Source organism: Henckelia pumila, chromosome 2, assembly GCF_033568475.1.
Source record: "Henckelia pumila isolate YLH828 chromosome 2, ASM3356847v2, whole genome shotgun sequence".
NCBI lineage: Eukaryota > Viridiplantae > Streptophyta > Magnoliopsida > Lamiales > Gesneriaceae > Henckelia > Henckelia pumila.
This window is the reverse complement of record NC_133121.1, coordinates 109,568,838-109,640,926: the sequence shown is the minus strand read 5'-3', so window position 1 is coordinate 109,640,926 and position 72,089 is coordinate 109,568,838. Positions and strand designations below refer to the sequence as shown.

At 35.4% G+C, this 72,089-nt stretch overlaps 5 protein-coding genes and 1 pseudogene across 6 annotated transcripts; 4 read left to right on the top strand and 2 right to left on the bottom strand.

Moving 5' to 3' along the window:
* The first annotated feature begins 20,717 nt into the window (after positions 1 to 20,717).
* Positions 20,718 to 25,200, top strand: LOC140882898 (uncharacterized). The gene is made up of 7 exons (XM_073289145.1): positions 20,718 to 20,853; positions 21,944 to 22,327; positions 22,488 to 22,673; positions 22,966 to 23,047; positions 23,913 to 24,017; positions 24,554 to 24,712; positions 24,801 to 25,200. The coding sequence occupies exons 2-7, from the start codon at positions 22,091 to 22,093 to the stop codon at positions 25,037 to 25,039; spliced, it is 1,008 nt and encodes a 335-aa protein (XP_073145246.1). The 5' UTR covers positions 20,718 to 20,853; positions 21,944 to 22,090; the 3' UTR covers positions 25,040 to 25,200.
* A 12,418-nt stretch (positions 25,201 to 37,618) lies between these two features.
* On the top strand, positions 37,619 to 38,062 carry LOC140878142 (protein SMALL AUXIN UP-REGULATED RNA 12-like). The gene has a single exon (XM_073281753.1). The coding sequence runs from the start codon at positions 37,619 to 37,621 to the stop codon at positions 38,060 to 38,062; it is 444 nt and encodes a 147-aa protein (XP_073137854.1).
* Positions 38,063 to 41,084: 3,022 nt separating this feature from the next.
* LOC140880282 (uncharacterized) lies at positions 41,085 to 48,398 on the top strand. Of its 2 annotated transcripts, none has more exons than XM_073284591.1 (4): positions 41,085 to 41,215; positions 47,103 to 47,220; positions 47,368 to 47,602; positions 47,827 to 48,398. In XM_073284591.1, exons 2-4 carry the CDS (start codon positions 47,113 to 47,115, stop codon positions 48,162 to 48,164), a joined length of 681 nt encoding a protein of 226 aa, XP_073140692.1. In that variant the 5' UTR covers positions 41,085 to 41,215; positions 47,103 to 47,112; the 3' UTR covers positions 48,165 to 48,398. The 2 variants fall into 2 exon arrangements, with proteins under 2 accessions (XP_073140692.1, XP_073140691.1); XM_073284590.1 differs by lacking the exon at positions 41,085 to 41,215 and adding an exon at positions 41,336 to 44,895.
* A 2,612-nt stretch (positions 48,399 to 51,010) lies between these two features.
* LOC140883922 (large ribosomal subunit protein P3z-like) lies at positions 51,011 to 51,912 on the top strand. The gene is made up of 2 exons (XM_073290545.1): positions 51,011 to 51,273; positions 51,579 to 51,912. The coding sequence occupies exons 1-2, from the start codon at positions 51,076 to 51,078 to the stop codon at positions 51,753 to 51,755; spliced, it is 375 nt and encodes a 124-aa protein (XP_073146646.1). The 5' UTR covers positions 51,011 to 51,075; the 3' UTR covers positions 51,756 to 51,912.
* A 579-nt stretch (positions 51,913 to 52,491) lies between these two features.
* On the bottom strand, positions 52,492 to 60,482 carry LOC140881718 (pumilio homolog 5-like; annotated as a pseudogene).
* Positions 60,483 to 61,025: 543 nt separating this feature from the next.
* On the bottom strand, positions 61,026 to 63,668 carry LOC140878141 (uncharacterized). The gene is made up of 4 exons (XM_073281752.1): positions 62,639 to 63,668; positions 62,181 to 62,440; positions 61,854 to 62,074; positions 61,026 to 61,746 (listed from the first exon to the last, which is right to left on the bottom strand). The coding sequence occupies exons 1-4, from the start codon at positions 63,666 to 63,668 to the stop codon at positions 61,026 to 61,028; spliced, it is 2,232 nt and encodes a 743-aa protein (XP_073137853.1).
* Positions 63,669 to 72,089: the final 8,421 nt, after the last annotated feature.

Here is a 72,089-nt window from a genome sequence, read left to right as displayed (position 1 = left end):
CATCAGCAGTAAGATTAACAGAACCTGGATGATATTTGATTTCACAATCATAATCCTTCAGAAGATCCATCCAGTGTCTCTGTCGCATATTCAACTCCGCCTGAGTGAATAAATACTTCAAACTCTTGTGATCCGTGAATATCTCAAATTTCTCGCCATAAATATAATGCCTCCAGATCTTGAGTGCAAATACAATGGCGGCTAACTCGAGATCATGTACTGGATAATTACTCTCATGCGTCTTCAACTGTCGAGAAGCATAGGCAATAACATGTCCATGCTGTGTCAGAACACATCCTAACCCCTGACCAGAGGCATCAGTATAGACAACAAAACCTCCTGATCCAGAAGGTAGAGCTAGCACAGGTGCAGTAGTAAGACGTCCACGCAGCTCGTGAAATGACTCCTCACAATCCGAGGACCATATGAAGGCAACATCTTTTCGTGTAAGCTGTGTCAAAGGTCTGGCCAACTGTGCAAAATTCTCGATGAACCAATGGTAATATCCAGCTAGACCCAAGAAACTACGAATCTCAGCAACCGTCGTCGGACGAGACCAGTTCAGCACTGCCTCTATCTTACTAGGATCAACAGATATCCCTTTATTAGAAATCACATGACCGAGAAACACTACCCGATCAAGTCAGAATTCACACTTGCTCAATTTCTCATACAGCTGTTTATCTCGTAATGTCTGTAAAAAAATCCTCAAATGATGTGCATGCTCATCCTTGTCATGAGAATAGACAAGAATATCATCAATGAAGACGATGACAAATCTATCCAGATATTCTCGAAATACCTGATTCATCAGATTCATAAAGACTGTTGGTGCATTCGTCAAACCGAATGGCATCACCAAAAATTCATAATGCCCGTATCTGGTCCTCAAAGCAGTCGTAGAAATATCTGAGTCTCGTACCCGCATCTGGTGGTATCCAGATCTCAGATCTATCTTGGAGTAAACAGAAGTACCCTGTAGTTGATCGAATAGATCATCAATCCGCGGCAAAGGATACTTATTCTTGATGGTGACACGATTCAACTGCCTGTAATCAATACACAATCGCATCGATCCATCTTTCTTCTTGACGAACAAAACAGGTGCTCCCCACGGAGAAACACTCGGACGAATATATCCCTTATCAAGCATATCCTGTAACTGCTATTTCAATTCCCTCATCTCTGATGGTGCTAGACGATAAGGCGCTCGGGATATAGGCGTCATTCCTGGTACTAAATCAATACCAAATTCAACCTCTCGCACCGGAGGAAAACCAGGAATCTCATCAGGGAATACATCAGGAAACTCACTGACTACCGATAATTGATCAATACCCGTACTACTCATGGACATATCAACTGCATAGATAAGGTAGCCCTCCCCACCTGACTCCAAGACATGACATGCCTTCAGAGCCGAAACAAGTGGCATCGGAGGTCGCGCACCCTCACCATAAAAATACCAGCTATCACCCTTAGCAGGATGAAACTGTACCAGAAGCTGATAACAATCCACAGTAGCGCGATACAAAGTCAGTATATCTATCCCCAAAATACAATCAAAATCTGTCATCGCTAATATCATCAGATTAGCTGACAATACATTACCTTCAAACTCTAGAAAGCAACCCATCACTAGACGCTTAGTTACTATCTCCTGCTCCAGCGGAGTAGATACAACTAAATCTATATCTAATGATACATAAGGTAATCTATGTCTCTTAACAAAGCGACTAGAATTAAAGGAATGCGATGCTCTAGTATCAATTAAAACAAGTGCAAGAATACCACATAACAGAAAGGTACCTGCCAACATGCGATCGCTTCCCTCAGTAGCCTGTTCTTGAGACAGATCAAATACCTGCCCTTGAGACTGGGGACGGTAACCAGAAGAACTCTGTGGTGCTGGCTGCTGTCGTGGAAAAGTAGAAGCCTGAGATCCAACCTGTGATCCCGATCCACTAGCAGAACCTATGCGCTGAGGACAATCTCTCCGCAGATGTCCCTGCTGACCGCAAATATAACAAGCACCAGTAGATCTTCGACATGAAGCTGTAGGATGCTTCCCTCCACAGTGACTACAAAACTCCTCCTTCTTCTTCTTCTTTCCAAAACGGAACATACCTCGTGAACCACGAGATCCAGATGAAGTAGTAGGAGTAGAAGAAGACGTAGCTCCAGATTGCACAACAGATTGAGCTCTAGGCTCAAATGATCCACTAAGCTGTGCTGGCATCAACAACTGTGCACGCCTGTTGCTGGTCTTCACAAGACGGCAACGGTTCACCAAAGTCTCATAAGATACTGGGTCATCACAGACAACAACCTGTGAGTACATATCTTGGTTCAAGCCCTGTAGAAAGAGATCATACTTCGATGCATCACTCATTAATATGAGGACTGAAAGGTAGAAGATCAAGAAATCGTTGCTGATATTGATCAATAGTCATTGATCCTTGCCTCAGAGTTCTCCATCGATCGTGCTTGGCGAACAGCTGGAGGAAAATACAGTTTCTGGAACTGCTGACAGAAATCTTCCCAAGTCACATGTCCTCTTTCAGTACGTGCCTGAGCAGCTTTGGCATCCCACCAAAAACGTGCTCGATCCTCTAGAACAAATTCTAGAACTTCCAATTTCTGATCCTCAGTGCAATCGAAAGCACGAAAAGTACTCTCGAGTTTAGACATCCAACTTCTTGCTTGTTCAGGATTCTCGCCTCCCACCAAAGGTTTCGATCCTACTTGCATGAATTTATTGATAAAGTAGCGACGTCTACCCTCATGATGACGATGTTGATCATCATGATGGCGGTGATGACGATGATAATGACCACCTCCCTGGCCAACACTACCGTGACTCTCGTCAGCCATATCCTGAAAAGAATTGCACATTAAAATCCCAAATGCGCAAGAATTACTCAAAACTAATTCTAAATCCCAAGTACTAATCCCAAAATCTAAGCATGCTCTGATACAAAAAATGTAGTGACCCTGCATGGAATCACCTACTAACTGGCAACTAATAGCATGCATTAAACTTAATACAGCAAAATACTTAACAGAGTAAAAACGTGCGGAAACATAACCATAATTTACATATCAGCTTAGTAATATAATCCAGGCTTAAATCTGTAGTGATACAACCATATCGAAAACTTAAAAGTAAACATTATACAACTATATCGAATTCTGCTGTATAAAAAACTCCTCAAGGCTCCTGCTCTCTAGTCCTGCCTTGAACTACCAGCACCGTCCATCCTGCGACCTGCCCTATGGAATAGGGTGTCCAAGATAACAACTAGGACGTGAGCGCTAACGCCGAGTACATAGACATGAGTAAACATATGTATATAATGCATGCAACATGATGACTGGTAAAGGGTCATCTGAAAAGTCATGCTCAGTACCGGCGCCACATGAGTGCTGCCACCGCACGGATCAACCTCTGGGTGCAACCACACTCGTCTAGTACACCAGAGTAGACAGACATAAATGCCCCCGCCGTCGCGGTACTTTCAGTGACAGACTATCGAGTATAGAGCTGAGCGGCTCTATAGTCAGGTATAACAAGGTATAGGCTCAACGTGTATATGCACATGACATATGAATATAGAAAGCGGTAAATCATATATTATGTCATATAATAATGCCAAATAAATGCAACATATAAACATGTATACTCGCTGGCAATCTCAGTCAATGTGTACGTACCTCTAGGCTAGTTCAAGTATAGTAGGATCCTAAGTTCCAAGCCTATATTCAAAAGTTCACCGTATCACTACATAAATTCTATAAGCCTTAACTAAGCTAATAAATACTCCCAAAACATAAATAGATTCCCGAACCATACCTTCGTCCGTAGATAGCCCTTTGGAGTCGCTAGTCCCGGATGACTATAACCACTCCTTGGTTATTCCAGAACCTCTATTATAACCGATATGGCCCTCAAGTGTATATCTCACACTATATAACTGAAGAAGGAACCTCGGGAATTCATATTTCAAAATGAAATCGAATGAGCCCTATTTATAGGAAAAGTTTCGGACAAGTTCGGGCCCTCCGAACCTGAGTTCGGATCGTCCGAACCAACTCACTGTCTGCATGCGAGACACGTCGAGTTCGGATCGTCCGATCTCTACTTCGGGTCGTCCGAAGTGCTCTAAGTCCAACACTTGTAAAAATTCATTGCTGAGTAATCCTGCCTTCTTGGCACAAACAAGTTCGGGCCGTCCGAACTTGAGTTCGGATCGTCCGAACCAGCCTTAACTCCGAAGTCACCAAGCTCACCTTCGGAGCCCCCGATGGTCAAGTTCGGGCCGTCCGAAGTCCTCTTCGGATCGTCCGAACTGGCTCAGACAATGAAATTTCATTTCTTGCTTCTGAAGTCCGATTAAATCCCGGAATTGATTAATTATCAACCCTTAATCATGTTTAACATATTATTATCTTAAAATGAGTTCTGGGTTACTACACCCAAGATCGGAAGTTCCAATCCTGGATCGGTGGCTCCTATCTTGCTCAAGTCTTGGGACCATCTGGGTCATTTTCCAGCTTTCTGAACCCATTTTCAGACTCCGTTCATTCATAAGGAATTCCCTTAATCCATCCGAGTCTTCGTTAATCATGTCCCGCATAAACTAACATGATTACATGATTAATTACTTGTAACGACCCACTGTATCAAGACGGGTTTTTTCAGCGTGCTTATGTCCTCACTCACACGCACCCTGGAAAACTTTCCAGGGGATCACCCATCCTATAATTGTCCCAAGTCAAGCACGCTTAACTTTGGAGTTCTTATGTGATGAGCTTCTGAAAAAAAAAATGCACCTTCTTGATATGAGTAGTACATATGAAATCTTTTAAGCTCTCCTCAACTATGTAGTCTCATACCTACACAGTCTCAGAATCCCTCTCATTCCGGCAGGATCGGTTCATTCATGTCTCCCTCCGCCTAGAAGCCTATCGGGAGCCGCTCATTGTCCATGCAACCTCTTGGCACCAGCGATCACTCCCTGCCTCTTCAGCCCCGGGCGTCACATGCCCACCAGCTTCCGCTTGGTTCATCCCCGAACCATACCGTACTAAGAGAGGTCGGCTCTGATACCATAATTAGAGATTTTCATGATTTATGGTAATTGAATTATTTTATCGCGTTGACGGGACCGTGGACGGACGAGATGACAAATTTCTATCCAATTTATTTCATGAGCATTTTAGAGCCCAAAAATATTATTTTGAGTTTTATTTCCTCAAAATTATTAGTATTTAATTTTATATAATTTTAGGAGTCCATTTTTATTCAAAATAAGCCAAAATAATGACTTTTTATTATCTTTAAAATTCCCTTAATTATTTATTTCGGGATTTTTAAATTAGTTATCAGATTTTAATTATTAGTTAGAGCTTTTAAGTTATATATTTCATAATTAAAAATCCTTATTAATATTTTATTATCCTAAAAATCTATTTTTAATTAAAACCTTACCCTAAACCTACCCAACCCTCACGCCTCCAAGCTCTCAGCCGACACCTCCACCTCTCCTTCATCTTCTTCATCGATCAGCAGGCTCTAGGACTCCATAGCCGATTTTCTTTGAAGCTTCAAGGTTGCTCGTCGTCCCGTCGTCCCGGATTCGCTCTACACGCTCCTATCTCTTCTTTTAACGGTGCAAGGCATGATTTCTTCCCTATTTTTCGTACCTATCAGATATTATAATGTGTGTATTATTGTGTATGCATTGAAAACTTTCAAGATTTTCAGAAAAATGTTTCGGCTTTCATGGAGATTGTGACTTGTCGTGTGTTTTCGATTGTCATGCTCATGTTTCTTAGCCATGGTTGCGTGTGACTGCTGGTAGATGTTCAGAGGGTGTGTGTGAGTGGCCTGGACTCGAATGACTAGAGTGGTTCGAGCCAAACGAGCCCAGGAAAGCCACAAAGTCGGACTGTCTTCCGTGGTGCGCAGAATAGGGTTCACGGGAAGGGCTTGGTTCGGCTAGGGGCTGGGCTGCATGGTTTGGGTTCAGGGGCTAGGTTCGAACCGCCCAGACGTGGGCTACGTCTGGGCGGCGGCGCTCCGGCCATGGGCGGCCGGAGCTGGCCAGCAGCAGCCAAGGAGCGGCTGCTGCTCTCGGCCGCAGCAGAAACGGGAGTAGGGTGGATCGGGCTAGGGTTCCAGGGTGGTTTTCGGGTCGGGTTGGTGGTCCGGGTCATGTTAGTGGGTCATGGGTTAAGTTAGTTGGGTCCGGGTCCGGGTTAAGTTAGTTGGGCTTGGGTATTTTATTTTTTAAGTTAATTAATAAATTTAAGTGTTTTAATTGGGCTAATTAGATTAATTAAATTAATGGGCTACATTTAATTTTCTTAATGGGCTTAGATAATTAATTTAAGTTAGTCCAATAATTTTCATGGGCTTTAGAGCCCATGGAAGTTATTGGGCCAGTCTTTGGGCTTTTGGGCCCATTGGGCCGGAATAGAATGTTATTGGGACAGGATTGTTTTAATGGGCTTTAATTAATTATTTGGGCTTAGAATAATTAATTATTGGGCTTAAGTATATTAATGGGCCAGTCTCAGGATTAATGGGCCAGATTTAAGAAAATGGGCTTGAGAGTTAGGGCCAGCAGTTCAGTACAACCCATGAGAAATTGCATGTGTCCTGAATATATATTTAATTATTTTTATGCATGGAAGTTATTTTTAATATTTATATGTTAGTATGAAATTAAATTAAATATATATGAAGGACACACATTTTATTTAAGTACATGCATTCATGAAATAATTTTTATGCATGATTTAATGTTTAAGGTTGAGCAAAAGAAAATAATTTTTATGTTGGAAGTTGAAGTAGTGTGACAATTTAAGGGGGATTCGTCCCCATATGTGAACTATTGAAGGGCAGTTTACTGCCAATTTAAGAGGTGATTCGTCACCGCCACATACGTTGGTTTACCACGTTGATCAGTATTTAATGTATGTATGGTTACACTATGGAGACGACCTTTCGATGTTAGAAAATATTTTGCTCAACAATGTTTATGTATTATTATGATATTTAAGTTTATGTTATGTTCATGATATTTTTAAGCATGCTCATTCATGTATATGTTATGTATTAGTATTAAAGTATTTTAAATTATTTTAAACACCCTTGTTATGTTAGCATGTTGGGCCTCTAGGCTCACTACACTGATATGGCGCAGGTGAGTACGTAGAGGAGGATGTAGTACCCACCGGCGGCGAGGTCCTATGAGCGGACATGCAGTAACCCTGTGACCGTTGTCTGAGTCTATATGCATGTTTTGAATATTTTTATCATGTCATACATTTTATTTATTTTCAGTGGTGGATATTATTACTCGTCTTATTTAAATATTTTCAGTGCATGCAAATTTTATTTATTTTTCTTATGTCAGTATTTTAGTAAATTTTAGACTCAGATATTTAATTTATTAAAGGTTGCATTTTTATTTAAGTTATTTATTTTTAAATCTATTTATTCTGTGCATATATGTATGGGCATGTATGTACATATTATTATTTAGTAAGTATATAAAAAAAAAATTCCACATATTTATTTATATTTAGAGAGTTAGGGTCGTTTCAGTTGGTATCAAAGCACGGTCCTTGGAGGGGCCATTACTGCTATGCGAGCTCAGAAATCCACGCTACCGGTCTGTAAGTTTTAAGTGTTTATAGCATGATTTACTTTTAAGAATTTAAGTTAGCATTAATGTTAAACCACTTAGTTATGCATGGCAATTTACGTAAAGAAATATGTGGTGGTGCAGAATGCCTCCGAGACCTATGAACAAACGTGGGGAATCTCCACCTCCGCAGAACCCTCTTGCAGCATTGGAGCAGGCCAATGCTAATATGATGGCAGGGATTACTGCTCTGCTGGAGCAGCAGGCTACACGTCCTAGACTGTCCCACGAGGAGGACGTAGCTGAGCGGTTCCAGAAGAAGGGACTGAAGGAGTTCACTGGTACCACCGATCCATTGGTGGCTGAGGGGTGGATTCGCTCTTTGGAGTCCATCTTTGCATACATGGGGATTTCTGACGTCGATAGGGTGAACTGTGCGACTTATATGATGAGGGGAGATGCAGCTCTTTGGTGGGAGGGTGCTGCCAGGGGAGTACATCTTCCTACATTGACTTGGGCGGAGTTTAGGCGTATCTTCTACGCCAAGTATTTCACGGAGGATGTGCGCAGTCGCATGATCCGGGAGTTTATGAGTCTCCGACATGGGGACAGGTCAGTGGTTGAGTATGTGAGACTATTCGAGAGGGGCTGTCATTTTGTGCCTCTGATTTCAGATAGTCCACCGGAGAAGATGAGGCAGTTTTTGGAGGGACTGAAGGCGGATATCAAGCATGACGTACGTATGATGGACGTCGCTACATATGAGGCGGCAGTTAGTAGAGCACTGAGGTCAGAGGAGGGTAGGAGAGAGATACAGCGAGAGCAGCAGGGGAAGAGACAGATTCAGTCTGGATTTCAGCGACCATCTTCGCAGCCTCCTGCGAAGAAGCAGTATACTGGGCCGTCTAAGGGCCCGAACCAGCAGAAGAGGCCACAGCAGCCGAGGGGCGGGGCCCCTAATACTAGAGGTTTTCCTACTTGCCCGAAGTGTCAAAAGATGCATTCGGGACCTTGTCTTTTGGGAGCAGGAGTTTGTTTCCACTGTAGAGAGCCAGGGCACCAGATAGCTAATTGCCCAAGGAAGAAGAACACTGCTGGTAGAATGTTCGTTATGCAGGCAGAGGAGGCCGACCCAGACACCTCCTTGATCACCGGTATATCTTACCCCTAGTATTTCATAATTTCTTCCTTTGGTTAAGAATTTCGATTTTTCTTTGTGAAATAATTTGTATTTGGTATTTTTCTATCTGCATGTTAGAATAAGAAGCATGTTTTACTTGTGATTAGAATTAAGGGTTATTAGTGACTTATCTTTGGGGAAAAGTTTAGTAGTGGTATGAAATTGTTGGGATTCTTCTGCGTGCAGGGAGAATTTTAGTTGGAGGCAACTCCACGTTTGCGTTGCTAGATTCAGGGGCTACGCATTCGTTTATCTCCCTGGAGTTTATCAGACGGATAGGCATCACACCCGAGATTGTTGACAGTGGTTATGATGTCACTATGCCATCAGGACAGATTATTTCTACCTCTAGTGTCATTCGAGAACTGGAGTTGAAGCTTCAGGGGCACTCCATTCGCGCAGATGTGGTGGTTTTGCCGTTGAGTGGGTTTGATTTGATCTTGGGTATGGACTGGTTGACAGTCAATGGAGCTTCGATTGATTTTCTTCAGAGGATAGTGTTAGTGAGACCGCCGGGAGGCGACCCGTTTACTTTTCATGCATCTCAGAGCAGTGATTTTCCTCAGGTGATATCTCTTATTCAGGCGAGGAAGCTGTTGAAACGGGGTTGCAGAGGTTTCCTAGCGAGTGTTGTCACGGCCTCAGAACCAGCCAGTAGATCATTATCAGAGATAGATGTGGTTCGTGACTTTCCGGACGTCTTTACGGAGGATGTTGCAGGAATTCCACCAGTGAGAGATGTGGAGTTCAGCATCGACTTAGTGCCAGACACCGTGCCTATCTCTAAGGCACCATACAGACTTGCTCCTACCGAGATGAAAGAGTTGAAGGAGCAAATACAGGAGTTATTAGAGAAAGGCTTTGTTTGTCCTAGCTTTTCTCCATGGGGAGCTCCAGTATTATTTGTGAAGAAGAAGGATGGCAGTATGAGATTGTGCATCGATTATCGAGAGCTCAACAGGGTCACAGTGAAGAATAAGTACCCACTGCCGAGGATAGAGGACTTATTTGATCAGTTGCAGGGAGCTTCAGTGTTCTCCAAGATCGACCTGCGATCTGGTTATCATCAGCTGCGAGTTAGAGATGCAGATGTGTCCAAAACTGCTTTTCGGACACGTTATGGGCATTACGAGTTCTTAGTGATGCCATTTGGGATGACCAATGCTCCAGCGGTTTTCATGGATCTCATGAACCGGGTCTTTCAGCCGTATCTTGATCAGTTCATCATAGTCTTCATTGATGATATCTTGATCTACTCTAGGAGCATTGAGGAGCATAGACAGCATCTACAGACAGCCTTGCAGACTTTGAGGGAGCATCGTTTGTATGCCAAGTTCAGCAAGTGCGAGTTTTGGCTCGAGCAGGTGGCATTTCTTGGCCACGTTATTTCGAGAGATGGGATTGATGTGGATCAGTCGAAGGTTGAGGCAGTGCAGAAATGGGGTATTCCGAAGAATGCTTCGGAGATTCGCAGTTTCTTGGGTTTGGCCGGGTATTATAGGAAGTTCATCAAGGGTTTTTCCTCTATTGCAGTACCCTTGACTTCCTTAACCAAGAATAACGCGAAGTTTATTTGGAGCTCAGACTGTCAGAGGAGCTTCGATCAGCTGAAGGAAGCACTCACTACTGCACCGGTGTTAGCGGTGAAAGTACCACACGAGGAGTTAGTGGTGTACACCGACGCGTCTAAGCTGGGTTTAGGCGCAGTACTTATGCAGTGTGGTAAGGTTATTGCTTATGCGTCGAGGCAGTTGAAGATTCATGAGCAGAACTACCCGACGCATGACTTGGAGTTAGCAGCAGTGGTCTTCGCTTTGAAAATCTGGAGGCACTATATGTATGGCGAGAAGTGCAAGATTTTCACGGATCATAAGAGCCTCAAGTACTTCTTCACTCAGAAGGATTTGAACATGAGGCAACGGAGGTGGTTGGAGTTAGTGAAGGATTACGACTACGACATTAGCTACCATCCAGGTAAGGCTAATGTAGTGGCCGATGCTTTGAGTCGGAAGTCGACAGTGGTATCGTGTTTGACAGTGCAGTTACCACTGCAGAGCGAGATTCAGAGGTTTGATTTGGAGTTTTACTCGAGTGGTCATGCACCGAGCTTGTCAGTGTTGACGGTGCAACCGATTCTACGAGATCGGATCAGAGTTGGACAGACTACTGATGAGGAGTTGCAGCGTTGGAGACAGAGGGATGAGGCCAAGGGTGGTCTTCTATATACAGTTGTGGATGGCATTATTCAGTACCATGGTAGGATGTGGGTACCGAACATCGATCAGTTCAGAGATGAGATTCTAGCAGAGGCTCACACATCTCCGTACTCTATTCACCCCAGAAGTACGAAGATGTACCGAGATTTGCAGCTATTGTATTGGTGGCCCGGGATGAAGAGAGACATCGGGAGAGTTGTGTCAGAGTGCTTGACTTTTCAGCAGGTCAAGGCCGAGCATCAGCGTCCAGCAGGGCTTCTTAGACCTCTTCTTATTCCGGAATTGAAATGGGAGAATATTACGATGGACTTTGTAGTTGGCTTACCGAGGAGTGCCAGATGTTGCACAGCTATTTGGGTGATCGTGGATAGACTCACCAAGTCAGCTCATTTCTTACCGGTGAGGACTACTTACTCGTTGACACAGTATGCAGAGTTTTACATCAAGGAGATTGTTAGACTGCATGGCATACCAGTGTCGATATTATCAGACAGAGATCCGAGATTTACGTCTGCGTTTTGGAAGAGTTTGCACACTGCATTGGGGACTAGACTTTTGTTCAGTACAGCGTTCCATCCCCAGACAGATGGTCAGTCTGAGAGAGTGATCCAGGTTCTCGAGGATCTACTGAGAGCTTGTGTCATCGACTTTCAGGGCTCGTGGGAGACTAGACTGCCATTAGTGGAGTTTACCTATAACAACAGTTTTCAGTCGTCTATAGGTATGGCTCCTTATGCAGCTTTGTACGAGAGGAGATACAGATCTCCTGTGCATTGAGATGAGGTTGGCGAGAGGATTTTACTTGGTTCTGAGATTGTGCAGCAGACAGCTGACATTGTGACTCAGATTCGGGATCGAATGAGGACTGCTCAGAGTCGTCAGAAGAGTTATGCAGATACTCGACGACGAGATTTGGAGTTCGCAGTAGGTGATCACGTGTTTCTGAGAGTGTCACCTATGAAGGGAGTGGTACGATTTGGCCGAAGAGGGAAGCTTAATCCGAGGTATATAGGGCCATTCGAGATCTTGGAGAGAGTTGGCACGTTGGCCTACCGTTTAGCTCTACCGCCAGGGCTTGCAGCAGTGCACAACGTTTTCCATGTATCCATGCTTCGGAGATATGTCTCTAACCCGTCGCATGTGTTGGATTTCGAGACCTTGCAGTTGCCACCTGATCTAGTTTATGAGGAGAGGCCAGCGCGGATCTTGGCTAAGGAGGAGCGAAGACTTAGGACGCGAGTCATACCGATGGTCAGAGTCCAGTGGCTGAATCACTCAGAGGAGGAAGCTACTTGGGAGACCGAGGCAGAGATGAGGACTCGTTTCCCGGAGTTGTTCGGGTAAGTACTTTAATTTCGAGGACGAAATCCAATTTAAGGGGGGGAGAATTGTAACACCCGGTATTTTTAATACGTAAATTCGCATGCATAATTAGGAAATTTATTTATTTGAAATTTTAGATTATGGGTTAAATATTTATGTGAATTATTTGTGCATGATTTAATTGATTTTCAAGCATTTAACCCATAATTAGATATTTTCATGATTTATGGTAATTGAATTATTTTATCGCGTTGACGGGACCGTGGACGGACGAGATGACAACTTTCTATCCAATTTATTTCATGAGCATTTAGAGCCCAAAAATATTATTTTGAGTTTTATTTTCTCAAAATTATTAGTATTTAATTTTATATAATTTTAGGAGTCCATTTTTATTCAAAATAAGCCAAAATAATGACTTTTTATTATCTTTAAAATTCCCTTAATTATTTATTTTGGGATTTTTAAATTAGTTATCAGATTTTAATTATTATTTAGAGCTTTTAAGTTATATATTTCATAATTAAAAATCCTTATTAATATTTTATTATCCTAAAAACCTATTTTTAATTAAAACCTTACCCTAAACCTACCCAACCCTCACGCCTCCAAGCTCTCAGCCGACACCTCCACCTCTCCTTCATCTTCTTCATCGATCAGCAGGCTCTAGGACTCCATAGCCGATTTTCTTCGAAGCTTCAAGGTTGCTCGTCGTCCCGGATTCGTTCTACACGCTCCTATCTCTTCTTTTAATGGTGCAAGGCATGATTTCTTCCCTATTTTTCGTACCTATCAGATATTATAATGTGTGTATTATTGTGTATGCATCGAAAACTTTCAAGATTTTCAGAAAAATGTTTCGGCTTTCATGGAGATTGTGACTTGTCGTGTGTTTTTATTGTCATGCTCATGTTTCTTAGCCATGGTTGCGTGTGACTGCTGGTAGATGTTCAGAGGGTGTATGTGAGTGGCCTGGACTCGAATGGCTCGAGTGGTTCGAGCCAAACGAGCCCAAGAAAGCCACAAAGTCGGACTGCCTTTCGTGGTGCGCAGAATAGGGTTCACGAGAAGGGCTTGGTTCGGCTAGGGGCTGGGCTGCATGGTTTGGGTTCAGGGGCTAGGTTCGAACCGCCCAGACGTGGGCTACGTCTGGGCGGCGGCGCTCCGGCCATGGGCGGCCGGAGCTGGCCAGCAGCAGCCAAGGAGCGGCTGCTGCTCTCGGCCGCAGCAGAAACGGGAGTAGGGTGGATCGGGCTAGGGTTCCAGGGTGGTTTCCGGGTCGGGTTGGTGGTCCGGGTCATGTCAGTGGGTCATGGGTTAAGTTAGTGGGTCCGGGTCCGGGTCCGGGTCCGGGTTAAGTTAGTTGGGCTCGGGTATTTTATTTTTTAAGTTAATTAATAAATTTAAGTGTTTTAATTGGGCTAATTAGATTAATTAAATTAATGGGCTACATTTAATTTTCTTAATGGGCTTAGATAATTAATTTAAGTTAGTCCAATAATTTTCATGGGCTTTAGAGCCCATGGAAGTTATTGGGCCAGTCTTTGGGCTATTGGGCTCATTGGGCCGGAATAGAATGTTATTGGGCCAGGATTGTTTTAATGGGCTTTAATTAATTATTTGTGCTTAGAATAATTAATTATTGGGCTTAAGTATATTAATGGGCCAGTCTCAGGATTAATGGGCCAGATTTAAGAAAATGGGCTTGAGAGTTAGGGCCAGCAGTTCAGTACAACCCATGAGAAATTGCATGTGTCCTGAATATATATTTAATTATTTTTATGCATGGAAGTTATTTTTAATATTTATATGTTAGTATGAAATTAAATTAAATATATATGAAGGACACACATTTTATTTAAATACATGCATTCATGAAATAATTTTTATGCATGATTTAATATTTAAGGTTGAGCAAAAGAAAATAATTTTTATGTTGGAAGTTGAAGTAGTGTGACAATTTAAGGGGGATTCGTCCCCATATGTGAACTATTGAAGGGCAGTTTACTGCCAATTTAAGAGGTGATTCGTCACCGCCACGTACGTTGGTTTACCATGCTGATCAGTATTTAATGTATGTATGGTTACACTATGGAGACGACCTTTCGATGTTAGAAAATATTTTGCTCAACAATGTTTATGTATTATTATGATATTTAAGTTTATGTTATGTTCATGATATTTTTAAGCATGCTCATTCTTGTATATGTTATGTATTATTATTAAAGTATTTTAAATTATTTTAAACCCTTGTTATGTTAGCATGTTGGGCCTCTAGGCTCACTACATTGATATGGTGCAGGTGAGTACGTAGAGGAGGATGTAGTACCCACCGGCGGCGAGGACCTATAAGCGGACATGCAGTAACCCCGTGACCGTTATCTGAGTCTAAATGCATGTTTTGAATATTTTTATCATGTCATACATTTTATTTATTTTCAGTGGTGGATATTATTACTCGTCTTATTTAAATATTTTCAGTGCATGCAAATTTTATTTATTTTGCTTATGTCAGTATTTTAGTAAATGTTAGACTCAGATATTTAATTTATTAAAGGTTGTATTTTTATTTAAGTTATTTATTTTTAAATCTATTTATTCTGTGCATATATGTATGGGCATGTATGTACATATTATTATTTAGTAAGTATAAAAAAAAAAATTTCCGCATATTTATTTATATTTAGAGAGTTATGGTCGTTTCAGTCCTCACTCACACGCACCCTGGAAAACTTCCCAGGGGGTCACCCATCCTATAATTGTCTCAAGTCAAGCACGCTTAACTTTGGAGTTCTTATATGATGAGCTTCCAAAAAAAAGATGCACCTTCTTGATATGAGTAGTACATATGAAATCTGAAACGCCTAGTACTACTAAATGCGGAAAAACTTTTTTTTTTTTTTTACTATATACATATACGCCCATACATATATGTATAAACATTAAAAATAATATTACAAATAATAACTCGCTTAATTAACAAAAATAAAAATAATAAACAGTTATTTGATAAAATCTTGAGTCATGCAATAGATAAAATAATGTCTATAGTGAAAATTTATAACTTATGTCTACTAAAATCATGAAAAATCAATAATTAATCATAACCACTGAAAACATAAAAATATCCTGAATATATAACTCATGCATAAATAAATCCTAGCGAGACGGTCACGGGGCCACTGCCATGCTCGCTCATACGTCCTCGCCACCGGTAGGAGCTACATCATACTCACCTGTACCATATAAGCGTAGTGAGCCTAGAGGCTCAACATGTCTAATCCTTTATAACAAGGGTTAAAATAATGCATCACGTAGATACTAATACATATACAAGTACATGAGCATGCATGTAAACATTTTTCATAAGATAAATGCTGAATCATAAATCATAAACATAACATAACAATCTTCAACATACATAACATAATTGAGCATGTCATAAACATAAAAACTGAGTATGGTCATATCCATGAATGTGACTAATAATTGTGCCGACTGATCAGTCTAAAGAACCATCGTACGTGGCGGTGGATAAATCCACCTCTATGCCGGTAGTAAACTACCTCTGTGCCAGTGGTAAAACCACTTCTATGCCGGTAGTAGAACTACCTCTGTGCCGGTGGTAAACCACCTCTGTGCTGTCACATCACTTCAATTTCCATAAAAATATTTTACATGCTCAATTCTTAATCATAAACACATCATAAAATATTTCATGTATGCATGCACTGAAAATTTGTCCGTAATATATATTTAATTTATTTTTCATAATAAATATACTTATACTAAAATATGAATTTCATGCATAAAATAATTAAATATATATTCCGGACTTATTTAATTTTTTTTTTTCATGGATTGGTCCAGACTACTGATCACTCATCTAGGCCCATTAATCTTAACTTAAAGCCCATAATTAATAAATAATTTTAAAAATTATAATTTTTACTAAAATAAAATACTTAAATGTTATTGGGCTTAAATAAAAATATTTAGGCCCAATAACTAATTAATTCATAAAAATTCCTAGACTTACCCAATAAAATCACTGACTAGCCCAAAAATTCCGATGGGCCCACGGGCCCATAAAATTATTGGGTTAACTTAAAAATAATTTAAAAAGCCCAAATAAAATAATTTGGAAGCCCAAATAATTTTATTTCTAATTAAATGGCCCAAAAACCAATTAAAACATTAAACATTTTAAAATTAAAATACTCGAGCCCGGCCCACCTAACACGGACCCGGACTCACCTAACCCGACCCAATACCCTACAGACCTGACCCACTACCCTGACCCGACCCGGATCCACCCAAAACCCCAACCCGTAGCCCCCCTCCCCACATACGTGACCTGCACATAATTGTGCAGGTCTCGGCCGTGTAGCAGCAGGCCATAATGGCCTGCTGCCGGCCAGCTCCGGCCACCCACCGACCAGAGCTCCATAGCCTCAACCTAGCCAACGTCAATACGGTTCCAACGAGCCATCCCTTGCTTTAACCCGATACATATACAGCCCTAGCGAACCATTTTCGGAATCCCGAAAACCACCGTAATCTGCTTTGCAACCAACACAAAACCGATCGTTCATGGATTTCCCAGCCCTTAACAACCAAGCCACCTTGAACACTAGACTCCTAGGGACCCTAGCACGACCCCTACTCATGAGCAGCAGACCCGGAGCCTTCCATTCAGAAAGAAACGTGAGGGAAATAACATGGCATGCAAGAGCCGTGAGCAACAAAGAAAATTCATGCAAAAAAATATGGTCTGCCCGTGTTGTGGAAGACTTTATGCACCAATTTCGAAAATAACTTCAATGTTGATGGTTTCAAACGTAACAAATACTATACAGCTTATACGGTGTAAAAAAAAAGATTTAAACATGCATCAAAACCTTACCTACATGCATAAATCGAAAAGTTCATGATAAAAAAAAATCTGGAATAAAACCATCATGCGTGAATAGTAGCTTATATGGTGTTCAAACGAAAGAATAGACATGTCTTTGATAATTATTGGACAACGATTGATGCGTTTACGGGACTCCGGGACGACGAACGGACCAAAAACCTTCAAAGGTGGAGCTTGGTTGGATCGGCTATGGGGGCTTGAAACCTACTGGAACGAGAGAATGGGAGTGAAGGGGATGGGTGAAGTCGGCTGATGGGTTTCCATTGGTAGGGTAGGTTTTAGGTTTTAAATAAATTAAATAGAATAAAAAAATAGGATATAATTTAGGAATAAAATCATGTCTAATTAAATATTTAAAACCCTAAATAAATAATAATAATCTGATGGAAAAATATTAAATCCCGAAATATCAAATTAGGGAATTTTTAAATATTAATAAAAGTCCTTAAAATGACTTATTTTGGCCAAAAATCAATTCTTAAATTAATATATAATTAAATACTAAAATTTTCTTGACACAATACCTTAAAATAATATTTTAAGGCTCAAAAACTCATAAAATATTTTTGGCTAAATATTTTGGCATCTCGTCCGTCCACGGTCCCGTCTACGCAATCCACTCAATAAAATTCTTAAAAATCTAAAAATACAATAATTATGGGTTAAATGCTAAAAATAAATTTTAATCATGCATATAATTCACATAAATGTCATTTAACCCAAATATAATTTTTTTAAATAATTAATTTCCCTAATTATGCATGCGAATTCACGTATTAAAATTTTCGGGTGTTACAAAATCTTTTAAGCTCTCCTCAACTATGTAGTCCCATACCTACACAGTCTCAGAATCCCTCTCATTCCGGCAGGATCGGTTCATTCATGTCTCCCTCCGCCTAGAAGCCTATCGGAAGCCGCTCATTGTCCGTGCAACCTCTTGGCACCAGCGATCACTCTCTGCTTCTTCATCCCCGGGCGTCACATTACTCATTAGTCGTTAATTCGAGATTCGGGCTACTACAGAGAGTGTCATTCCGCAACTTTAGGATAGTGACGATCTGGGTCGTGGGTGCAGGGGTTGTCCACGTCTACCTCTCGCACATGACCATAACCCAACCAAAATGACCGGGGTTACGACAACTTGGGGGTCGTGCCCCTGAAAAATAGGTGCTGACCATGTCAAGAAGACTTAGTCTCCCCAACCTACGCTAGAGATGGTCTATACACTTATCCCCGATTTACCAGCCCAACTCTATCAAGTCTTTTCTCGGAGAACCACTTTGATGCTCCTGCTTCTTATGATCCCGACATCCCAAGATCATGATAGCCATGCTTTTTCGGGGTATCATCAATGTAGAACAACTAAAGATGCAAATATAAAACCAAAAAATAATAATGGTAAAACTGAAATATATATACATAAATGATACTGATTTTTTATTTCATTTTTTTGCACCACTAAAACCTATTACTAGATTTAGTGGTCGTTCACAGATTTGGTGCAAGTGATCAAAATTATATATATATATATGTGTATATACACACACACACACACAAAATGAAGAGTTGGAGTTTTAAACCCCGACTCAAGCCCCAACTCTTCAATGGAGCGGGGTATCAAACCCCTCTTTATTGTACTTTTTATAATTTGTTATATTTGTTAAAATTTTTAAAATTTATTACATTATTTAAATAAACCTGAAAACTAAAGTGGTTTATTTTTTTGGAAAAAAAAATTAAAAGATTTGAAATATAAATTTAATATATATTATAATAATTAAGCCACATTTAATTTTTTATATACTTGTGAATCAAGCATGGCAATGCTGATTTTTCAAGAATAATTGTTCGAAACTTGAGTTTAGTATTTTTAATTAAAAGTTTTAAATTATAATTGAATGATATAAAAAGAATCAAAGCTTGTATTTTTAGTTTATTTATTTATTTATTTGATCGTGTGATGAAATTTTTGGAATGATAATACAATTGTATACTATAAATAGACATGACTGCACCTTGAACTTGTACGACTTGGAAAAGAGTCAAAGGTTCGAGGCTGAAATTTGTAACTGGAATTTTGTGAATTGTGATAAATTCAGAGATTTCGAAATATATTATGATTTGAGGATTTAAATATGGTGTAGTAATTTTATAAAGATTGAAAACTTTGACAAATGAAATTGATGAGTTTTTCGAAATTTGATTAGGTTATGATAAGATTCTAAATCAATTTATAGTCAATTTTATGGAGAAATTTTAATCGAATAAAACTTAAACTCAAACTCCGTTGTATATGTGACAAGCCAAAAACGAGCATGCTTAACGAACCAAAAAACGAACTTGCTAAAACGAACTTCCTTAACAATTTATAATTAAATTGCTTTAACGTACTCAGCTCCCCATTGAATAATTCCAATGATTAAAAAACTCAACCACCGCTGAACAATTCACGACTATATAAAAGATAAATAGCGATTCATAGCAATAATTATTTAGTCATTTTACCTAAAAAAACAATATTGTCATTTTAATTTTTTTGTTTGTTTTGTTAATAATAATAATAATAATAATTTTTGATATCTCTATATCCAATCTATATTTAGAGAGAAAACTAATAGTTTTAGTATAAAAAGTAATATTTTTTCATAAATTGGGTCAGAAAGCATGATTTATCACAAAATTGATCTGTTTTAAGAATTTGTGTTAAATTATATGAAAAATTGCTGATATGTCTAGTATATTTGTCACTTTGCTATTTCTATCCTCTATATTGTTAAACTTTAGTTTTAATCTCCTATAGGGTGCGCTTGGTATGTGTGATGAGATTAATAAGTTATATCTATTAGTTAGGATAAAGTGAATGATAAGTTTTAATGATGATAAATTTATATGGTGTTTGGTATTATATTAAAATGATGGGATAACTTTTAAATTTTTATTGTAATGACCAAAATGCCCCCATGTGTTAATTAAACAAATATTATTAAAGGGCACAAGCGTAAAAGTGGCCCATAATCTTTGGAACTGTGCACTTCGTGATTCACAATACCTTCTGCAACTCGAGATTCTTTTCCCTCAATTTCCCAAGTCTACAGTCGCTTTATCACGGGCCGGTTGTTATGCGCTAAAGCCTAAAAAACGAGACAAACATGGGATAATTTTTCAATCCTTGGCTAATCCCATATACCAAACACAGCCTATATATATATATATATATATATATATATATTTATATTAATTTTCTTCATCTTGACAAAAAAGATTAAAATTATCAAAAATTCCAAACAGAATAAAATTAAGATATGAAAATACAGAAAAGCAAAATCGTGACAAAATTATCAAACCAAAATTACATCTTTTCCTAATTTTTATTTTTTCTATAAAAAGTAAATACTTTTGAACATGAATCGGCCTCTTCTGGAAGCCCAGACCAGAGTTCCGCCTTTTAAATGCAAATCCCTCCCCATTCAACCGACTCACGAAGATTTCCCACATCATTGGTCCGTCCGCGATCTGAATTGACCGAACTGACTTCTACCCATAGTCCGGTATTTTTCACAGGTAATTCTATTTAATTTTCAGCGTTTAGTTTTTTTTTTCTCTTTAATCCATAAGAAGGGGTCTTTTTGTTTCCAAGAGGTTAAAAGGACCATCTTTTGAGAGGAGAAGGAAAGAGGGATATGGGTTATATGGATATTTTGTTCAATTAAAGGTGTAGTGTGGCCAGTGAACAAATTTCGAAATTGTAATCCTCAAACATTAGGTTTCTTTCACTTCATTCAATTGTAAAAATAACTTGCCCATCTATGATTATGGATAATTCTAAAATTTAGAAGAACAGGTATTAGATATGCATATAAACCCGTTGTACTCCTTTGGCATGTTTGCAGGGCGGATCCAAGAATTTTGTGGAGGGAGGGCAAAGAATCAACTATAAAAAATACTTCATATGTTTCAATTATAAAGATTTGTTTTTTCAAACTCACAAATTAAGGAAAAATAAATTTACACACAAAATTCATATTTTATCGCACAATCCATTCATTCAAAAATGGTTACATTTTTTCAAAAACTTATTTAATAGAAGTATATATATTAGTAAAAGAGCAAAACAAGATTACTAAATATATTATATAAGCCTTTATATTTGAGAAAAAATTGTGACCTATAAAATCGAGATACATACAAATTAAGAAATATTTATTTTCAATACACATAATTGAATTATGATTTAGATATATTTATCTCTCATTGGATTACGAAGATAATTCTTAAATGACCTAGAGTGTTAGACTTTGACTTCTAAATCATTGACTTAATTTTATATCCATAGAATTCTTAAAACATACCAGTTCTATGATATCAAAACTCAAAGAGGATCTGCCCTTCCTTGCCCCTTAATAGATCCGCCCGTGCATGTTTGTGGATTTTCACGTAACCAATGAAAAGTTACATTTAAAATTATCGATATCGTTTCTCGATTCTGTATTATTTTGTTCCTCAAATCCTAAAGAGCAGTTCAATGTTGTACTCCGGTAGATTTTCATGGAGTTTGACCTTAGAAAATTTTTATATTTTAGAGTTACTTTTGTGTATCCTAAATTTGTGTTTGGGGAATAAATGGTCTAGACCTGGTTTCCATTAATCCCAGGACTTGCACTGCCATGCTCCCACTTCCTCTCTCTTCTCGCATATTCTACAGTCAGCCGCCCTGAGTTGCCTTGGCCAAGATAACTGGTGTGGCCCTCAAGATACTATTTTTGCTTTGGTGCTACTTGGCCTTTGCTAGAAATCGACAATGAATGTGATCGATGCTGTCAAAAGCTGGTTTTCAAGTAGTTCAGAGGAGCCAAAAGTTACGATACCTGTGTTTAAGGACAATGAAGTATTGATCAAGGTGTGGGCCGTTGGTGTCAATAGAGATGACATTGTTGATGTGGCTACAAGTGTCGGGTTTTTCCACCCAGGCTTTGAATGCTCGGGAATAATTGAAGCCGTTGGAAGAAATGCCAGTTGTTGGAAAGTTGGAGAAAGGGTAATCACCGTCTTCCCCCAAAGAGATGTGTTATAGAATGATGATAAATTATGTTTTCCCCTGCCTTCCTTTTAACTCTTATGATGACTGTTAAAACATTATTTTTTTTTAACCATAGCTTTACAATTTTGCAATGCATGATATAAATTGTGAATTTCAGGTTTGCGCCATTCTTGAGGGAGGAGGGTATGCTGAACAAGTTGCTGTACCAGCAGACTTTCTTCTTCCATTACCTGATGATATTGATTTAGATGATGCTGCAGGCTTACCTTATGCATCATGCTGCATATGGTCAGCTTTATTTAAAATGCAGACACCCGACATGCTTAAAGATAAAATAATACTGGTAAGAACCAAGACTAAAAGCCACCAAACCACGGTCTAAAAGGACTTGTATTTTAAAAAGTGAAAGTGGTTTGGATCCATATTTTCGTTTTGCACTTGTTTATACCTAAGTTTCGTTGTAAGTTGAGAACTACCTCGTGTTTATGATTTGTTTTGGTTTTAATCATTGTAGTAGTGTGCTCAATAATTGTTTTGCAGTTTTTATTTGAATATGAGTTTTTTTCCCTATATTTTGCTCATCTTTTGTTGTAATTATCAAAGTCTTAACTTATTTAGAGTTCTATTATATTTAGATCCATGAAGGCTTTAACGGGATCGGCCCATTGGCAATACAATATGCAAAGTACATGGGCTTAAAAGTTATTGTCTGCACAGGTGACATTGTTTACTCTATTAGAATCTTAGGCGCATATTGATTTGTGGACAATTTAGGGATAATATATTAAATGGTGACTATAGTTTGGGTAGTTTCAGCCCTCAATATATTGGATTTGCGGGTTTGGTTCTTAAAGTTTTTTAAATTGACTCAAAGTAGTCCTCGATGTTTACTCGTCCGTTAGCAACTAATAGTTCGACACATGAATCTCACGTGTTATTTTTTCCTGAAAGGAATCTTTATTTTTACTTATATCATTTTATTTTGCGCTTATTCCTCTATAAATCGAATGAGGTGGCATGCAGCATTGTGCAAAAATTGGTTCTTGGGTGTCAGAAATCCTTCCCAATCGAACATAAATGTCTTATCTTATTGTATATGTATGGGTCTTCCTCTCTCAAATCGAACAAAGCTGATTTATCCTTGCTACTGACTGCTGCATTTAGCGGAAAATTTGGGTTGTTCGATTTGAGAGAGGCTGAAAAATAAACGATCAGAGAAGGAAAGCGACTACATTCGATCTGATGCCCAAGCACCAATTTTGTGTAGTATCGCCAGTCGCCTCCATTCAATTATGGAGATATTAGGGCAAAGTCGAACAATGAAATTAAACAAGGATTCCTACGATTTTAATTTTGAAGCAGCGTAAAGCACGTGAAATTAATGCATGTGTTCGAAAAGATAATTGTTGACGGTCAAGTTAACATAGAGGACTATTTCGGACCAACGCTAAAGATCTTAGAGCATGAATCGGCACAAGAATATATTGACTGACTGAATGGACCCAAACTATATGGACCATTTGGTGTGTTGTCCTGACAATTTATAACGTCTTTAGCTCGTTCTTATTGATGGTTTTTTTAGGAAATAGAGACAAGTTAATAATTGATGATTATGGTGCTGACTTTTGTGTGGATTGCACATCGAGAAACTTTGCATCGGAGGCCTTGAAGGAAATTGGTTCTCTAGGTAATGTTGCACGTAGCTTTCTAATCTTTGTTGAAAGATTTGATGCTTGGCACGAAATTTTTTTTAAACTGGTTTCTCTCCTAACTCAGTTTGTTCAGCACCATGATGTGAATGCCATAGCTGCTGCTTTGATTGATTGAACAAATCATTGGATCTCGTGTTTTTTGAATGAAAATAGAAGGTCTCCATTGGTATTTTTGTTGGCGTAAGAATGGATGATGTCTATTCTTTATCACCTTATCATAAGAGATTCTAACTAAGAAAGAATGATGCCTAATAGCATCTTTATCACCTTGTCATAACAGATTCATAACTTAATTAAGTTCCATGTTGGAGATACAAATGGAGTTTTAACCAACCAAATGCAGAATTCTATACAGTGGTAATCATGCTGCCATTTTCTTAGTTGAGTAGCTTGTTAATTTCACTTCATAGCATGCGTATGCTTTCATGTTGAAATTGGAGGTGCCCAATGTGTTTTCAAGAGCAAGTTCTTTTTTTTTTCTTTTTCACTAGGTTTCTAATATTCTTTTTAGGCTTTGATATTGTTCTTGATTATGGATTTTCCGAGCTTGAGAGAAACATCACGTGGTGCAAGATCGGGGGCAATGTTGTAATTGTGTATTTGGGTGGAGACAATGATATAGGGACTATAGATCTCCTTGCACTACGTCATATGCACATTGCAGTTAAAGGTAAAAGTGATTAAATTTTTTTTTACTGGTGTGTTTTGTTGGCCTAGATTTTTTTACTGTATTTGTGATTAAATTATTTTTTTCCCAGTTACCAATCTGCGACATAAAGATTTCGACTACAAAGCATCTGTTATCGCCGGACTGAGAGCCGATTTGTGGCCTGCCGTTCTTGAGAAAGTCCATCATCGTTTTCCGGCGAGTGAAGCTCAACAAGCTTTTGACTGCTTAAAGAAAAAGGATAGTGTTGGGAAGATTATCGTGCGCATGGACTTGGAAAAGTCCACCATGGATTTGGAGAAGTCCAGTGGGCATTTTAAAATGCAATAAAAATGGCTACAAATACTACCTTAATCATAGTCATAATTTAATTGATTATTTAATTTTTCAATATCCCCCTCCTTTTTAAATACTCTTGCTTGTGAATTAGGCACATCTTAATTTTTGGGTTCTAGTTAATAATTTAAAATTTTTCGTTGAGATAATAGTCATTTAAAACAGGTAAATAAAAAATATTTATTTAATATAAAATGCATTTGCGCAACGGAAGTAATGTTTTAATGTTAGTTGAGAGTGGTTGAAAGAAATGTTAAACTGTTAATATATATTCTTTGTCTCGATTATATAATCGTATTTCTTTCTTTCACATAGATTAAAATTAATAATCGGGAAAGTAAATTAAATAGACAATTCTTATTTTATATTTATTTAATGTACATGAAAAATGATTGTATAATTTTGAATATCTAGTTAATAGAGGTATATTATTAAATATGAGATATGATTATATATTTAAACAAATAAAAAATGTGGCATATATAATAGTGATTGAAAGAAGAAGAAGAAGAAGAAGAAGAAGAATATGTAGGCTACATGCTTTTGAAGAAGTACAAATATTTAGTAGAGACCGATCCTGCCTTTATGTTTTTATTAAAAGTCATCTTTAGTCAGTACTTTAATATATCTTCTTTAGTCGAAATATGATAAAAATGAAAATATTAGTTTGCAAAGCATAAACTAAAATCGAGAACTAATGGGTTGAACGTATTGGTCAAATTGTGACTAAGTTTATCTTTTACTATTAATTAAGTTTGAGCACCTTAGAAAAATTGTTTGTTGATGTCTTGGTCTATTTTTTAAATGCTCAAAAATACCCTTTATACCCATATTTTTTTCAACTACTTTCTCTCATCAAAATTTCTATTAAATTTTGACTATCTCAAAATCAACTATGCTAATTTTTATGTCATTGCAACTTTTTCACCTCCCACATCTTCCACTTTTGAAAAAAAAAACAAAATGTTTGTTCGTTACACACGCAATGCATGTGCCCATGCTGCTAGTTATAATTAAGTTTCGACGTCGACTAAATCATAAGTCATTGTTTGGGTGTGTTATATTGATCTGATCATCTAGTCTTTTTAACTTCTTCCTCAAAATTTCCACAACTTTAGTTTCTTCGCAAAAAGACAATTTTAGGAAAATATCCCTTTAGAGCATCTTCAATGGAAGGTTTAAATTTTAGGTCCAAATTTTGAAATAAAAAAAATGAACCCACTATCATTGTGGGTAGTGGGTTCATGGTTTAAAATAAAAACACGGTTCAAATGTATGAACCATGTTCAATTTTACTTTTAGGAAGGTTTTATTACACGTGAATGAGGAAATAATTATTATAAACAATTATGAAGACATCTTCAAAGGTATTGTCTTATTGATTTATAAATAAAATTATAGTTTGTATAATTTTACCAACAAATAATTTATATTTTTTGTTGTTTCAGGAAAATAAATTCGAGGAGCTTTAGTTTTTAGAATAGTGTATCGTTAACTTGTCATTATTGTTAGAAGATTACGATCTACGATTTTTTGGCGTATAAAGCTTCTTTGATTGCCGAAGTGAGAACTCATTTATGGCCTGCCGTTCTTCAAAATAAAGTTGTTCCTGTAATAGAGCATTGGTTTCCACTGATCAAAGCTCAGAAAGGTTGGAGTCTTTTAAAGAACAATGATAGTATTGGGAAAGATTATTCTGTCGGGATTTTACTAATTCGTCGTACTGAGATTCGACCTATATTTTCTTTTTATGTTGTGGTTTTTTTTCGTAATTCCATAGCAGGTTATCAAGGGGATTTGACGCGTTTGGGAGAGCGTAGTTTAGCGGCACCTAATGAGTCGAGTGTGGAGTTGTGTTCTGAGATATATGTATATATTAGACTAGTGATATTTATATTTGTCTGGGGAGATGTCCCTCGTATCTGTATTAATAGTTTTGAATTTGTTTTAAATTGATGTTCGTGTGATCATCTACTCTTGCCGGCTCTACTTGAGTTTAGTCTTGGACAACTCGGCTGTAGGCGTTAATTAGGATCACGGGCACTTTCATAATGTTATCATTACTTTTTAATCCAGTTATTTTTTTGTTCATATTAATGTGAAAATTTTTATAAATCTACATAGAAATGATATATCAATTTTGAGTTCAAAATTTAAAATTTAATCGAATATTATCATCACTATTATCTCACTCGTGCGATGCACGATATATAATTATATGTGATTATATTACAATTCGTAGATTTTCATTAACTATTTAAAATTATCATTCTAGTGGCGGCGGAGGGTGGCTGGACGTAGATCTCCGGGGGGCCAAGAAGGGTTGTCGCCGGTGGCGCCACCATTATATTTGTATGTATGATTATATTTAAAGCAAACGTGTTGTGGATAATTGCGTGCATGTGGTAATCTATTATATAGTGACATTGTTACTTGGAAGCTACGAACAAATCTCCTACATTTAAAATTTTTCCCACGATTACAAAATTGGATTTGGAAAGAGATTTGGGTTTAAATTTGAAAGTGGATTTTTAAAGATATTCACCGATTTAGAATTACATTTTGTTGGATTGGACAATTTTTTATTTCATTTCATAGTTTAAAATAATATTATTCGATATTCAAAATTTTCTATATATTTATTTTTTAAAATAAAAACCACGGTTAATTATGATTTCATGTGAATACTCTATAGATCTTATACTCGTGCTAAACATATCTTTATTTTTTAAAAAAATAAGAAATGAAAAAATAAAAGTGAGAAATTACTATATTTTGATGAATTAGGACTTTTGGCAAAAAAAAAAACATAAGTTTTTAAAGAAGTAATAATAAATTAAATAAATTTTGAATTAAAATTAAAAATTGCACAAAACTTGAGACATCTCTTACTCTACTGGTCAATAAAAAAAAAATTATTTTAGCACTTTATATGGATCCGTTCCTAAAAATTAAGAACATATTTTATTGATTTGAACTCTCCAAATCTACACTAAATATAATTTTTGAATGCTTTAGAGGGGGACACCAAAAGTTTTCCAAAAAATATTTCCTTATATATCATGTACATTTGATTTCGATTTTATGTACATATTCTATTTTTATATATATATTTCTCAACTAAATATTATATTATAGATAAGATAAATAACTTTTAAATTTATTTAACTAAATATTGAAAAAATAAAGTATATTATTATATACACAAATATCGTGTCTGTGCGATTATGTCAGTCAGTACGTAATAAAGTAAGCGAGAATTAATAGTTTAGCTAGATTCCAATTCCAACTCGTTATAGGCCAATGACATGTTAAGTCGATTTGGTACGGACTTATGTTTGCTGGTTGGTTTTTCAAATATTTTGCATCTATATAGTTTGATTCTCTCGAAGCAGTTCAAGAATTAATTTTATCGTGGTGTAATTAGGGTTGGAATATCGAACAAAAAATATCGATTTTTCGAGATATCGTACCGAAATTTTTTCGATATATAGATATTTTTTTGATATATCAATTTTTTTTCGTTATCATACCAATATTTTTTTTACGGTATACCGAAAATCCACCACTAAGTGTAATGGTTTTTCTCCAAAAAAAAAAAAAAAGGGGGAAAAAGTCGATCCTTGACATCTTCCTTGAGTTTCTATGGCCGAGAAAAATCTGATATCAAATCTAAGGATATCTGATCTCCGTTCGACCGGCAGGAACGAAGCCACATATAATATGAGTAATGCTAGATGTACACCTCGGTGTACACCTTGGTTTACACTATTCCTTATTAATTATAAAATTTTTCTTGATCAACTAGATATTTATTTCTTATCATGGATATTTTGCAATTAATGAGGGAAATTAGGAAAATTTTAAGTAAGGGTGTAAACCAAGGTATACACTACCGCAGTATTTGGTACAAATGATTAGGTAGGTTTGTGTGTAATTTTTTATTTAATCCATTGTTTGGTAGGATTTATATTAAAACAAGCTAATCTAACCTAGAAAGAATAAAGTTGTTTTATAGTAGGTTAACTAAACTCTCCTCTTACCCTAGTATTATTTATCCTTGTTTTTATCTTACTCATAAATTCCATAATTATCCTTTCCCTCCAATTTAAAATTCACCCATCTAATAAAATATAAATGGTATTTTTGGCAAAAAATTTTAAACCATTATTTAATCTTATTCCTAAAAATCAAACCAAACATAATACTATTTTTAACACAAATTATCAATCTTTATTTATCATTTCTTTTATCATTCATTTAATAATCATTCAATAATCCTATCAATTGAACCAAACACTGCGTACAAGGTGTACATCTAGTATTTTTCTAATATATACTAGTTTTACACGTACACGTGTAACGGAGTTGCGTGTGCAAATATAAATGTTTTTTTTATTGTATTTCATATATAATAAATTTATTTTATTAAAATAAAATAAATTTAAATATTATATTATCACTACTTTTTAATCCAGTTATTTTTTTGTTCATATTAATGTGAAAATTTCTATAAATCTACATAGAATGATATATCAATTTTCAGTTCAAAATTTAAAATTTGATCGAATATTATCATCATTATTATCTCACCCGTGCGATGCACGATGTGTAATTGTATGTGATTATATTACAATTCATAGATTTTCATTAACTATTTAAAAATATCATTCTAATATAATTAATATTCAAAATTTAAATTTTATTATAAAAATATTTATGTCATTTGAGATAAAACTCAATTACGGTACTGTAACATTTATTTAATAGTTTAGAGAATGATAATAACTAAATTTATAAATGTAAAATAAACTCAAAATCATAACCTAAATTAAATTAAATGATATAATAAATAACTAGATTAAATATGGTTTTAATCTTGTGTGCAGCGACCCATGACGAGAAGGAAGAGCGCGTCGACGAATTTTTTTTTTGTTTTTAACTAGAAGCCAAATTTTCATAAGCGACATTGTAGTCATAACTGTCAAGTATCTCCACATAACATTCATGCCCTTCAAGACATCAAAATTCAGGCATACAATATTTTTCATTAATTTACAATTAGTTAATACACTTAATTATGTTTCTAATGCATAATAAATCACACATAAATATATATATATGAGGTTAAAATTTTAAAATATATATTTAAATATTAAATTTACTTATAATTTTAGTGGTTTTATTTTAATATTACAATGATTATTCTAATTAATCAAAAGAGAATCATTTGTCATTATATATATATGCTTCATTTAAATAATTTTAATTTGAGTATGGTAAAATCCGTTATCCTTGTAATTTTTTTTCTTCCCTCTCATGATTGGTATTTGAATGAAAAAATGTATATTTTTTTAGTTTGAAACTGGATAGAAATTTGTCGTTAAAATGCTTAATTAGAAAATTATTTAAGTAAAGTGTGATATGATAGTTTTTTTAAAAAAAATTCTCATGGAAGAAGAAATAAAAATACACCAAAAAAACCAAAAACTTTAAAATGAGTTAATATGTAATTGACGGTTACAACAAATGTAATTTTTCAACCTAATTAAGTTAATTCTCCCTTATTTCAACCTTCTTTTTCGCTCCTCCGGGCTGCCAATACCGTTGTCTCTACCGCTGCCTCTTCTTGTATCCTCGCTGCCGTCGCTTTGTGCTTTTTGACATGTGTCTTCATCTGGAAAATAACTACGATGCCGACACAATACACCATGATAGGAAGCAATATAATATATATATATATATATATCATTGGTTGTTTAATCTGCTGTACAACATCCCCATGACGTTGGGAAAGAGTGTGTTGATGACAAAAATGATATTATCAACTAGAAGTCAAATTTTCATGAGCGACACCGTTGTCATAATTTTCAAGTCTCCCCTCATTGCATTCATGTCTTCCAATGCATCAACCTCATAAAGTGCCCCAACCCCAAGTCCCACATCCATGGATATGTGTATGAGTTTGCATAAAACTTCCCAATCGTGATTTTTCAGAGTTTAATTTTCCGATTAATGTACAAGAAAAATTTAAGAAACAAAAACATTGATGGAAAATAAGAAATAATAAATATATTCCATTAATTGGTCGTTTAATCTGGTGTGCACCTACCATTTTTTCTTTTTCAAGTTGCTAAAAAATGTCCAAAGATGTCGAAGCAAAGAACCTTGTCACTCCCACTTCAAAGACGATGAATAAGGATCCTCACCTCATAAACATGCTCATGAAAGATATCTCGATAGAAAATTCTAAGCATGTGAATGAGATAGGGACATAGAATAGTCACAACCATGAATCACACGTAACCTTTAAGAGCATAAAAAATGCTAGTTTGCGAAAACAAAGTAATAAAAATAGACCAGGTAAAGAATCCCGAAATGCAACCTATATGTTTTACGGGAATTCGAATCATCTCATCCTATTTTCACGTGCTTAGACCTTCTAAGATAACTTGCGAACTTTAATCCTTAATTTCGCCCCTTGTGAATAATATCAAAGCAATATTTATAGCGCAAGTGTGTGTGCAAGTTTTAAAAACACAAGAGAGCTTTGAGAATGCTTTGTATAGCTTTTCAAGTTGGTGATTATCAAATGAGGGCTTTACCCTTTTGTACTAGTGATTTCTACAATGAATGACTAAGATCACTTTGATCTGACGGTAAATATTAACTCTCCAAAAGCTTCCACCATCTACACATGTCTAAATATTTCATTCTACATGATTCTATACAATATGAATAATGTAGAGACTTCTGAAATTTATACAATCTCTAATATGTATCATGCTTTAGAGTCTTCCAGAATCCGCGTGAAGGTACTGGTTTGTGACACCATGCTCTTTTCAAATTCTGATTCATTTTTAATTCAATCTTTTACAACATTTTTAAAAAACACACATGCGAATAGGGAAAAAGATAACATGCATTAAAAACACAACATAAAAGTTAAAATAATATTCATTAATTCTTCTGTTCATGGTGCCTATATGTTTTCATTTATTTCTCATAAATAAAAATTCAACTAGTCTTTATTTTGATTTCCATAAAATTTAATAACTTCCAATCATGCATGCACATAAAAAAATTATTGCAGTTATTTCCTTTTTATTTATTTATGATTTTTATAGTGTTATTTCCTTGTTTAGTTGTCTGATTTAGTTTCTCTCATTGCATTTGTACGTCCGATTTATTCTTGGATTGGGCTAATTTCAGATTGATTTTTTGGTTTTGGGCTTTAAAGAAGACCCAAATAACCCCATCGCCCTATTTCCTAAACACATATATTTTTCTTCACTTGGCGTCGATGGGGCATCCTCAATATCTGTATGATCTCACTAAATATCTTGGATATAAATGTTGGGGGAAATTTGTAGCTGTTGTATTTAAGTTTAAGGAAGCTGATGAGGTGAATGTAATCCAGTAGTTTATGGATTTTTGTTTCTCACATTTAATTTAATTAATTAGGTTTGTTGGTACGTGACACATTCTTTGTTTCACATTTATACAAGGTTTGTGCGTTTCTTGAATTGGGGGTGTATATGGTTAATGAGATCCTACACTATGGTTGTTACCCAAATCATGTATTCAATGGTCAATATCTCTACACATAAACATAAATAATGGGATATTATTGATATAACAAATCATAGATATTGATTTATGGTTAGCGTAAAATTCTTAAGATAAATTGAACTCTACCGATGATTTAAAAAGTTTGTAGCGGTTCCCCAATCTCATGTTCTGCCAATTCCTTCTGGTGAAGCTGCAACATTGCCACTAGCATCACAATTAGGCATTAGCTGTCTACGCTCTTTCAATATTCAGGAATGTCGCTGCTGGCAAAAGAGTCATGGTATTGCCATTTTTCTAATTTCGATCGATGATTTATTAAATATTGAAACTTTAGAAATATTTTTATAATCGAATACAATAATAAAAAATCAAACATATTACTATTTAATTCTAAAAATATTTGTTTAAACTCAAACCCATAATTATTCCTAAAGAAACTTTTTTAAAAATATTTTATAAAAATTTTGTAAAAAATACTTTGATACAAATATTTTATAAATACTTGTCTAAATAAAGCTCAATAAATGAATAGATTGGTTATTTTCTTTCAAACGAGGATTTTCTATATTGTCTTCATGAAGTTAGTGAAAAAGTGAAAATTACCTGGAAAGTCAACCCAAAATTTCTCCGTTCATAAAATAGTCTTCATATTAAGAGCATCAACAATGCAAGGGCATTATAACACCCCACATCTATCAAAAAACATAGGTTTCACTACCATATACTCATTATATTAATATATCTCTTTTATGCATATTATTTTTAGCATTAATACTCATTATTTATGGGTTCCACAGAAGAATAGTTAAACTAGTTAGAAAATTTTTGGATTTTTTTAAAATTAATTCAAATTTAAATAAAAATTTAAATAAAAATAATAATAAAAAATACAAACACTAGTCGTTTAAAAAAATGAAAAAAAAAATTTAAAAGAAAATCTAGTCCAGACCGCGTGGGGCGGGTTTAAAAAAATTAAAAAGAAAATTTGGTTCAGTGCTAGACGCGCCATTTACAAAAATTAAATAAAAAAATAGGAGAGAGGGATGTAATGCCCACTCACAATGGGAGGGGTGTTAAATGAGCATTATAATGGATGTTCTAATACGTATGACAATTGTTGCTAGAATTTCACCATGTTAGGAAATCAAGTATCTATGTTTTAATGTTTTTCAAACAATTTGCACATCAATTATTGGGAAGCAGAACAATGTTGCGAAACAGAAGCAGAAGCAAAAAAAAATACAGAAGAACAGTAAAACAGAAGAAGAAGTCCAAGAAAAGAAGTTGACTAGTAGTCAAGATGCTCAGTAAAACACAACATAACAGAAGTAATTCAGTAGCAGCAAAACTAAAGGGAACAATAGATCAACATAGTAGAGCAGAACAGAAGCAGTAAAGCAAATCAGTATAAGCTCTCTCTTAACAAGTCAAAAGCAATTAACCCTTGGAAAAAGTCTCTCGTACACTGCTACACTAATACTGTGAAATTGTATTACAGTGTACTCTCATACAGTGAACTGAAAAACAAAAAAAACTACAAACCAACAGATGTATTTGAATCTAGATGACCGTTATCTTACCATTATGTATAAGAGACCATTGGATGCAAAGATAAGCATTCGGCTTACAAGAACTCAAAAACAATTACAACTTGTCAAAGAACAATTGAATACATTTAGTTGTTCACATCAGATAGAAGAGTTCAACACTTACATCGCAGATCATACGAAGAGCCGAAGAACACCAGCACACACAACAAGAATATTAGATAAGATAAGATCATATTGTGCTATGTGTTAAGTTGTACAATCTTTATAAACTAATCAGTTGAGTGAGATGATCAAAATACTCTTGTAAAATCGTTAGAGAGCTGATTTATTGAGTCTGAGAGTCTCAGTTATAGGCAGTAGGGTAAATCCTAGCTGAGGTGGGGTGTTACAATGGATTGTAATACTCAAAATATTTTAGCAGTACCTTTTGGTAGAACTAAATAAAGGGGTGACGTAGGAGCAATTTAGTCTCTGAACATTCAGAAACAATCTATTGTGTTATTTATTGTTTTTTTACACTCACATACCAATAGAGCCAGTTGATGCAGTCAAATCTCCTAACCTATTTCCGCACAAGTATATTTGTTGATTGACTATCAGAGACGATCCATGAGAAATGAGAGTTCAGTGATTTACACTATATACAGAACTCACTAGCAACATTAGCTATTGCCTACTATTAAGAATGTTTAACAGAATTTAATCCAGAAAAAAGAAAGCACAGATGCTGAACTAAAGATAACCACAAACAACTGAAATTGTTTACCAACCAATCTAGAAACAAATTCAGTGTGAATATCAATGAGTGTCTTGTCAAGCTAATCAGGACTGGAAGATAGCATCTCGGATCATAACTAAGATTTCTTACTCCTTATCTTTTAACTTATTACATTTTAATTAATAACGGTATAAAAGAAGAACATAGAATGAAATTTAATAGATTTCATTCATTTTCTCCTAGCTATGCATATCGCCCTTAGGATACACATTTTCCAAAAATCTATCTAGACACCCAGATCTCCTGATAAATTTTCTACAATCTCTGGATCAATAGAAATTTTACGCAAAACCTTGCATCGCTTTTAGGGAGAGAAGATGAATGCCTTCAGGACTGAAAACTTCTTCAGACTTGGTCACACTTAATAGCCACGTGTACTAGAAGACGAATGCTTTTTTTTTTTGTTTATTTGTATTTTTGAGTTGGAGGAGGGGATTTTTGTTACAATTAAGTTTCGAACTCGAAACCTCATCCCATACTTGGGACCTTGGTGTCAGATGAGCTATACGTCATTTGCAAAATATAATGTCTAAAATTCGAGTTATGGAATGGTTATAGTAGTTGGTCATGCTTTGAATCGTTTCAAATCTTGCAGGTAAAATAATTTAGACTAACATCAATTAATGCTTTTATACAGCTCAAATGACAATTTAATTCTTTTAAATATTAGTAACTTTCATTCATTCATTCTTTATTTATTTAATTTAAATTTTTTTTTAGGAGACATAACTTTCATTCTCAATGATTAGAACATTGAATGCTGCGGAAATAATCGGATATTGAAAGAACTTCAAAGAATGCTGATAACTTTTTGAACACTGGGAAACTTTTACTTTTCAAAGAAAAATTCATTTACAATGGAGAAATTATTTCCCTTGCCCATTTCTCTCTTCTTTATTCTTTATGCTACCAATTATATATTATATATGGACAGTCACAACAACGATCTTTAACATTGGATGCCACCAGTATAAGTAATATCAGGCATAATGCATAAAAATTATTATTAGAATTTAATTTTAGTAATAATGTACAATAATTATTTTAAAATTTAATTTTGTGTTATGTGCACTAATTTTTTATTTCGCCTCCTCGTTCCTCGCATGTGCCCGCAGTTGTACGTACAGTCACGAATTTTCTGGCATCATAATATGATGTTGATATAATAACATATTAAAAAAGCTCGACAAATCAATTTAAGTGGACAAATCAAACGTTATAAGTTATAATTCAAATAACAAGAATAACTCTAAGAAATACTATGAGTACTACTCTTCAAGTAGATGAATTTTAATTCACAATGAAATATGATACTAGTGTCATTTGCATGTGTTTACGTACGTACTTATAAATCTGAATCATGTATCTAAATATGATAATTTTTGCTATTTTTAAATTACTGATTTTTTTTCAAATTTTTTATTATGACTGACAGACTATCTATTTTTTAAAAAATATAGATAAAGATACGGTTGAATTTAAAAATATTGATAAATATGAAATTGAATGTTAAAAAAAAGGGTTATTATAGAAGGAAAAAAAATATCAATAAAGTTATATGTTCGAAGTATAATTATTATAATTTTAAATAAAACTTCGCCCTATCAATTGAAATTACTTGGTGCAACCTTAATTAAATAGTAAGATAATAAATAAAATATATACTACTGAATTTTTGCACGCTGTGCAATTAACACATTTATCTAACAATGATAATCTTTTGTTAGTTTCAAGTTAATGATTTTTTAATATTTTTATTATGAATGACAGACTATCTAGTTTTAATTTTAAATAGGGAAAATTGCAAATTTAGTCCGGTATGTTTGCCACTTTGCGATTTTGGTCCTCTATGTTTTTACATTACAGTTTTAGTCCTGCATGTTCTGATTTTTGGCAATTTCGGTCCTCTTTATTAAAAAATGCTTACGTGGCACTGTACACGTCAGCTCCACATCAGCACTGAATTGGTGCCACGTCAGCGCCACGTCGGAAAAAGGACTAAAATTGTCAAAAAAATAAAGATAGCGGACTAAAACTGAAATGTGAAAAAATAGAGGACCAAAATCGCAAAGTGACAAATATATAGGACCAAATTTGCAATTTTCCCTTTTAAATAATAAGATAGCATGATACAATATACATAGTCGTGTGGATTAAATAGACAAAATTTAGTTTGGTCTATCTTAAAAGGAAAAGAAAAAAGAAAAGGAAAAAAGAAAGAAAGAAAGAAAAATTTATCGGAATTAAATTTTTTTTGTATTTTTTGGATTATAAATAAATTCCAAGATTTATCTACTGATCTAAAAAATATCCTATATGGCCTAATCCAGAATTGTAATTATCTTTAGATCATATGATCATATATTTATATTTTTCATTCACGATTTCTGTAAATTAATCTCTATATATTATCTTTTTTTAAAAAAAAGAATCTATTTAGGCTGATAATTATTTCAATTTTTAATTTAATACATATATAGAAGACAGATGGAGTCCTGCCATGTTATGTTAATGGGTAATCTCAAAAGGACTCGAATTCTACTCCCACTCTAACTCTAACTCAAACTCTGTATAAGTACCCCTTCACTCTTTCTTGATTCCCTCTGCTTTGTATTTGTATTATTATTATCTGTGTGCCAAGCTTCTCTGTAAAAGCTAGGGATCCTTTCAAAGATGGCATCGGCCATCAAGAAAGTCAACATGATCTCCCAGATCGTGCGGCTGAGGGAAGTCGTCCGCCGCTGGAAGACCAAGAGCCTCGACGACCCCCGCCGGACTCCCTCCGGCACCGTCGCCGTCTACGTCGGAAAGGAGCGTCGCAGGTTCGTGATACCCACCCGGTTCCTGAACCTGCCGGTTTTCGGGGCCCTCCTACACGAGGCGGAGGAGGAGTTCGGGTTCCAGACCAGCGGCGGCCTGGTTCTGCCCTGCGAACCGGGTTTTTTCCAAGAAATCTTGCGGCGCCTCGAAGAAGACGAGGAGAAGTTCTGCGGGTTTGAGCTGCAAGAGTTCTTGAATATGGGTTTGGGATCTTTGGACCGGCCGGGTTGCAAAGAATCGAGTTCCAGCTGCCATGGCTTCATGAGTGCTCCATTGCTGCACAAGACTAGGGTTTGAATATATATATATTATACGGGCATATTCATATTACCATATATTAATTCATGGTGATAAATTAAATTTATATACATTTTAGAAATATAGTTTGCTTAGTAACTTTTTAGGTTCTTAATTTCATTACCTTTTTTTTTAATTTTGTAATTTACCCATTTTTTTGCTTGAGTTTATTGAATTTTAATTAATTTTGAAAATGCATGCCATGTTTTTGAGCTTGGATTATGATATTACGCACTGTGTAAATCTCGTACTAACATAATAACCTCTAAATTCTTTAACTCTTCATGACCACTTGAAGCTCCGTTATTCCATATTCTTTTATTAGGTTTATTTTCAAAATAGGTTGAGTTCAACCCACCGTGATTTGTGTCGTTGACTCTTAATTAAGTTGGATCCGGGATGAGTTAATGAGAAAATTATTAATTGAATCAAATAATATTTATACTAAATTAATCTGCTTACTCGGGATGTTTGCTGCAAGTTTTGTAAACTAATTAATGAAAAAAAGACACTCGTCCACTTGAAGAAATTCATGATAATTAAATGTAAAATAATTGTTGCATGAAAAATGATCGTTCGATAAATTAAAGATCGATTTGTCATTCTCAGAAGATAATAATAAATATGGATATGGATTAAATTAAATTAAATAATATTTATGTTTCGAAACAGAAGAAAGCATAGAAAATCTAAAATCTTCTCAACACACACACATATATATATATATATACTGCTCGAGGTAACGTTTCGTATCGAAATTTTATTTTCTTGAGGAAATTAAAATTGATGCATACTTTGAATTTATCTTGCTTTTGGTCGATCGGTCAATTCACGATTGTGTTTGAATCTTTGTCCGCCATCATCGATAATTGTCAATTTTCAAAAGCAGAAACAGCTCCCTTTTTTATTCAATAATTGTTGTTTTTTGTTCTTTTTTTACGATAATTAATTAATTATTGTTGTTGTTTACATTCAAAAGTGAATTTCTAAATTTAATATTGGGAAAATTGTATTTTTGCAATTCTATATATTTTTATCTTTGTATTTTTTTTTCGTGTTGTCAAATTTTAGACTTAATTTTGTATCTATCAAATATTTATAATTTTAATATTTTTTCATGAAAATGCTGACGATCAATGTTATGTAGATATGAAATCAAATACCTTGTCATGTTGGTATCTCAGTACATATATATATATTTTAAAATAAATATAATAGTTTCTATTTGAAGAATAATTATGCTTTGAGTTGCTCGATTCCCGTGCCACGATTAGAGAAACCCTAATTATAACACTGCCTTTCGCTTTTGTTTATGTTTATTATTCAGCACACATTTCATCGTTGTTCTTGGGTAAGTGTCTTGTAGAACAATATGTATCCGTGAAATGAATTCAATGGATCATTCAATGGATTATATATAAGAGTTAGACACCGTTTGATATATTGGATGAATGTGAAATGATCCACAAATCTTTACTTATTTTATGTTTTTTTTTTAAATTTTTTGTTAATTCAATGTAACTCGTGCAGGTCCGGTATGACATTGTATGTGGACATGATGAAAAATCTATTCCAAACATATGCATATACGTTTTTTATGAATCGAAGTTCACACAAAATTAATATGTGACAAGTTCTCATGATAATTTGTATTATCATAATCATTATTATAACGGATTTGGGACCCAAAAAAATTTCATTTTTAATTGGGTGGAACAGTTGAACAAAATTAATTATATATACGTACGAGTAAAGTACTCTCCGCTGCGAAGAATTATTTTATGACGCATGCTAGGCGTTGATTTCCACTAATTATTGTGCATCATTATTAAGCCACTTTAATAATTCTGATATTGCTGTCTTTTTCTGTTATAATACACATTTTCATCTTTAAAAAAAATGAAAACTCCAAATGGGCTTTGGCTTCGTCTGTTTATATTTTCTTTTGATTTTCCTTGATTCCTCTGGCACATATGCATCATGATGACTCGTTTTCTTTTAACATCGACCAGTGACCTAGAATATCCACGCAGTAATTAATTAATTAATAGATTAATTATGATTTCCAAGAAGAATCCCTCGAAACTTTCCAGCTAATTGTTGACCATTTCAACCAAATTCAATATTATTCAGATTTCTTTCGATCTCCCATTTCTAGCTTCCAATTGGAAAACTATAGTATAAGCAACGGCTTTAATGGGTTTATTTGGTTTTGCAAATTAAATAGTTAATCCTATTTGTAAAAATAGCGAATCATGTTACACACGATTTATATTAAGCAGAATAATAAAATGATGATGATGATGATGATAAAGCCTAAAGTATTTTTAAATTAAAATATAAAAATTATTAATTTTTTGAAAATTGAAATGATACGAGATAAAACTAAAAATTAAGTGCTATTATTAATATAAAGTTGATGAGACGAATAATTTTGTAGGTAAGTCTGGAATTATACACTGACCTTATGTACTCGATATAGGTCCCCTGCATTATAATAATAAATATAAATATATATACGGTTATAATGGGTCTATCGGATATGGTCCAAAATGGGTCTATCGGATATGGCCCAAAATGTTACCTCGAGAAAATATTTCAACCCGAGCCCGTTTATAATGGGTCTATCGGATATGGCCCAAAATGTCAAGGTCCAGCCCAGTTTGGGCTATGTTGGACTTTGATCAAGGTTGGTCATTATAGGCCGACTTAGGCTGTTTCTAATGGGCATCAAGTATTCTTTTCGAGTTCAAGTAGGACTCTGATATATATGAGATAAGAATGTATCTTTTCAAATATTCACGAGATAGAAATAAGCTTACAAAGGGACCAATGGATGAAGAGTCCTAGTCCAAGACATGTTATAATTCTACTAGGTAACTTATTATTCTTTCCCTATAAATACAGGTATTGTTATGGTTGCACTATTCATTATTCATTACTCACTTTTACTTTCACGACTCATATCTCTCAGTTTTCATATTAATCATACCCTCTGCCTTCAAGACGCTGACTTAGGCATCGGAGGGGTCACGCCGAAAACACCTTCGGCGCCCCTTGACCTAGTTATTGCTTGTGCAAAATTCATCGGTACCCGACCCGACTTGCTTCATAAAATAGTTGAAGGATCCATTCTACCAGACCGAACCCGAGGTAAAATTTCGACATCATCAATTGGCGCCGTATGTGGGAACGAAATATAATCCCATGATTATCTACATGGTTGAATTAAGGGAGAAAAAAAATAACTTTTTTTTTATCCTACGGTGAAAGAAGATATCGAGAAAAACAAAAAAACAAAAAAACAACCGAAGCCAAATCCCATCACGAAACCCACCGTCACCCAAAACACCACCTGAAAATCGATTCGCACCGCCGCGGGCAGCCACCGCCGGGCCAAGTCCGTCCTACCACCGCGTAGCCAACTCATAAGCGCATATCTCAGAATAAAGAGCCCCATCAATCGTTGCATCTATCTTCAATATTTTGCCGAGGAAAGTCGTGTGTCGCGCAATCAAACTTGTTTTGGGTATTCCGTGCGATTTGCTTGAAAGTCGCCGAAAATCGAAGCAAAACTTTCACTGTTCCCGTGCTCGAAACAAAACAGCTTGGGTTTTTGAGATTTTGGCATCCGATTTGGATTTTCGAGGGATGGGATTGTTAATTCTTCTTCAAGAATCCCACAATATGAAATTTTTCCTTCTCATCACACTGCTCTATCAAAGATTGGGATGTAAATTCATGTCCAAGGCATGAGTTATTTTTATAAGGGGGTGGTCTCGAAGCAACACTTATGGGCTCGCCACTTTTGAAGATAAGTTTGATTTTATTTTGCCTAATTATAACAATATAATGTTGTATTGTGTGGTTAGTAGGATAATATCTTTCCATATTGCCATGAACTCGTATTAGGAAGTGTCGGAATCTGTTAATCATCTCATAAGAGTTGCTTGCTTAAAAAATATTTCAGTTCATATAATTTGGTGCTGCAATATATTGTCATTCAAAAGTTCATATATATATAATCTTTCTTGAGAATTCCGTACAATTAGTTAAATGTCGGGAATAGTCCTTGTCATAGGTAATCAACCTATTTCATACATGAATATTCAGGTAATTTGTTTGGATCACAAGTCTGATATCCATTGCTTGAAGCTGACTTACATACATGAAGTTTTGAATATTATTTCATCAATTTTCACTTAAAATCTACGAAGGAAAATCATCCCATGAATATGTTACGGGAATTGATCTCTTCGAAAGAATGAAATATGATATTTATCAAGAGGAGTTCTTCGAGTCCTCTCTTGATTAAGCATGGCTTATTTGGCATCTATGGGCGGAAAACATGAGAATGCTTGGTCTATTATATCATTAGGATACCCACTTGTTCCGAGATATTTGGTGGTAAAGTTCTTAGACCATATTTAAAATCTGATTCTTTATGCAGCAAGTGGATTTTACCAATTTTTTCGTATAATATTATAATAAGATTAGACTCGTATTTTTGTGCTTACTATAAGTTAGATGCACGTTTTGGTTTGTATCTGAGCTTTTCTTAGCTTTTGTCAGCTAGTTTAAATACTTGGGTGCATAAAACTCTTTAGATTAAAATTATTATTCTCGTTTTGCTTTGGGATTTGAACGAAATTATTCTCTAAATCTTTATGGAGTTAAGCGAAATCAAGTTTTCTCGTTTGAAATTTTATGTTGGTCGAATTATGGACCAATGTTTTTTATTATCAAAGTTCACTTCTTTTGATAATGATGAATGCAGATAATTTCATGATTTTCTAGCTTCAATTATATATCATTATTTAATCTGGTTATTGTTCTTGGATATTTCTTCACAAGCTTCACGTGGCAAGCCCTTTAATACAATGACAAATGTCTCAGAGACGAGACATTTTCACAAGTTTACCAAACTGACAATAAACTTGTGGTCTCCCGTTATGTCTCTTGCAGGACTTTTCGGCCTCTTAATGAACCTTGCCTGGACTTAACTCATGTCACTTACTATGGGGCACCATATCTTGAAACCTTGTGACAACTTAGTCAAGCCTACTCGGCCACACGAGAAATAAAGATAAGTTGTATAATTTTTTAGCAAACTATTCTTGTTGCGATAAATTTTGAGATATCTCATAATAATTTTTTTATGTGAAGTCATGCGTTACGCAATATTATATTGCACTTCCATTTCCTTGTATTTTTGTTTGAATTATATCACACCGGGCATGCCATCTCGCACTAAGGCCCAATTACATCATATGGGCATGTCATCTCGCTATAAGGCACAATTACATCATATGGACATGCCATCTCGCTATAAGGCCCAATTATATCACATCGGGCATGCCATCTCGCACTAAGGCCCAATTACATCATATGGGCATGCCATCTCGCTATAAGGCCCAATTACATCATATGGGCGTGCAATCTCGCACTAAGGCCCAATTACATCATATGGGCGTGCAATCTCGCAGTAAGGCCCAATTACATCATATGGGCATGTCATATCGCTATAAGGCCCAATTATATCACATCGGACATGCCATCTCGCTATAGGCCCAATTATATCACATTGGGCATGCAATCTCGTTGTAAGGCCCAATCTATGGTTCAAATTTTTAAAAGCCCAGGCAGATCTGGCACACAAAGCCCACGTCAGTGGCCTACATAAGTGGTTTACAAAGTCCAGGCAGGTCTGGCACTCAAAGCCCACGTCAGTGACCCACATCAGTGGTTTACAAAACCCAGGCAGGTCTGGCACACAAAGCCCACGTCAGTGGCCCACATCAGTGGTTTACAAAGCCCAGGCAGGTCTGGCACTCAAAGCCCACGTCAGTAGCCCACGTCAGTGGCCCACATCAGTGGTTTACAAAGCCCAGGCAGGTCTGGCACACAAAGCCCATGTCAGTGGCCCACATCAGTGGTTTACAAAGCCCAGGCAGGTTTGGCACACAAAGCCCACGTCAGTGGCCCACATCAGTGGTTTACAAAGCCCAGGCAGGTCTGGCACACAAAGCTCACGTCAGTGGCCCACATCAGTGGTTTACAAAGCCCGGGCAGGTCCGGCACCCAAAGCCCACGTCAGTGGCCCACGTCAGTGGTATTCAAAGCCCAGGCAGGTCTGGCACTCAAAGTCCACCTCAGTGGCCCACATTAGTGGCATTCCATGGTATTGTAAATTAGTCGGAGTTATGTACTCTTGCTCTAAAATCATTCTTCTTTTAGACCAGTTCGGAAGGTACTATTGTTACCTCGAGAAAATATTTCAACCCGAGCTCGTTTATAATGGGTCTATCGGATATGGCCCAAAATGTCAAGGTCCAGCCCAGTTTGGGCTATGTTGAACTTTGATCAAGGCTGGTCATTATGGGCCGACCTAGGCTGTTTCTAATGGGCCGCAAGTATTCTTTTCGAGTTCAAGTAGGACTCTGATATATATGAGATAAGAATGTATCTTTTCAAATATTCACGAGATAGAGATAAGCTTACAAAGGGACCAATGGATGAAGAGTCCTAGTCCAAGACATGTTATAATTCTACTAGGTAACTTATTATTCTTTCCCTATAAATACAGGTATTGTTATGGTTGCACTATTCATTATTCATTACTCACTTTTACTTTCACGCACTCATATCTCTCAGTTTTCATATTAATCATACCCTCTGCCTTCAAGACGCTGACTTAGGCATCGGAGGGGTCACGCCGAAAACACCTTCGGCGCCCCTTGACCTAGTTGTTGCTTGTGCAGAATTCATTGGTACCCGACCCGACTTGCTTCATAAAATAGTTGGAGGATTCATTCTACCAGACCGACCCCGAGGTAAAATTTCGACATCATCATCAGATGATGATGATGATAAAGCCTAAAGTATTTTTAAATTAAAATATAAAAATTATTAATTTTTTAAAATTGAAATGATACGAGATAAAACTAAAAATTAAGTGCTATTATTAATATAAAGTTGATGAGACGAATAATTTTGTAGGTAAGTCTGGAATTATACACTGACCTTATGTACTCGATATAGGTCCCCTGAATTATAATAATAAATATAAATATATATACGGTTTTGATCTCCGTACCTTAGGATGTGGATTTATGGTCATTCATGGATTGAAAACACGAACTCTTATATTGCATTTGGATATATAATTTGATAAATTTGAAGCAAATGATTTGAAACACATACTAGCAACTTACAAGTTCATCCGTTTATTTGGATAAAATTCATTTGATAATATAATTGGTTTCAAATTCATCAATAATTTTCTTCAAGTACTTTCCCAACAATATATTCAAACCCAAACACCACCTTAGTTCGGAAAGAATGATTTGATTTGAGTAAAAATGTTATACATATATTTCAAACACTTGTCCAAGATCTACTTAAAAATCTATCACAATTACTACTGAAATTGCATTTGATATAAAGTTAATCTAAAATTCATTTGAATTTTTTTTTCATTCAAGCAAATAAAAAATTTTCAAATACATCTTAAATTCATCAATCCAAAGAGATCGGAATATTTTTAGATCCAATTGAATTTGGTTTACCGCCATTCTTCTATAAGTGAAAAAATAATCTGGCTCTCGGTCAAGAGGGTGTCCAAGTTAGTGGAGTAGGTGTGCATTTGGTCAGAGGTTATGAGTTCGATTTCTCTTGCCAATACCTTCGCCTAGTGCGGTTTACGTGACTAGCGTATTTTACAAGCTATTACGTTAGTTCGAATGTTTATATCCATACACTTACGTTAGTTCGAAAGTTTATATCCAGACACCGAAAATCGACTGCGGTTCTCACGTTATAAAAAATAAAAAATTATATATGGCATATGTTTTTAAAACAAGAACAATAAATCAGGTATGGACCAGGGCTGGCATACCGTACCAAAATCTCGAATTATCGGGATATCATACCGAAATTTTTTCAATATATAAACATGTTTTTGGTATATCAAATTTTTTCGGTATCTGTATAGTATCAGTATAAATTTTTTTCCATACCAAAATTTCATAATTTTGATATCAATATCGATATGAAAATTTTTTATACCGGTATTTTTGATACGATATATCGAAACTCACTACTAAGTATGGTCTTCTGCAATCTGATTATATGGGCTTCATCCAGTTGCGATCAGACGATCCAATAATGGGTACTACTTTAGTAAATAAAATGGGTTGGGTCCTAATTAAGCTTAACCCAAATATATGTAATTGATGCAATCCATTCATTGATGAAGTCCAATTAACACGTTTACATTATTGCCGTTTTGAACTCCCATTGTCGCATTTTAAAATTTATTATAATTATTATTATTTTTAACAACAACCAAACTTTATTATTATTATTATTAGTATTATTATTATTATTATTATTATTAAATCAAATATAGTATTCGGTCGTTGCTGCCCTTGAGGTTGCTACCTAAGGGCAGATCAAACGGCCCATAATCATTTGTAGATCAAATCATTTGATCTGCAGATTAATCCGGACCGTTCGATCTGTTCTTGGGTAGCAATCCCAAGGACAACATGAACTGGTCCCAAATATAGATAGATTCTATATTTATCTGTGAAATATGTCAATCGTACGCAAATTTATCATAAAAAGTATATTTTTTGCAAAAAAAAAATAATATTTTTCATGAAAGATCCAATTAAAAGACTCGTCTCACGAAATTATACGGCATTGTACAGTGAGACGGTGAGTTTTTGTGTGATTTGATTGGTTTTTAAAAATTAGTTTGTTTGAAATAATTAGTTTACTATTTTATTTTAATGTTCTTTTGGTAATTTCGTAAATGAATTATTTTTGGAGCTTATGCGTCCATTTTCTCCCGGGTTCTGGATGTCTCTGGAAGAAAGAATTCCACAACTGGTGTATCAGTCTCCTCTCTCTATATTAGCAACTTCCATTCCCCACCAATTGTTCATCTATCAAAGATCGATCTCAATTACTCTTGATTTTTCATCTGAGCTATTGGGTAACTGATTCGGGTTTTTGATACATTGCGGGAACAAAGGAAGGAGACGATGGCGGGTTATTCTCCGTTGAAGATGAAGAGGAAAGACCTAGAAGATGTGACCGATGATTTTTCCGATTTTTCTCTCTGTTCTCCTGCCAGGAAAATCCGCAGGCTGGTAAATTTTTTATGTTCTTTAGTGTATTGTTCGATCCAGTTCCTTTCGCGCCTGTTTCACCATCTTACGTGTGTTATTATCGAAATCTTCATGGATGAAGTTGAAATTCGTTTAATTCGGAGTTTTTGTGATCAATTTTCTCAATAGGACGCTGAATTGCCTCCGATTATAGAGGAGCGTGAGATTCCCATGCGGTTTGAGGAATCCGTGCATCAGAAACAGAGTTATTATAGCAATTTAGGGGTTTTGAAAATTGAAGAATTGCCGATCGAGAAGGAAGAGAGGGCTATTGTCTTGTTTAAGCCTGTGGACTCTCCGCTGCAGCACTTACCCGCCAAATTCTCGGTTTCGGTTGATCCTCACATTATTTCCGGAATCAAAAGTGAGTATAAGACTTCTTTGTATTTGGTTAGAGCTGGAAATCATTCCGTTTGATTTGTTTTTGCGTTTTCCATAATATTTGGGTGATTGTTTAAGCAGTAGTGTGCGTGGAAAGTATATTTGATCCAGGGTTTGAATTTATGTCTTTCTGTTATTCATTGGTTATTCATTGGCGATCCGCGACTTCAAAACTGAGCCTCTAATAGTACTATATATATTTTGCAGATCAAGTTAGGCAGTCAAATGAATCAAGCCCTTGGAGAATAGCTGACGAAGAGGATAGCAACTTGCACTCAAATAATGGGTGCTTAGCTATTATACCATGGGTTCCATCGACAATCCCTTCCGTGCAGGGAGCAGAATTCTGTCAGCAAACTGATACTTCTGAGATGATGGAAGCTGAAGCAACCGAGGAAATGGATATCGAAGACAATGTAGGTGTGGATCAAGAGAATGTTTATGTTCCTGGTGCAGCAAATCACTTGCACCAATGGCAGCAGCAGCACTGCTTGATTCCCCAACTGCCCCGCAACCCGTCGACTCCAGTTGTTTGGTACCGGTAACCGGGCTTCACGACGTTTTAGTTAACCTTTCGATGTTGGAGCTGGTTGTTTTCAGTTGCATCTCGTGCTCCAGTCGGGTAGAGGTTTTAGCAGTAGCTAGGATGTATATGTATACGGACGACTGTTAGCCGTTGCCTGTATCATTGAGGCTTCTTGAGATGTTATATTTGACAATAGAGCAGCAGCTATGATTCGTTTATCATTTTTGAACTGGTGCTTTGTTTTGAACCTGTTCATATTGGTGTCCATTTCTCATGCCTTTACAAAAGCGAACTTCTATTCCGTGCATGCAATGTGCTAACTAGTGGGTGTGTCACATACGCTAGTATGATATAGTATCGGCTCATCACAGCTCACTAGTATAGTAATAGATTAGTAGAACGCCTCATGACACATTAAAAGTACATAACAAACAACCTTAATGGTGTGCCCAAACCCTGATTTCATTATATCTTTATTTGAACAAAGCAGAATAGATTTTTCTTGTGAATATAGATATGGAGGAATCTTCCCCCTTACCGATCAAGTGGATCGGTTGAGGGCGGAATACCCTTGGAGGGTTGCGGACCTTGTTCAATGCTCGAGTCACACGTTATCCTAAGCAGAACAATGGGATGCTTGCATAACTTAGGGACTGATTTCTACATAAGCACGCACCCTACCCTTGACTTTACTGCTTTATAAATTTATTGAAGCTGCAAATGTTTTTGAGAATCATTGCCTCTAAATCCGTTAGCCTACTCCTGCGCGAAACCATCGTGTTTATGTATTATCTTAATATTTTCTGACAGTAATTCCGGAGAATTTATGTATGCAATTCAACTTATTCCTTGTGCTTTAAATAGAATTAAAGCGTAGTATGATATACTTGCGAACAAATTGTTAAGCAGTTCACTGACCTTTCTGCTCCCGATGATCAAACAGCCAGCCAGGCGCTGATAAATGTGAGGAAATGTACATAGAGATTTTGCAGTGGGACTCGAATGTGATCTTTTTTAGTGTGTTGTAACAGTATTATGTAAGTGATACAGGACCGAAGATTGCTTATAGAGAATAGAGTTCTATCACTCGAGCCAACTGGTTTATTACCAAGATTTGGCGATGATGACAGATTCAAACGATATACGACTGGGGCACTGGCCTCTAGCCTCGCATGAGAAGGAGAGAGTCCAGTGTAACCAAGGATAATTCGCGGACACCAATCAGAAGCACAAGTGTCTGCGCCGGCAAATCATCCCTGGCTACATTCCACTCTCTGCATCGTCATGCAAGTGCTCTCGACCTCTTTCTTGACCTTAGATGAGCCAAGTCCTGTTGAAGGCCTCGCATATATATAGATATCCGACCTAACAGCACACGGTTTTGAAATAGTGCAACTATATGATGGTGGGGGAGCTGCAATGCGCGCCTGAGAGTGGAGAAGATATTCTTCTCCCAAAATTAGAAAAATTCTGCATCACATTCGTGTTCCTAAATCCAACCACTCGCACCTTGAATTGCAAGTTTTTTCTCATCCTCTTGGCTGGTTGTCCGTGTGCCACAGAATGTTGACTCTTGCAAAAGGTGTTGTCTCTCGGATTTTTGTTGTTTTTGACCCCTGTTCTCTTGTATGGTTTTGTTGTCATAGATCTTTGTGATTTAATGATGTCTCATGTTCATTCCAAGTATCGTAAACCTCAGATAATTTTAAATTACACATATTAATCTTTATATTTATAAAAAAAAATAATAATAATAATTATTGTGGAATATGAGATCTCATACTATTCCACCTCAATTTTTTAATCTTTTGAGATGTCAACATGTGATGCAGAAACATGTCTGTTTTTGGCATCCAATCCAAAGGAGGCTTGTGATTGCTTCCAAAATCCAAATGCTTGTATTTATTTATTTTTAAATTGTATTTTTTTCAGGAATAGAATATGATATTTTGCGAAGAGAAGGTATGGGGCTGTGGTCTGACTTGGGAAGTGGATGTGGAATGTTTTAGGGTTTGACTACCCATGCAATCTTTATATTCCCTCTGATTTGATTCCTTCAAAGGGTTTGTTCAACTTGCGATAGCCCACAATAATTTGTAGTGCGAATAGTAAATCAAATAATATTAAGATTATAAATTATCATGTTTGCCTTCCGATTCTTGAAATAAGTAAAGGGAATTGGATTTGGAGCTGACCATTTTCACGTACATGATGCTATAAGGTAATACACATTTAGGATTTTTTTTAAAAAATTTTAATGTGTGAAAAATCAATATTGACAATGAAAGAGTAGGGAAAGAAATGGAATAAAGATATATAAGTATATATTAAAAACTATAGAATAAAATTTTATTTGATTTAATTATCCAACCCAACACACACACACATATATATATATATATATATATATATATATATTAAATCTTTTTTGGTTTCTTATAGTGTTTGAGAGAGTATTTACGAAGTACTTTTCATTTTTTTTTCAAAAAATTTCAAATTTTTATATAAAAAAAGTTAAGAAGTGATTCTTGGGAGATGCTTCAAAACACTATTTAAATTTAAATCAAATAAGTAAACCGAATTGAAACCGAAACCAAAACCAACCGAACATGGTAGTGGCCCAATGAATACAACTATACAAGCTCAATGAAACCCGGTTCGAATTGGATGGGATCCAAATTCTTAACATTCGGATTCAAACTTGATTTTTGCCTAAAATCCAGGACCTGTTAACAAGTCCAGTTCATTTTTTTTTAAAATGGCCCAATCTCAAATACTAATTTCGTAATTACAAGTAAAAATCATGGACATAAATGTCTTTTCCGCATGCTCCCCACATAAATAATTACTAGGGTTTTAATTAATTTGGATTCAGAGTTGGGCAGCTGTATCACCGAAGCGGAATCGCCGATCACCTTCGGGGAAGAGAAATGGGAGTGTTTACGTTCGTTTGCAGAGAATCCGGCTCCGAGTGGTCGGCTAAGCAGCTCAACGGCGAGCTGGAGGCGTCGGCCGATTGCACTTTCGCTCTCCAACGGAAGCTCGTTCAAGCCGCCGTCTCAGTTGACTCCTCCGGCGGCGTCCAATCTTCATTCTCCTACGTAACTCCGCGCTCCGCTGTTTTCCAGGTTTCCTCTTCTTTTTTATTTATCAAATTACGTTTTTTTTTGGTTATTTACCTGCTCTGTGTGTCTGTTGCATTGTTATTATTTGTGATTGATTGCGCGACTTGATTCTGCTATTCGTGTAATTTTGATTGATCCACCGCTCCTTACATTCTGCTGTATAATTTGTTAGATGCATTTCACATATCAAGAAGGTTTGATTGTGTGCATATTTCTTTAGACACACGAAGGTTTTAAGGGAGTTTACCTTCTATGATACAATATTTGTTGCTTCAGCAGTAATATGTGTCGATCTTTGGAAAATGCAGGTGATTGTAGGTGGTGGTGGAGGTGGTGGTGCATTCATTGGTGGAGGTGGTGGTGGGGGTGCTGCTGCTGCTGCTGCTCCTGGTGGTGGCGCAGCTGCTGAGGCACCTCCAGCTGAGGAAAAGAAAGAAGAGAAGGAGGAGAGTGATGATGACATGGGATTCTCGCTTTTCGACTAGGTTTCTTGGCCTTTCAGTTAACTGCTTGGTTTTTTATGATCCTACTTTGTTAAAAACTAAAGTTTTGTGTTTTGGATTATGGGTTTTCTATTAAGAATATTGCAACGAATTGTCACATTCACTTCAATATACATCATGTTAGTTTCTGATGGCTCAACTTTTATCATTTTATACATTTTTCTGCCATTTTTGTTGATTGTATTTGGAGGATTTGTCACATTCAATTGTGAACCCAATAAAGGTCTTTAAACATACTGAACCATCCGAAGGTCATGTTCAATTCTAAACTTGTGTGTGTGTTTTTTTTTAAATTCCCTTCACTCAATATGCGATTCAGTTACTCACACATTCAATATGGAATGGAGAAACGTCCGAACTAGGGCTCGCTAAGCATTAATTTATCCAAAATTAAAGATTTTGCATGTTGCGTGTTGTTTCCATGCTATCTTGGATAGACGGGATCGAAGGGTGGAGGTAACATTCACATAGGCAGCAACTTATTATTTTCGTCGCAACTTGTGTTCTTGTATTGGTTTTGGCAATTCAATCTGTTGCTTTTATCCCATTCTCTAGTTCACAAGATGCCATTGGAGAATTTTTTTAAGGTGATCATGCCATGAGGTTCAAGATCGTGTCCAAATTATAAACGCTCTCTATTTGTGAATTAAATGTGATTTCTGCTATTTGAACTAGTGACAACTGACAATAAACCCATTTGAAAAGAGAGAACCCAGCGAAGGAAATATCACGCATCTTACACAATACATCAAAACATCTAAATGGTACAACACGATATATCAATATACATTTTAATTTTTACACGAAATCTAAATGGTACAACACAATATATCAATATACGTTTTACATGAACATGTAAATGGTGCAACACTATATCAGTATACATTTTACACGAACATCTAAATGGCACAACACAAACTATAGCAATGTACATTTTCTGAACTTTATGTAAAAGAAATAGAAACGATTCAGAATCTTTAGAGGTAAAGCTGGGTCAACAATTGGAGCCGGGTTGGCACTTGATATGATTCATATGAATCCGATGCCATTGGAAAGTCACAGCAGCGATGTAGCTTCGTTCATATGCATCACGATCATTATGCTATAATTTCTGAGGATGATGAAAATAAATTAAAGTTGTGGGAAAAAGAAGAAGCCATAGAACGAATTTAAAAGTGGAATTTTTTTAAAGTCGGATCAACAGGAAAATTACTCATTCTCCACTGGTGAAAAACTTTCCCAGAGAGATTCTAAAGTTGATTTTTTTTTTCAAAGGCCTGAACAAAATTCAAGTTAATTTGCAGGTAATGCACAGGCTGTTTCGGATAACGAAAGACAGTGCATAGAGTAAAACTCAAAATGCAGAATGGTCAAGCTATAGATATGCCATAAAAAACTAACCTTCTCCACATAGCTGCTCAAATCGAGCTACTATGTGTTTCCCATAAGCACATTTCTTTAAAGCTGTAAGATGATCCCTATCAAGCCGAGCAGTAACTCCTTCTGCTCGGACGTACAATTTTGCAGAATCTTCTGGACGACATAATTTGCATGTTGGTCTTTCATCATTATCTACGGTGCACAAACAAGAAATAGCACAAGTGTGAAGTCGAAATTTTTTTCGCCAAAAAGTACCATTGAATGAATCTTGTTTCCTTGTTGGTCATGTTCTGCATGTCTGATAGCTTACATTTTTTGAAAGAATATAACATTAATCGAAAAACGAACATCATCTGTGCTGCATTATGATTCATTTGCCCAACTCATTAACCTATTCATGTTATCCATACTTCATGGATCACAAAGCTCACCAGCTAAAAACAAGGGATAAAGTCGATGCTTTACAACAATTAGAGGCATTCGAAATTATCTTCAATTCTACATTTCTTTACTGTTTGCAGATACAAGGACTTTGATTTGCTAGCAAGATAAACTATCCTAAATGCTTGAGTTACAAATATAATTCCAATAAGAAGAGAACTACTATGAAAATTTTAAGCATTGTCAATTCTTTAGAAAGAAAAAATGTGACAAAAGCACACATATAAAAATGATGATCATATTGAACCACAAAACTAGTAAAATAAGTAATCCATAATGCAAAAGCATTTCACCTCAAATGTGGGATATCATAAATTCATCTAACAGCCAAATTGAAGAGTTTTAAATCTGCATACCAATATGTTATCGTTTTGCTCGGTGTTGCCAATAATATCCCTTATCAGCATGTCCCTTGCTGTGGCATCACTGTACTTCAGACATTTTTCAACAACGTTTGATGCAAACTTATGCTGGCTCAGTTGTACTATAGACCCAGATAACTTTTTGATGATTTCAGCCTTTTCACGAGGGATCCCCATCTTCAGTACTTGCTGTCAATTGTTAAGATGTAGTTCACTGGCAAAAGTTAAAGACTGCAAACTCCATATCCAGGAATGAGCTACATATATTCACTGAGGCCATAAATCTGGTTGTTTGCTTTGAAGGATATAAAATAAGGAGCATTTATAATATTAAAGAATACCGAATCGAATCAACTGAATGAATGAATCAAACAATTCAAGTATTCAACAATGTGAAACTATAAAGACAATCTTTTAGTACTATAATTGCCATTGTAATGCTATTAGGATCTCAACCGACCTTGAACTCAAGTTATCCAGTGAGTTATCTCTCAAGCATTTCAACGCAAGGAGTATAAAATTTTTATCTTTGAATCTCTGGAAAAATTTGATTTATTTGCTCCCAGTACTACTAATTTCATATCATCCATTACTTCTTCTTGCTCAACAGAATTAACTAAGATCATAAAATTATTGCAACTCTGCTGCAAATTGACTTTGAGCAATGCTTGAATGGATTATTCACCCTCCATCGCTCATCTAACATTTAGATCTTAACAAAATCAATAATAACCAATGATATAATCCATAATGGACAAGCAAAATAAGGATAGGATAAAAACAAGGAGAGATGAAGAATATAATGCTTCACAATTAACTGAAAAAGAAACCAACCTGTGTGACATAGTTACCATACTGGTCCTGAGCAAGAGAATAAACTGAATCCAAAATCTCATTAACTATGAACTGAGTCTGCAACCCATCACCACGATTCTCCAGAACTCTCTTTAAGCAAATAAATGAAAGTAAGCATTTCAATTTTAGTCTGCAAAGTGAAACAAAATTTTAGTATGAGCAGGTCAGTCCTGTTGCATATGCAAAATTACCTGAATGACCCGGCAACCATAAGGATGCCTCGACAGATTGGCAACTTGACCACGGAAAGAAGAAATTATGAATTCGATATTATCTGCAGGAATACATTTAATGCACTTTTGTATAACATGATTCCCATTCTGATCATGAACACATTTCAAAACATGTCCATCCAGCTCTCTAGCCAGCTGCACCTTTTGTTCTAACTCAATAGCTTCAAATGCCTAAAGAAGATTCAACCAAAAGAACAGAACAGTTTTTCTTGTTAGCAAGAGCAGGGTAAAAACTGTTAGAAGAAAGAGTACAAAACTAAGGAGAATTCACTTCAAACAGCAGGACTTCTACCCTAAGGAACATAGCACATACACCTAGAAACTAATACATGTTTATAGCAAAATATCGTATCCCTGCTGAAGCATTTTTTCGACAGTCACAGCAGCATAGCCTAATAGGATAAGGCTTCTTGTGCAGAGCAAATGTCGCATGACAGTAAGAACGTTTACTTGACCAGTGAAATTATGTACGCACAAATGCACCAGAAATGCTATATCCATTCATGAAAGAGGAGGGAGAGAATCATACGCAAGTGTCTTTGTAAATCATCGAACTTTCAGATGACCAAGTTAAAGAAAAAACTGAAGCCATTTTTTCAAGTTCACACCCTATCATTTAAAACTTTTCTTCATATAGGCATTAGATGCCTTTGTTCTCAGTGGTAAACGTATTCGTGCGTGCAATTATAATGCATACCATAACGTATGCAAGTAGGGAATAAGTAAATGACAATGATACAAGTGAACGGTGATACAAAACACAGAATATCAACAAGCAAAACATGATGGTGACAAAGAAAAAAACTCAAAACACACAGAAGAAATCAATAGCAATGACAAACTCTAGGTGGGATAGCAGTTACCTTTTGGATTACACGACACCCATACATCTGCAAACTTAATTGCAAAATTTTATTTTCCAACTGGTTTGCAAGGTCCTTCTTTTGGTCTGGGCTACCATATTCAAAAAGCTGTACAAAAGCACAACACAAGAATAAATATATGAAAAGCAGTGAATATCGATATGGTTACCAAAAAACACGAAGTAATTAACTAACTTACCTTCTGTATAACATAGTTGCCAAAAACATCTGTCATTAGTTCGGAACCATGAACAACAACTTCCTCAAAAACAGATGCTTTCTCTTGAGCGCTACAATTTTCAAGCTTTAGCTGAATGAATCGACTCCCATGCTGATCAATACTGAAGTGAAATATTACAAATAATCAGTAGTTCTCAATAACTGTGGGTGTCGGAGAAAAATCAGGTCAGTAGAAACTTGCCTAAATTCACAAATATGTCCTTTTATATCAGAGAGCTCAAATCTTTGCCCCTCAATTCTTCAAGTAAAGAATGGGAATCAATATCACCACAGCTCTGAGTTTGCAGTCCATGCATTTTGCCACTGTTACCAGAAAAAGAGTGAGAAAGACTCGTGTTATTTCTCTCTACAAGGAAAGTGGTCCCTCCCACAGGTCCAGCTAGAACAACTGGACTAACGAAAGAGGCAGAAGGAAAATGCACTCTTTCTTCTTGACGATCAAATTCGTATAAAACACCATAATAATTTTGCACGGTTGGCTGGAAATACTGCAAATGATAAGGATTGACCAGGGGAGGTTGCATGGAAATTCCAACTTGCCCGTAAAACTGCTCCGGATTTTGGATATCATGTGCATGTAAACTCCTTCCCTCTGAAGCTCCAAACGGTGGAAATGAAGCACTGCCAAGAGCCAGAGGAACAGCACCTTGAGGGGGATATGGATATCCAGCCAGATATGATGGTAGAACTGCAGAGTTGAATGGATATCCACCCATGCTGTATTGTTGCATCACAAAGCCAACTGGAGGTAGATAGGGATAACATGAATTTTGTGGAAGCACAAAGGAAGTTGATGGGGCACAAAATGGAGGTGTGAATCCAGTTGTCTGGAGAACTGGTTGTACCTCTGCCATCGAAACACTCAAGGAACCGTGGTACAGCTGGTTAGAGTCACCACATGCATGAGCTTTTCCTGGATAAACTGCCTGAGTGTAAGAGCCCTGAACTGGAGAAACTTTGCCTTCTGGAAGAGCTGCATGCTGTTTCAGAATGCTTTTTTGGGGATTAAGTAGCTCTTTCTTATGAAATTTGTGATGGTCTGAATTCAGAGCAGTAGGTGCTTTAACACCATCATCAAGTGACAAGCTTTGAACAGAAGCAGCAGAAGGATCATATGGTAGTAAAACCTGTGACAAATCATCCAAGCTGGGAGTTGGATTATTTGTACAAATCGATGATGTGCTAACAGAACGACTGACGGGCACATGTGAGTTAGATTGAGAAACAACTTTTTCCACGGATTTATGGCTCCAGGAATGTGAAGGTGTTGACGTGGGGATGAAATCTTCCTGTGTTGTGATATTTCTCATTACCATCGATCCAGTATTTGTTAACAAGCAAAAATGATCATGCAAGAAAATCTAACAGCAGCAAATCTCATGATATAGTACCGCAATATAATTAAAAATATGGCAACAATACAACTTACAGTTTTGATCCCCCGCACTCTAGGGTGCGGGGATCCATATGCACCCGTGTCTAAAACAACTCCGATTGCTTTGAAATTTTCACGGTAGGATCGTCTCGAAAATGCGAATCCAACTATGTATCATATGATACAAATTTCAATCTCGGTGGTCGGAATTGTGAAGATGGCCGGAAATTGAGTGAACTCTGCACTTTCCGACCATCTTCACGATTCCGACCACCGCGATTGAAATTTGTATCATATGATATATCGTTGAATTCGCATTTTCGAGACGATCCTACCGTGAAAATTTCAAGTCAATCAGAATTGTTTTGGGCATGGGTGCACATGGATCCCCCGCACCCTAATCAAAACTGATACAACTTATATCCTTGAAATTAGCGGCAGAAATATAGGAACTGTGGTAAGTTCTTGTTTTAATTTTTTTCTGGAAAAGTTGCCCATCTGCAGCAAGATATTTCTGTATAAAAAAATGGGGCTTTTCTTTGCCAATAATTAGTTCATCCTAGAACATATTTTCCTTCCACATTACAGGAACAAAATTTTACCTGTGTAGAGTCCAAGGAACCACTAGGGCGACTAAACACAGCAGCTTTATCAACAGATGTAGATGCACTCCATTCAGATGACCTATCATTCTCAGTCTCTTCCTCATGAGAAGGAATGATATCGTCATTCACTTGCACAGATCCATCAGCACTCTCGGTATGATGAGTTATCATCCGATCATTGCCTGTTGAACCACTGGAGTACCCATGGACTTGCTCATCCAAGTTGACAATAGAGCCACCCTGTGGAAAAGAAGATGGCTGTTGGACAATCTCAGAAGCACCAATCGAGGAGTTTGGATAAGCCAAACCATTTTCCTCCATGGAAACTTCCATGCTTGGAGGTGCACTTCCACTCCGGATAGGTAATGATATCACGTTGTTCTCAAGGCTTTGAAACCTTTGAACGTTCAGGGGCAGACTAAAAGCTTCAATGCCCAGCTTAGCAGATTTTGATGATCCATGACCGATAGACCATCTACGCTGTGGCCGTTTGTCATTCTTTTCCAATAACCTTATGATGCTTTCAATTGCCATGATATTAAAGATCGCTGTGCTCTTTATAATCTTATACCAGTGCACAATTATTATTCTTCATTGACAAGAATTCACAAACTCCTAAATGCCATAAAGCAATAATTTGGCTCGCCCTTCAATAGTCATCATTAGCTCATTGGCTTTCTTTCTGATAGCTTTCTCCCCAGGCTAGGAAATTCGATGAGATAGTTGGAATCATACAATGTCGTATAAATGTCACATATGTTATAACCTGATAAGAACAGGCAAGTTGACTTAGAAAACATTCCACAATCACGAAAAAAAAAGGGGGAAAAAAAGGAAAAAAAAAAAAAAAAGTATCTAAATTTCAGTTAAAAATATTATCCAATTCACAGCATCTATTTAAAAAAAATGCAAAATACATGCATTGCGAAATAACTAATAAGTTCACGTCTATCAGAAAACAACACGAGTGTAATAGTTCCCATAACCAGGAAACAGATCATTCCAAGCCCTGCCGTATCCAAGATGATGATTGAGCTAGTATGAGGAGAACATTTTACAAATTGGAGAAACCCTGGTAATTTTACTGACACCACATAGGTGGGCAATTGACATTCACTCTCCAGAAAAAAGATACGTATAAATGCAAATCATCTTTTTAAAAGAGGAATCAAATATTGCACCAGAAATTTCCCTTCTATTAATCCCTTTCTAATTGGGGCAACGGAAAGACACTCCAGGGATCTTTTCTTTCTACTGCTGACATAGTGACATGTGCATAAAAACTGTTATACACATTCCCAAACTCATGGACTGAAGTAAAAATTACATTAATTATCGCCATGGCTCAAAACTTAAGTCAATTAGCTAACAGAGTCAATTTTTTTACTAGTCCCTCATGAATCGTAGCTCAGCCAAATTTAACACCAGCACTTAGTTGATAATAAGCGTGTTTTAATCTCCAAACATAAAAGTTTTCACGACACCAACATGAAACAAACTCCTCAATCCTTTATAGGACAAATTCATAAAAACTAAATCATCCAGAAGCAAAAACCAGTGGAATCACTAAAATTAAGCAAATTAGTTACGATGAACAAGCACACAAACAAGATAACTGTGTGTAAAACAAGCCATGAAAACCAAATCACCCAGTAGCAAAAACCAGTGGAATCACTAAAACTAAGTAAATTAATTACAATGAACAAGAACAATAAACCAAGCACACAAGCAAGGCAACTATGTGTAAAACAAGCCAGAAAACCATGAACAAGGTAATCCCTTTTTTATATATATAAAAACTCTATCTTTAGAGTTTTCAGCAACAAAGATGCAAATTTAACCACTGTTCCAAAAACACTAATAAAAACAACAAAAATGAATGAAACCTTTTCTTCAGCAGTCGTGAAACTAAATAAAAAAATCTCACCAAATTAAATTACATGTACATATCAGCGTTTACACTCCACAACCCATGATTCTTTCACCGCGAGACAGAGCTGGGTAAGAGAGAAAACATTTTATTTCAAGGTTTCTGAGGTTGTATTTGTTTGGCAAACAGGGGTATGTATGGATAAACAAAAATTGTGAAGTTTCAACAAAAATAGGGAGAAATTTCCATGTGGCTGATTCTGGGCAATTTACTCGTAGGACGTGAATGGAAACATCCAAGAAATTGCACAGTTGCGCACCGGAAGATGAAAAATTGTGGGGGCTTGAAGTTGAGAGCAGCCATTGATTGGCACAAGCGACAATTTAATAGAGGTATGTTGCGAATTGCAATGTACAAACACCAGGCAAATTGATTATACCTTTGTGGAGAATTTGACTTCAGGGCAGTTTCAAAATATAGCGGGAATTCCGGGAGAATGAGACTTCTTGGTATTTTAGGTGCAAGCTAAAATAAATAAAAAAAGATCAAGTCCAAGAAAATATAGTTAACCAATATTATTAATGGTCTAAATTCCCCATTTTGTTATTGCCAGAGAGCAAGTTTCTTTCCCATTTTTCCCCTTTTTCAATTAAAGCCGATTCATTAAATTTTCTTGATCCACATATGAGAAAAATTCACACAATTAGATCACAACACAAAAAAAATGTATAATTTTTTGAAGACGCCATATTTTCGAAATATGGATTGCATTTCATTCTCTTGTTTCTCATGAATTCAAAATACTGCATGGAAAAGCAACAGCTACTTCTGTATGCATGAGAAGAAAATTAATAATAAATGTTGATGATCTCTTAGCAAACTGCCCAAAAATCCACTATTTTTCACTCCACCCCACCCCCACCCCCCCCACCCCCCCTCCCTCTCTCTGGGGGTAAAAAATCATGTATGATATTTCTAAAAAAATGTATGTTTTTTTCTACTGAATATACAATGAAATAGCACATGGACTAAAGTCCTGACTGCATATGCGGCTGGATTTTATTCTCCCATTGCTTGACCAGATCTGCATATTTTTCAGCTGAACTGACAGCATAGTCAGTCAATGAGGTTACAAAAACTGACATTCCAGCATACAGAACTCTTGAAGCTAATTCAGCCATGTTTTCTGCCGTCACTTCTTCATCTTCAAGATGATCTGCCTCCACCACCTCCATTTTGTTCCCTACAGTTGCCCCTCCAAACTTCTTGGAACCTCCTACACGCCGACACGACTCTTCCTGAAGTTGTGCGCACAAAGAGCCTAGACCTGCTGCAAAAAACTCGAGTCCATTAAGCACAGGTTCTTCATGTATGGTGTCCAAAACTTCGGACCACTGAATGCATGTTCTAAATATCGGTGGAGCCACTAAGGACATTTGAGACGAGAATGGTTGCTTCGCTGAATTTTTATCTGCACGAATGCAACACGAGAGCCATCCCCCTAACGCACGAACATATGATCGTTGAGAAACGACCCACATGTCAAAGCAGAATCGCAAGTTTCTGAGCTCTCCCTCAAGATTAGCAGCTGATCGATGTAGATTATGCCACTCAGGTGGTGGCATGATTGTGCATTTCTCTTTTCTTGCAGGTTTTGAAGCTGTTCTAGCAAGTAATATCTTGGCTTCATCTATTGTTCGTTTTTGCAGTCGATGACACTCTGCCATGACCTCCCACATTCTTGCTAACCTGTCAATATTTAGTCCAAAAAAACACTCATTAAAAGCTAAAAGAGCTTAATACTAGGTCGCGACATTTTGCAAGAAACATAGAGAAAGGTGTTTTTATAAATTTACCCGTGAACTAATTCCAATATCTGAGGTTCGAGCTCTTCATCCCTCAAAGTTTCAATTCGTTTCGAGACTGCTTCAACTGAATGAACTGAAATTTTCATTTGAGTTTGCAAATCTCTTATGGCTCTTGTTTTATCTGCAAAACAACGGTCTTCTCCCTTCATTTCTTGATTCCTGAGCTGTGTACATTTCTTTTCATAAGCCATCCGCAGACGTGCACCATCCTGTTTGAGTTCAAAGGGAGAATAACATTGACATATGTAAGTTGCTTTCGGATTCTACTATTTTTAGCAATAGAGGAAGTAGTTCTTTTGTGTTTTGGGGGCATACTCTAACTTCTTGGTAAAGTTTCTTTTCCCAGGCATATAACCTGTTGAGTGTAGATTGATGACTCTCAGAAAACATATAGGACTCCTCAGAGAAGTCACTGCTACTTTCATACCCTTCATCGTATTTTGAAGTTGAAGTATTGTCTAAAAATCTTGGCAGAGATGAACGAGATGAAGTTGAAGTATTGTCTAAAAATCTTGGCAGAGATGAACGAGATGAAGTTGACCTAAATAAAGCAACTGGATTCAACATTTTCAAAGCTGCAATAGAAACTTATCCATCAGTAAGCGATTAAGAGCAGTTAAATCATATGGACTTGGCATCCGTTGTCATCAAAGGGCATTGTTTTGTGGGGGAAAAAAATAAATGGACTTCAATCACGATTACTCAATCACAACATGCTGCTTCATCATTTCATAATCTTAATACACATTAACAATTCGTTATTGTAGTCAAACCTGTGAGATCATTTGCAGACGATGAGTACTTGGCTCTGCTGGTTTCCAAAATGGAAGACACCTCCTTAGCTGCATTACACAAAGCCATGAACTGAGCTTCAAGATCTTTAATAACTTCTGCCATACTTGTTGGTCTCCTGTCGACATAAGCTGTAAATCCAGGTGTTTCTTCCTCTTTCAATTCACAACCAGCAACCATGTTTTCTTTGGTACTAATTTGACCTATATTTTGAGATTTTGCTACTTCAATGCTTTGATTGTCATTGGATTGCCTTCCTTGTATAGGTTTCTTTAATTCATGTTCTTCTTCAATAACATCAGCATTGGCTTCGTCTCTGCCATCACTTTCATTGACCTTACCTCCTTCCTTTACCTTATTGCTGATCGAATTGTCAATGACCACTTTTACAGTTTCCTCTTCTAATTCTGGTAAGCCTTCCTCTTCTTGAACTTGCCATTGCTTCACATTGTCCTGGTCCATATTTGTCTGATCAAGGCTATTTTTGGTGGGATAGCCATAGTAATCTAATGAAGAAAACGGGTTCCAAAAGAAATCCCATTGAGAAGTTTGAGATAATGGGGGATCATAGTCTGGTCTATTGTTGGGCGAGTAACCGAAGGATGAAGAATTCATGGGCGGAGAGGATTGTAACTCAAAAATGCCCTCTGCTCTGAAGTGATGAACCGGAGAGTAAGCTTCAACTCTGAAAGTTTCTGGTGACGGAGGTGGCACTTCAACAGAAACTGAAGGATTTCCACTGGACTGAAAGTAATTTATTTTGTAAGATGATTTGGGTTCAGATTTAAAGGATATAATGGATGTAACACCAGGGATTGTCTCACGAGGTTCATCAGCTCCCTCAACATATTCTCGAAGGGCCACTGAAACTCTTTTCATGCACTGTACATAGGCAATGTGTCCTGAGGCAAATTTCAATCTTTGTTCGACAGCTTGCTTAATGAACTTCTTTCGATCTTTACAAAGCTGAACGGCCTCTTCATCATCCAGCTTCGATAGAGAACATCCCATCTTTCTGCAGCTTATTACTTCTTGCTCGAGACTCCGTATAACTTCTTCGGATTGGAATCAAAATTGAGCGGCTGTTTTGTTGTCTTCGCGAGATACATAAACAATTCTACTATCCGTTCAGGAGGAAACATGGTAAGTGTAAATCCAGGAAGGTTCAACGTAATATAAAAATGCAATTTAACTACATAATATTTCAGGCAAACGTTATCTCAAAATCTTCAACTTTAACATATATGTAAGTGTAAATCCAGGAAGGTTCAACGTAATATAAAAATGCAATTTAACTACATAATATTTCAGGCAAACGTTATCTCAAAATCTTCAACTTTAACATATATGTCACTGCACCTGCAACACGAAACATCATACTAAGAATAGCAATGTTCCATGATTTCATTAGTCAGAAGATGGAAACTATTAGTCTAAAGTAATAATTCCATGACTAATATATTATGCATGAGAATGGAGCAGAAAATACTAGTCTATTAACGGGTAATAGCTTCCTGTTGTTGGTCTTTCTCATCGCTCTCATGTTCGTGAGGGATGATAGGCATTTTAAACCCGTATATGGTGAGAGTATTACACTTGGGAGATTCTGGTATCTTGTTCATGACGATTTTGATACCAACATAAGTGGTTTATATCGCAGTTTCTCTCTTGTATTCGCATGTATTAATTAGGTGGGAGTATTAAACTTGTCGCAGTTTCTCTCTTGTATTCGCATGTATTAATTAGGTGGGAGTATTAAACTTGTGTTTGAGTTTATTGTTGGCTTCCACCTAGGGGTGTACACAGAACCGAATTGAGCTGCCTATGAAGAATTTTAAAGTTCAAATGAGATATCTTCGAGCTTGAGTTCGGTCCGGATAAGTATAACATCTATTCATTGCAAGCAAAATGGTTAAAACTTAAAACAGATTTAGAAAAGAGAAAATATTTTTTGAACTAGGTGTCAAACTCTCGGACCAAAAACGAAGTATCAAAAATAAACTATTAAAAGTAAAACGATTCTGTGAATCGGGCATCCCAAACATGAAAAGAACTTGTTGATTCCTGAAAAAATATCATACAAACAAGAGGGGGAAAAAAAGATTCATATCAACGTCGCATTAATTTAAATGCCAAATGGTGAGAACCATTTAAGAAAACACAATCAGAGATGCAGAGGAAAAGAACTCAATGATTTTCTTAAAGCGACCAGAATACATTAAATTCCAAAATATTCAAATGCAAACCAAGCTTCGTCATCCATATGATGATAACAAAAAAAAAACCCCATACAAAAGATTGATCAAATAAAAAGAGGGAAAAGAAACAAAACTGAACCCTGTTCGAACAAATTACAGTTAATGATTTCTCGTCTTCTGACAAATAAACTGAAAAACTGAACAAAACAAGAACAAGAAGTGCGAGAAAATTGATGAATTGAGAAATTATTCGTACCTGAAAGCAGAACAAATTGCTCTTTCCTTGATCGCAAGTGTAGAGAGAGAGAGAGACGTTACTTAAGGGGAGAAGCAACGGTCAAAAAATATATTTAAAAAGAGAATTAAATGATAGCTAGTGTAGTGAGCCCAGGCGTTTCGTGGGCCCCAGGATTGTGGATTCCGGGTCAAACTATTGAGAATTGAGATAGTGATTGTAAAAATCATTTTTTAAATGTTATAGAAAAAATTATGATATTTTTAAAGGTTATAAATACTCTTTAACGACAATCGAATTTCGTCAAACGACCGACCATTTTGATCAAAGTCGCATCACCTCTTCTAAACATAAAAGATGTCATGGGTTTTCTAAACCCATAAACTCTACTCTTCCATTAAAATAAATAATAAATAAATAATAAATAAGAATAATCATAATCATCATCACCGCTTTTACAATGAAAAACCATCTACATGTCTAAGACTTTTCACTTATTTTACAACAATATTCTAAGTGTATGAAAACAATTAATATCGAATTCGAGATTCAATTACAACAATTCTCTCATTCCGCTTAAAAAATGATGAATACATCGATCAATGTGCGAACATATCTATTATGAAGATAAACCTAAAGTTTTAAACCAGACCCATATGTAATTGGGCAGCTTGCGAAGAGGGAAAATATTTTGTTGTACAAATATTTAGAGTTATTTGCACCAAATACCCCTATAAAATATTGAAAATGCACATTTCTCCCCTATGAAATTTTAATAGGCATTTTCAACTCTAACCTTTTAAAAAATTAGCGCGCTCGCCCCTTCAGATGAGATATTGTTGCGCACGCATCCCTCATGCGACTGGGCAAAGATTTTGATATTTTTTTTACACCAAATACCCCTGTGAAATATTAAAAATGCATATTTGACCCCTGTAAAAATAATTTTTAAATCTATTCAACCCATAATACATAATTTTTATTAAAATCTAATTATAAAATATTTATCAAACACTTTTCATTTTATTAATTTTATTTTAAATTTTAAATTTATTATGATTATATAATTATTTTTAAAAAAATATTATTATTTTATCTTGTTATCATTATTTTATTAAATTTTCTTCTTATTTCCAACTTCTCAATTAAAAATGCATTCATAAACGAGATTTAAATACCTAAAAGTACCAAAATATTAAATCAAAATGATAATTTCATGCATATTACTTTTCAATTTAGTATTATAGATTTTTGAACCAAAATCTAAATTTTTTAAAATGCATTGCATAATTTTTATTAAATAATAATACACAATATTTATTAAGATCTAATTATAAAATATTTTTCAAACATTTTAAAATTTATTTATTTTTAATTTAAATTTATAATTTTTAATTAATTTATTTCTAAAAAATTATTATTTTATCTCGTTATCATTATTTTATCAAATCACTCTGTGTTTTCAACTTTTTCATTAAACATGATTCATAAATAAGGATTTAAATATCTAAAAATATCAAAATATTGAACCAAATAATAAGTTCATGAATGTTACTTTTTCGAATTAGAATTATATAAGCATGTTATTTTTTTATTATTTATTACAAATTGTGCAATGCATATTCTCGAAAAATTTAAATTTTGGTTCAATAATATATAGTCTTAAATCGAAAAAGCAATATGTTTGAACTTATCGGTTTAGTTCAATATTTTGGTACTTGAAATTATTTAAATACTTGTTTATGAATTCATGTTTAATGGAAAAATTGGAAACAAGAAGAAAGTTTAATAAAATAATGATAACAAAATAAAACAATAATATTTTTAGAAAATAATTATATAATCATAATAAATTTAAAAATAAAAATAAAATTAATAAAACAAAAAGTGTTTGCTAAATATTTTATAATTAGATTTTAATAAAAATTGTGTATTATGGGTTGAATAGATTTTAAAATTATTTTCACAGGGGTCAAAATATGCATTTTTAATATTTCACAGGGGTATTTGGTGCAAAAAAAGATCAAAATCTATGTTCAGTCGCATGAAGGGCGCATGCGCAACAATCACTCATCTGAAGGGGCGAGTGTGCTAATTTTTTAAAAGGTTAGGGTTGAAGATGCCTATTAAAATTTCACAAGAGAAAAGTGTATATTTTCAAGATTTCACAGGGGTGTTTGATGCAAATAACTCCAAATATTTATATAAGGTTTTTAATTTTTTATAACATCGATATTTTTTACAAAAATTATAAAATGTTCCGGAGGTTGTTTGAAGAATAAATATGTACTTGATAACTATTTTAAGAAAAGATTTTATAGTTAAAAATAATAAAACCAATATTTGAACAATTATTCTACAATTAAATTTTTTTTAATTCTCGTTTAAACCACTTTTTATTCTAATTACATCAAAAATATCTCTCAAATATTTTTATAAAATCACATTTGAAAATCATTTTAAAAAATCAAAAATGTTTTATAAAATCTTGTTAAAGCACAAATTTCGAGTTTTCCTACTTATAAAATATAAAAAAATATTATTCTCCCAACGATGCCTCATTAATTTATGGTTTGATGCATCGTAATAATCGATTTCCATTCAAAAAATTATATTTAGCAAAGATTTAACACAAAAAATGATGCAGTTTTTGGGTAATGATGATGTCTTTGTTGTCATTAATTTTGAGGTAGGGAAAATTTATGACCATAGTAGTTTTTATAAAAAAAGACCCGTTGATAATTTGATTTTTTTTTTAAGTCGACAAAAATTTGAACTTAAAAAACCAAAACAAAACAAAAAAACAAATAAAGGACATTTTTCACAGCGAAAGAACTTATAATTATATTATATATTTTATTATAATTTCTGCAACTGTATATTTGCATCTTAACCACTTCAGATTTATTATCGAATACATGTTTATTATCGAATACACATGTATATATGTTTATTTACTACTCCCTTCATCTCAATTATACAGATCATGTTTTTTTTTTTTTATCACAAATGTATAGGCAGTAATATATTTTTACACTCGTTTACTAATAATATACCCCTATTAATTACACCGTGAAAATTATGCAATCATTTTTTGTATACATTAAATAAAAATAAAATTAAAAATTTATACAAAATCTGTTTTTTCTTGTTATTTTTCTTAATCTGTATGAGAAAAAAAGTAAAATTATGTAATCGAAATGAAGAGAATGTTATATAAAAGATATATGAGCCTTGTAGTAATCGCTTTGGTAAGTTCTTGCCTTCTTGGTTTCTCCATATATATATATATATATATAACTTTAATGATGTAGATATTTATAAATAATTTTCGTACATCTCTCCATCTTTATTCTTCTTCTGTTTTCTTTCAACTTCTTTATGATTTTTCTGGAGACCACATAGAATATATATACGATAATGATCACATGTACTCTAGGGTGTATGATTTTTCGTGTGCGATCATTAAAACCCGGTATCGAGTTTTAGTATTTTTTTAACACTAAATCGCACACGAAAAATCTTGCACCCTAGGGTGCAGGTGATCAAAATTATATATGAGGATTTTTCAGCTGCCCAAAAATATTTCTCCAACTCGTTCCAGACCATTAAAACTCGGTACCGAATTTTAGTTTTTTTATTTTATTTTTCGCATAACTAAAATACGATACCGATTTTAGTGATTGGGGACAATTTGGGCATCATTTGTTTGCAACTGAAAATTTCTAATATAGTATATATTTATATATATACCGTTTGAAGGAAATGGCTTCCCAAGTCCTCAAGAGCCTCAATTCTTATATTCATTTTTTGACCATCCCATTCCACAATATTTTTATCCATTTGTTTAATTTAATTTTCTACTCGAATACTTGATAATATATTCTATTCCCACTCCTCTTCCAGAATTCCGGCAAATAAATACAAACTGAAATATTTTATTATTATCATGTGATCTGTCCTGATCAAAATATAATAGCTTACAAACCCCGTCAAAAAAATTGCTTATAAACAATAATAAATACAAATTATAGCAGAAATCAATGCAAAAATCACACGATTGTAAATTATATTCACCTTCAAATTTCAGGGTGCGTGTAATTAGTTTATCTAAAAAAATATCAGGGGCATAATATATATGAACTCATTCGAACTCGAATTTTGCCAAGTTTGAGTTTGTATAGGTTTTTTATGAAATTGTCTCACGATTCTACTCGGTCCATATTCTAGAGTAAAACGAGATAATCAAATTAAAAATAATATTTTTTATGGGTCGATCTGATCGAGATAGATATATAGAAAATTCGTCTCATCTCAATAATATAAAATACGTCCATCTATCTTAATTAGCATATATACGCACTGTTGAATTATTATAATTTCCCAAAACATAAAACATGTAAAATTGTTAAACTCTCGATCTCTATCAGTCCGTCTCTCTTATCATGACATGCACAATGAATCTTTTGAACTAAAATATATATTAAACTAAAAATAGTTCAATTAACATGGGTTTAATTTAAAAAAATGCTAGAAGTACAACAAATATCGTGTATAACAATATTTACAACTATAATATCATCAGATTTTGTTAATTTATCGCGAGATTTTGTATTTAATGTATCGTGAGATTTTGATAAATTAAATTCTTGTATTGAATTTTTTTTGTCGTAAAATTTGTTGTACAAATTTCGTTATATATGTAGCATCAGTACTCTTTAATTTAAGCTATATATAGTTGAAATTAATAATGTTTGTATCAGCCGACCAAAAAAAAAAGCCCCAGGTCCTAAAAAATTAAGGTAATGCTACATGTACACGGAGTGTTAGTGTGTTACACGTTGGGTTACACAATGCACTTGAAATTACATGATTATCCCTGCACTTTATTTGGAAAAAATCTTTCAAAAATGCATGTAGGATAATCATGTAATTTCAAATGCATTGTGTAACCCAATGTATAACTCTCTATGTAAATGTAGCATTACCCAAAAAAATTATTAAAGCTAGGTAGTGTGTGATGTGTCTATATTTGGCAAATATCGACTGTTCTCAATATGGCACGAGAATCTGAATATATAATTTTGTGGCATTCATGCAAGGCCACTCGTTGCGCCATATATATATCTTTTTGGATAGTTGACCTGACAGCATATTTTAAGGCCACACACCCATTATACTTGATCCGTCTTCTACATGATCTTCATTTTTTTTTCCCCTATATAAACACAATAACCATACTTCGGCTTTGATATGAAATGAACTAAATTTGATGTGTTGGTCTCTCTTGACGATTAGCATGAAGACGTCGAGAGTGGTTTGCAGCCAAGGATGACTTGCCGGTCAGTTTCCGAGGCAATGCACGTTGCCTCGGGTCACATTCATTTATCCGGCAAGTTGTTCTTGGCTACATTTCGCTCTCCACTTCTCATGCAAAGCTCAATGGACTTTATTTATATATATATATATATATATATATATATATGCTTCGATGGTCTCCTCCCATGTAAAAATCTTATCTTTCACCCACGTAGTGGAGTTCCGTAGACTTGGTTTGGCCTCTTAATTCTTTCTCATGACGGCAATGCTCTATGCATCTATATACATGTATCATGTATGTATTGGCATTTGTCGATAAATTTCTCTTAATCGATCATCTCGGATATATTGAAGAGCTAGCTAGGCGTGGAGTACTGGAGAATTAATTTCAAAAAATGGAATATTGATTGATTTGCAAAGAATGGCGAAATTAAAAGGCTTTGAATTCAAATTTTTTATTTATTTATACTCCAGTTTTAATTTCCCTGACGTACATTTAAGTTATAATAAATAAACAATAATAAAAAAAATTCCGGCTAATTAACAAATCAAATTTATTCCAAGAAAAAATCAGATAAGCCTGTCGATCTTTGTGCGGGCAGCGATGAATCCAGATTCTTTGACGCTTCCGAATTAATTAAATCTCGAGAAGTTGCATATATATATGTGCAAGACACGAGACTCCCACGGCTCATGGTGTCAAGGGAATCCCATGCGAAAGAATTGAATACTCGATTTTTCAAACATATATAGACCAGTTAAATTAAATATTTTTCGATTCTTAAATTTCACGAGACTCTTTAAATGTAATTGATTCTCTACATTGCATATAGGTTTGGGGGCTCGGATTTTGTGGGGGGAAGAATGGGGAAAAAGTTTTTGTTATTAATGAGGGAATCCAGGCGTAGGAATTGAATATATACTCGGACTTTTTAAATCCTACAAAAGTTTGTTTTTGGAGATCGTCGGAGTACTACTATGAATTTTACAAAAGTCTAAATTAAAAATTTCTTGATTTTTAAAGTTCACGAGACTTTTTGTCATTGTTCTATGCATTAAATATATGTACGTTGGGAGCTCGGATTTGGGAAAAAAAAAAAAGAATTGGGAAATTTTTTTTTGTTATATATCAATCTGAGTACTTAGAAGTTTTCTTCCAAATATTGGTGAAAATTCAAGGGATTTTTTTTTTTTTTTTTTCATTTCTCGTCGTTTCTTTTCTTTTCTCTTCTCTTCCCTAGTTTTCTGCCTTTTAATTTAAGTTTTATTACTAACAAAAACAGACATTTAAAGCCATTGAAAGTCATGTTCATTAGTGGGAACAACAACATATGGTTTGTAAATTACTTTTATAAACATTTTCCGAGGATTGATGATTTATTAAATTAAACTTTGAGTTTTAGTAAATTTTCAAATTTTTCTCCCAATATCCGATTATATACTTTTATTATAATTATATCATTTCGAATATTTTTTCCCGGTGTAAAACATGGGCTTTCCCATGAAAAGAAAAGCCAATCCCATTAACACAAATTCCGATAAAAGGATAAAAAAAACCAATTATTAATTGCCAAAAGAAAAAGGTTGCCATAGCCCACACACATACAGCTTTCAAACCAAAATTTGTCCCCCATCATGACATTAATCAATTAGTTTGGAACTAATTAATTCAAATTTTGG

Excerpts from the sequence above, each read along its gene's own strand:
- LOC140882898 (XM_073289145.1), top strand. The coding sequence starts at position 22,091 with ATGAATGTGATCGATGCTGTCAAAAGCTGGTTTTCAAGTAGTTCAGAG. Across the intron at positions 22,328-22,487 it reads GTTGGAAAGTTGGAGAAAGG|GTTTGCGCCATTCTTGAGGG; the intron begins GTAATCACCGTC and ends TGTGAATTTCAG. Across the intron at positions 24,713-24,800 it reads TATGCACATTGCAGTTAAAG|TTACCAATCTGCGACATAAA; the intron begins GTAAAAGTGATT and ends TTTTTTTCCCAG.
- LOC140878142 (XM_073281753.1), top strand. The coding sequence starts at position 37,619 with ATGGCATCGGCCATCAAGAAAGTCAACATGATCTCCCAGATCGTGCGG.
- LOC140880282 (XM_073284591.1), top strand. The coding sequence starts at position 47,113 with ATGGCGGGTTATTCTCCGTTGAAGATGAAGAGGAAAGACCTAGAAGAT. Across the intron at positions 47,221-47,367 it reads CCAGGAAAATCCGCAGGCTG|GACGCTGAATTGCCTCCGAT; the intron begins GTAAATTTTTTA and ends TTTTCTCAATAG. Across the intron at positions 47,603-47,826 it reads CATTATTTCCGGAATCAAAA|ATCAAGTTAGGCAGTCAAAT; the intron begins GTGAGTATAAGA and ends TATATTTTGCAG.
- LOC140883922 (XM_073290545.1), top strand. The coding sequence starts at position 51,076 with ATGGGAGTGTTTACGTTCGTTTGCAGAGAATCCGGCTCCGAGTGGTCG. Across the intron at positions 51,274-51,578 it reads CGCGCTCCGCTGTTTTCCAG|GTGATTGTAGGTGGTGGTGG; the intron begins GTTTCCTCTTCT and ends TGGAAAATGCAG.
- LOC140878141 (XM_073281752.1), bottom strand. The coding sequence starts at position 63,668 with ATGGGATGTTCTCTATCGAAGCTGGATGATGAAGAGGCCGTTCAGCTT. Across the intron at positions 62,075-62,180 it reads AACTTTACCAAGAAGTTAGA|GATGGTGCACGTCTGCGGAT; the intron begins GTATGCCCCCAA and ends GAACTCAAACAG. Across the intron at positions 61,747-61,853 it reads ATATTGGAATTAGTTCACGG|GTTAGCAAGAATGTGGGAGG; the intron begins GTAAATTTATAA and ends AAATATTGACAG.